Raw genomic sequence first — 72,089 nt, forward strand, 5'->3', positions numbered from 1 at the left:
GAGGGTACCTACGGGTCTGGGTTATATTTCCATCCCTAGTCCTTACTAGAGAGGAGAGGTCCAACCGAGCATCCCTTCACTACACCATTCATCCTTAATTCGGTCAAGTAATTTACTACTAGAACAATGACGCCTTCTATGGGGAAGGATAAATCTTATCCCAATTCATCCCTACCATGAAGAACATAAGAAAGTAAAAGCAAAATGTTCCTTTCATCAGAGAAGAGAACTCATCTCTGGAGACGCTCTTTCTACTCCAGCGAAATAAGAGTTTTGTTGGTGGCGGCTCTCCAGTGACGGCTTGTAGGAGATCCCTCTAGGAGATGATGCAGATCACCCATTCCTTTGATCTGGCCCGGAAACCAGGATTCCCCTAACGTAGTGTTCCACTCAGCTACCAATGATATGACAGACTTTAAAAAATTTAAAAATTTGTTACCGAGGCCTTTGGCCTTTGGTAATTTCATCATTTGAAATTGTCGACTACCATAACTTGGCACACTTTCAAACAACTTCATCATCTTCAAACATAACTTGTCGACAGGTGGCACATTGTCAGCATCCTCCGGAGCAACTTCATCATCTTCAAACAAATCTTCAACATGTGACAGTCGATTGAACAGTATTGCTTCTTCTCTAGTATCCATTTGATAGCTTTTCTGGCTGTGAGTTCTTCAGTAGTTACTGATGATGTCTCCTTTGAATCATCTTGTCATTTCAGGCTCCTTCCTTGATTTGTTAGTCAGCAACACTCTTGGAGCATTGCTTCCAGATACAATGAAGTTTCACATCTAATGACTCGTAGATATAGTGAGTAGTTGCATGTGGTTCTTCCTGTTTGAGCACTTTAAGAAACCAGGAGACAGACCTTCGTGCGAGTCTGAGCTCATGGATCTTTACTCTACAAATGTTAAGGTGTTAGTTTTCAAAGACTAGGCTCTGATACCAATTGAGATGTGCAGAAATAACACAAGAAAGTGGGGGGTTTGAATTGTGTCATTCAAAACTTTTGTTTTCCAAACGATTAACAATTTCAACTAGTTTTTCAAAATCGTTTGGTGTGGCAGATAAACAAGCAGAGTAGCGAACAAAAGACATTAAGTTCAAATGCTAGATTAATCGTTTATCATATTTTGGGTGATAAAACATTTCAAGGGTTTAAGTGACCCGGTTAAATATTTCATGTAAATTACATTTTAGGAAATAACCTTCACATCCCCATCGTCTAATGACTAAGCGTAAGACAAAGCATGAAGACACTAAAGACAGACTATACAAGTAAAATAAGTCAAACCAGCCAGATCGTCTGAGCAAGAGAAGAGAAGATCGATCAAGATAGAAGACGGACCAAACAATACAAGAAAGGTCAAAGATACAAGCCAAACTACTCAAGCAATGGAAAGTCAAATCTGCTAAGAAATCTGATCAAGAGAAGAGAAGAACGATTGAAGAAAGATGAAGAGTCAAAGCTTCGGGACAAAACTATGCAAGATATATCCAACTGCCAGATCGTCTGATAAGACTATGATTAAGGAAGATCTGCATCGTTTATCTCAAAGGCTGAAGATCAAGAAATGTCTAGAGAAAGAGCAACATATTCAAATTGAAAGCTCTCATACATTGTTGAAAGAGAAAGTCAACTGCAAAGAATCACGTGATATCTCACAAAGCACATTGGACAAGGAAACAAGTACAACGTTGTCACAATCAGAGTTTCCTCTTTCTCTCACTAAAGGATTGGAACGTTGTTGCTTATGCTACCAACCAACTGGCAATATACACTTAGTAGCATTGCCTCAGCAAAGGACACAGTGCATTTAATGCACCTGACAAGAAGACCATTTGATCCAACGGCTAGTACTCAAGAGGCTCTACATGCTCCAACGGCTCTTAACAAAACCTGGATGCTTTTTGAAGTATTAAAGGATAGCTTGAAGATTTTCAGAAGCAATAAACTGAGCTAGAACTTTCATCTAAGTCGAAAACCTTCTTCCAACTAGCAAGAAGAAACATTCAAAGAAAAGCTTAAGAGTCAAACCCTTTAGACATTGTCTGCTTCAAAGAGAGACATTCCTAAGAGTCAAATTCACTCAAACACTTTGTAGTTCCCGAGCTTTATGAGAATAGAATCTCGTAGAGCCAAACGATCTTGAAAAAGATCTTAGGAGAAGTTCCTAACAATACTTGAACCTGGGAGAAATCATGTCTAATACTTGTTAAGAGAAGTCCTATAGAATACATGTTGGGCGGAATACTGTCGAATACTTGGTTGGGAGAAGTCTTTTCTAATACTTGTTGTAGGAGAAGTCCTTGATACTTGTTAGAGGAAATCTCGGTTCCGCCAAGGACTAGACGTAGCCCCATCGTTTGCGAGTGAACCAGGATACATTGTTGTGTGCTTATCGTCTGCTCTCTTACTTTTTATATTTGCTGCACCAAACGATTGCAAAAATATTTCATTAACTTATAATCGTTTGAAAAACTCAAGTTTTAATTGAACACAATTAACCCCCCCCACCCCCCCTTCTTGTGTTACTTTTTGCGATATCAAAAGACACACACTCATTTTATCCGGATCACCCTAGAATGACATGGCTACATCCATTCATTGGCTACACCAAGATTTCACTAAACAAGTATCAAAGACTTCTCCTACAAGTATTCTGTCGGACTTCTCCCAACAAGTATTGTAAGGACTTCTCATACAAGTATTCTAACGACTTGCATCACCTTTCTGAGGACTCCAAGAGCAAAGTATAGATCTGGCAAGATATTATCATCTTCTTCCTCATCTTCTTCATCATATTATCCAATAACTCTTCTTCTGGCATATCATGAAACAAAAGATTGGGTTGTTGAGGAAGATTGAACATCCTTTTGTTTCAACCTTGATGGTGGTTCTTGCTGAACGGGCAGTGTTTTATATGGTTGGATTGACAGGGTTGTGGATGAAGATCGACGAGATTTGGTTCTTGTAGGAATAGTCTGAGGTTTGAATAAAGGATCTCCCAGAGAAGTTATCTTGAGTGCAGGCAAAATAGGTTGTTAAGATCAAGTACTTCAATGATCTTGCCACACGATGAGATCAGACGTCTAATGTTGGGTGGTATGGGCAAGTCATCTTCCATTTGTTTTCCTTTGCCTCTTTCTCCAGTCGTGTTCCTTTTTTTCTTTGTTTGAAACTCTCCAGGAACAACAAAGTCATCAAAAGTCATCAAAAGCAATCTTCATTCTTTGAATGTTAGAGAGCTAGATGGGTGTAGGCCACTCAAATTGAGCTTGGCGTTGGGGTTTCTATGTTGGTCAGAGTAGAGGAGAGCCTATTATATTTGTGCTGAGGTTCGTGCACTTAAGTTTGACTCGAGTTTCTTTGGAGCATGGATGCTAGGAAGGTTCTTTGTGAGATAGTCTGTTTGAAGTGTGTGGAGGCTCTTAGGGATGATCGGTACAAGCAACATGTTCATGCTCGTGAGTTTGCGGGTGTTCGAAGATATGAAGTCAAAAGTCCTTTCTTGTCAATCATCGACGTGATTAAAGAGCCAAACGGCAGATATCCTTGGGGTTTTCCCATAAAAAGGATTAGGTCATCCAAGATAAGTTAGGCCGGATTTACCTTGGCTTCCTTCAATATTTTTTACAAAGCAAATCTTGCATGCTCGTTCACATGGTTTCTTGCACTTTTCTTTGGCAAGATGACCTTCCTGATTACAGCATGAGCAAATTTCATACTGTCCAGCAAATTGCTAGAATCCACATCGGTTTGTTCTCCCGACTCTTTCGATATGCAATTAGAGTCAGTGAACTTGGATTTCCATCCTCTTGTGAATCTTTTACCAACCTTGAGATTCACATTCGGGCAGCAACAACATCTTCAACAGTAAAGGTTGTAATGGCATTGTTTACCCTAGTGATGATGGTTCTGCTTTACTCCAATCTTGCACAGTCATAGAATTTCTTCGCCAAAGGGGCATAGACGTCCCTCTGAGCTACACCGCAGACGGTTTCTCAGTCGTGATGCAACAAGTCTTCAATTCCCGTAATTTTTACATGAATATAAATTTTCAGGTCAAGGTAGCGACGCGAGACAATTGGACTGTCTCCTAGTGTTCCAGCGAGTGTTGCTCCAATATCTTCAATCAGAGCACGTCTTTGGGCAGCGATGCGTTCAACGTGAGCACTGATGATTACCATTTCTTCTTCAGTTCTACTGTAAGACCCAGGTAGATTAAGCATTTAAATAACTAGTTATGTATCAGCTTAAGGGCAATAAACGCTATTAAGCTTAAGTTTGATGTGTTCCTTGTGTGTTTATATAAATGAAGGATTATAAATATTATTAGTATTTTTTTAAATAAATAAAAAAAAACAAAGTAAAAAGAAAGAAAGAAAAAGAAGCGTTCACGACATTAACGTATATACACTAACGTATATATATATATATGTGTATATAAATGAAAAACACTTGTTTAACACTATTACACTTGATCACTTAACCTTACTCAAAGTGATTTTAAATTATATCATAGAGTCCCTAATAATTTTTAGGATAATAATTCACCTTCCCTATATTTTGTTATAGCTCCATGAGTTAAATCCTACACTATCAAAATTAAAACTAACGGCTTTAACTTCATATCAGGATTATTATCTTTGTTGCAACCAGTGTTAGTATTTCTGTCTAATAAAATTACGTGGAGGAATTTCATGAAGGGGGGCCACGTGGCTGCTTTTTACTCATGGTAAAAATGACCAAACATGGCTACTACCTACCAGCATTTGACACCTTTCACCCTATGCCATGATGCACACAGCTCACTCACGCATTCTGATCCATTATCCCTGATTTCTACTCCATTAAACCGTGAATATATTACTAATCTTGGAGCCTATAAGAAGCCAAGTCTTGTAGTGTGGATTCAGTGTGCTTCTGCTATCTTAAAATGATGTCCCTTCCCTTACGTTCAGATTGATGTTAGTAGATCAAAACACATATATATTAGTGCATGAGTTTTTAGTGGAAAAATTAGAGAGTTTGTCTTGAGTGCGAGGAGCGGACTTGTGCTTAATTCAAGTAGCGGGAGTGATTGAGTTGGAGAGAGAGCAAGCTTCGCGTTACAAAACTAGACGAAGCACAGATGAGGGCAACTTACTTGCTAAATAATGCTTTAGGCGTCGATAACTTCGACTTGTATATTGCATATATTGATTGTTCGGAGGCTTTCGCCAAATATTTATTTTTGAGGCTTCGGCCGTCTTCATGATTTCTGATTTCTGTTGAACTAAATTACATCGTATTGTTCTTGTAAGGCCTTTATAATTGTGTGTACGTTCTGTTGGATTGTATTAACTCAAATTAATGATATTTATGCAAATGCGGAGTGTGGGAAACAATAGGTTATGTCAGTGGTGACGGGGTTTTCTTAGAAGAATTCTGGGCAGGCTCTTACAAGGGATCTGAGCTATAGCCGTGTTGAGTTTCGAGACTTTTCCCGGGGACGACACTTGGGGTTATTGGGAACTTTTGAATAGATAGGATTCTGAAACAAAAAGATAAATGAAACCTTGACTTTATCAATCAATTTCATAATGAACTAACTCAAAGGGGAACGTTTTAAGTAATAATGAGAACCTTCTGAAAAAGACTTAGGAGTTGCAAATGTTTTGGAAAAGGGAAAAGTCGACGATCCGAGTGCTAAGGGAGTGGAAATAGCACCTTCCTTTGCTCATTGAGCAGTTTGTTTCTACCCAAAGGATAAGCCTGAGTGACTGGAGAAGCCACTGAGTGCGGTTAGCACACTTGCTTTTAAAAGCTTTTGTCGATGAATCTACGTCTACCTTCGAGTGTTATTTTGAGACAATACTTTTAACTAGACATTTGGCGTGGTGAGGACTATATTTTGGTTGGCTAATCATATTGCACCATGCACACATTTTGAGGTCAAATGCGATGGGATGTCGGGCCTTGGTGAAGCCGTAAACGGTCATAAGATCGGGTATTCACATGAGAAGAACACCAAAAGTGTTTCTTCGGCATAGCGGACGGAAATGGTTAAACCAGGTGGGTTAGGACTGATCCGACTATGCCAGGGATAGTAAGCGACACCCGAGCGGAAATGGTTAAGCACAAGGCCTGTGTTAGGACTGACTCGATGGTGCCCAGCCCATATTTTTCGGAGCATCTTTTTAGCATAACATTGCACTTCATACCATGCACCTAACTATATTATGGTTTGATATTGATGAATATTGTTAACTGTAACATGATGACATGATAATTATATGCTTATGATAAGCCTTATTGAACCTATGTATCTATCCCCTTTATCTTGTACCTGTTGTTTGTAATATACTTTATTTTGTGAGTTGACCCTCGCACCTGCCTTGTTTGTATGTTTGTGTTTGGGCGGTCGGCAAACTGCCAGATGAGTCTGAACGGTTGGTTCGAGACGGTCCGCCACACGGGGCGGAACCGATACGAGATGCTTGATTGACTCGACCCCACTGCTTGGGTGATCGACCCCGCCGGTCACCGAGCACAGTACACGGGGGGAGTCATTGAGGAGCGAGCAGATGAGCATGGACACTTGACTAGGGGAGTGCTACGACGGATGACGCTGAGCTTCAACCTGCCACCATCAGTGAGCAGTGGACCCGGCACCGGTGTGCCGCCACCTTCATCACCTCCATCCTCCGAGGAGGAAGAGAACCCCGTAGAGGATCTTTCTACCTTTGGTGCACCTCACGGACAGACCCCTCAGGCCGCCGTCGACCCAGTGGACATTCCTTCCACCTCGAGGCTCGTAGAGCCGAAGAGGGAGCCATTCGTCGCATCTCCTTCTCAGCTCGGTGCATCTTCCTCCACATGTGGCTACCGCGTGGAACCTTTTGTACGCGTGGAGGAGAGGCTTGTACGATCTGAGGTGTTTGACGTGGAGACTGGCATGGCTAGGGCTCAGTTCAGGGTGGCGAGACGCGAGGTCGTGGACTTGGACACAGATGTGATAACTGTGGAGGACTCCGACACAGAGGGAGATTATACCAGCGAGGAGGAGGAGGAGGGTAGGAAGACCCGCTTCTTTGAGTGATTGGGTAGGTGTTTTTAGTCGTAGCCCTGATCATTCGTGTCTGTATTTTGGGGCAGGGTAGGTCCCCGACTTTTTGTGTGGTTCCATGCGATGGAAATCACAAGGAGTAGTCGGACGTAGGAGGTCAGGAGGATGCCATTTTGGGCTGACTCTCTGTAAGACCCAAGTTTTTAAGCTTAGAATAAGTGGAAGAGATTTCCATTTACGATTAGGGTTGATGTAATGTGAAGGGAAACCTGAACGAAAGTTTATTAAATGAAATATAATATATGAAGGAGAAAGTTCAGGAAAAGTCTGAGGATTGTATCGAAGTCGATTTAAGTTATAGCACGACTAATATTCGCTTTAAAAACCTAGGACAAGAATCTTAGGAAATAACACTATGTTCCACCCTTGGAACACTGTAGGATTTTAGTCCAAAAATCTTCAGAGAAATGTTAGAACTTCTCTTTTTCCATATATCAAAATCGTTTCGAGGCAAAACTCTAGGATCTACGAACGTCCGATTCCAATCATCGGAAGTTTGCCGAAACCGAATCCCTGGTTTTTCAAAACCCTAGAATTTCTCGACAATGAAGACTTTTTCTATTCAGAGCTTCAAATGAATATTCTACACGCGTACACCCATTTCTCTTGATGATTTCAATCTTTCTTCAGAAAGAAGTTTTCTATTCCGACATTCGATGCAAAAAGCAACTTATCGGGTAAAATAGTTTTATACCGACTATGCATTAGTTGCCAAAAATACAAGGAGACCTCTTTATAGTTTTGGAATTCTTTTGCCAAAACATATCTATTAATTCACGGAGAATGACGCCGGAAAAATCAGATTCGCGAAACTTTCATTTTCCCGCGTTTTGCCAACCTCTATATATAGCCAAGAAATGAGAAAAAACAAATATCTTACCCATTTCATCCAAGGAGGCCGCGAGTTTGAGAGGAGAGGAGGAGAAGAAGATTTTGTTCAATCCTTGCTTGATCGTTGATTAATCAGTTGCTGCTTCAAGGTTTCGAGGTATAGTCGCTAATCCTTACCTCCGATCGCTTTTTCCATAGCTTTTCTGTAGAGTTTTCTGAGTGGATAGTTTATGGGTTTTTGCAAAACTATCCTGAATCTTTCATTTCTGATTCTAAACCTCTTCCTTATGCGCCCAAGATCACTTCTGCCGGGTTAGATTTTCCGTTATGTCGCCGGAATTCCGCCGGAATCAATTTGAACCTAAAATACCCATTTTTGGAGTTTTTGGTGTAAAGCTTCAACCTTTAGGCTGAAAACTATCGCCTTAGCTTAGTGCTAGTAGGATTAGTTGTCATAAACGTCGTTGGTGACGTCCCTGCAAAATTTTATTTTTGGGATTTCAGTTTTGAAAATCCTAAGTTAAAAATCATGACCAAAATACCCCTGCGACAGTTTTTGATCCGATAATTTTTCCGAGTTCAGAATACCCTTAGTTACGGCTTATGAAAGCATAGGAACCAAGTTTGATCGAAGAAAAATCGAGCCCCACAATTACCAAAAGTGGCCGAGCCCTATTAGGGGGAAGGAGGAAAATTTCCTTTTCCGAAAACTTGTCCTTTCGCGCTAGATTATCGTACCTCGGAGTATGTATTGCTTCGTGTAACCTTAGTAAGTATTGATAGTTTAGTTTCCGATAGATTCTGATAGTATTTCTGTGGTTTTGCTCTAAAGGTGATTTTGAGGAATTCCCTGAGGAACAAGGCTTTGTTGGTGAGGAAGCGTTAGACGATCATTCTGGAGAACCTTCAGGTGAGGGCTTCTCACTGAATCTCTAGTTAATGCTTAGGGTCGATGTTTCGACATTGTTTACTGTTTATGCACTGGAATTGTGTGTGATTGGAAAATGTTTTCTGAGGCTTCGGCTGACAATGTAGATGATTCATCTACTGAATGTTTTTGAGATTGTCTTACATGCTATGTGCTATGTGGGTAATCTAGGATGTGTGGTGCATGCTTTATATGCTAAGTGCTAAGTGTTTATGATGCGATTTATTGATATATGACATGTTGTTGATTGTGATGATTTAAATATGCTCTGTACTGGAATCTGAGATTCTGAATGGTGAGAATAGCGGGCAGGTCATGCCGATTTTATTTTGAGAGTTTTGAGAAAGTTTGATAGGACGAACGAGGTTCGGGCCTTAATTTTGTTAGTGGATCGAGACCTCCTCTGGAAGCGACTTGGGATTGGGAGATCCTGAAAATGTATAAGACTTGCGATAAGACAAAATGGAATCTATTTTATAAAGAAAATTCATAAGACCTTAAATAACCTCAAAATCTTTAAGTAATGATAACAACCTCGAAGGAAGGCATTGGAAGTCAAATCATAGTTTTGGAAAATGAGAAGTGTCGTCGGATCCAAGTGTTGAGTCTGTTGTTGATGTGCTGTTGGAGCAGCGTTTGTTGTTGTGCTGTTGGAGCAGCGTTGGTTGTTGTGCTGTTGGAGCAGCGATGTTGTTGGGCTATCCTGGGGATAAGTCCGGGAAACCGTTAGTTTCCGAGAGTATGATACTCTGTGCTCGCTGAGCAGTTGTGACCATCGGATGGAGATGAGTCGGATGATTTGGAGATCATCGTGGGTTATGTGTTGGCGTGAAGTGTGTCTTTTGTCGCAGAATCGACTTTACCTTAGGGTAAGCTTTTAGAGACTTTAATTTACCTAGAACACGTGGCGACGTGTCGAGTGAGATTCGGAGACGTTGTTTGTCTAATCATCCTGCATTCATGCAACATTAATGAGGTATTAACACAGGACGTACTCTGGACCTCGTCGGATTCCAAAATGGTCATAAGACCCGGATTTCCGTGAAAGAGCGTCTGTAGACGTCTCTTGTAGCAGACCGAAATGGCAGACCTACGGGTTACGGATGATCTGACTACCGTTGTCGTTGGAGTAAGAGGCACGCGGGCCGAAATGGTCCTACCGTGGCTGGTGCTAGGGCTGATCCGTTGATGTCCATCCGTTACGGATTGCATATTGGTTGACTGGGTTAACCTGCATACATATCATGCAACATGCATACTAATTTAGTTGTTGAGTGTGATTGGTAATTGTTAAACCTATTTGGAACATGCTATCTGCTATTATTGCGTTTATGTTGTTATGGAACATGCAACCCTAGGAATAATATCCCTAGCTATAAGCCTAAGTGGCTATTCTATTATCTGTATCTATCGATGTTATTATTTACATAATTCTTTGGAGTTGACCCTCGCGTCTTCTGTGTGTGCCTTGGCGGACAAACGCCCTTTGTCAGATGTCCACGACGGTCTAGATCATGATGGTTCACCCTTCGGGGGGAACTAGAGTTGAGATGCTGGAACAGGAGCGCATCGCGGTAGCGAGAGGAGGACGGATGGTGTACTTAGACTAGGTCGTTCTGAATTCAGATTCGGGCGACGATCATGCTAGCATGTAGGTTTTAGTGCTGGTGTGAGCTCCTCGAGATGGGATTAGTGTAGGAGTAGAGTCTTAGCTCTGAACATCATTTGTTTTCTTTGGGGACAGGGTAGTTTCCCACCTATAGCTTTTTGTGTGGTTTCTTTACGGGAATCACAGAGAGTTGGTTGGACTTAGGAGGTCTTATTTTCAGGCCATTGGGTCAGCTGATTCTCAGTTTTGAGGGATGGTGTTGCGGGCACTTCACCCTTTTCATTTGGTTTGTATATATTGCCTACGGGCGTTGCACTTTTCTTTCCGTCACTGGAGGTTACTCGTGACGAGGTTGTTACTTACAGCGGGGGCTGTTTTATATTGTATATTTGTTCTATTGCTTTTCGCTTTCGGGTTTTATTTAATTCAGTCTTGTCTTAGTTATTATCAAAAAAAAAAATATTCACGTTTTTCCGCATTAAGTTTATTTTGGTTACTAAAGTGACGCCACCGAAATCGGGGTGTTACATTGTGGTATCAGAGCACGGTCGAGTCTTTCGGGAGTTGTTGGGGAATAGGTCTTCTGTGCTAGGTTGTGTGACTCTGCAAAGAGTAAAACCTTGATTGTCTGCAAGCGATTTTCGCTTTGAATTGATTGAAGTTATTGCTTAATCATACTGTATAGTTGTGCCAGAGACTATCTTGTGATAAGTACTAACTGTTTGTTTGAGCTTTGACCTTATAGTTATTACGCCTATTACCACCTTAATTGACCGTAGCTCGTATTTTAGCTATAGAAGTTACACGAGGTTTAGAATAACACGCTAAGCTTAGAAAGTAGTCTTCTACCGATGCGTTTAAAAGGAAGCTAGAAGCTGAAGAATGAATCTCATAGAGATTTCTTATGGATAGTATACGTATGATGTCGAGGGCGTGTAGTTCCGTAGCGGAATCGTTGAGGATGTGAGGTCAGGATAATTGTGACTATTGGATGATAGGAACTCATTGACTGTTCCAGTGGGTTTTTCTAAATTTCACCTTCGATGTATTAGGCTTGATCAACTTAATATTGAGGGGGTGATATTCGGAATCAGAGCTGGCTATGGACTTTGATAGAAGGATTGGTAAGATTAACTTGATTTGATCGAGGATTAGTCGGATTTGGGAGGAAAGTTCGTGTTAAGTAATTGATTTCCTTTGGGAAGGAGTTGTCGTTGTAAGAGATGAATATTCTTTTAGGAAATGTTGGAGAGCTACAGAGCATCAGAGATCCAAACTTGGAAAAGGTTTAGGTTTTAAGTCTATGAATTGTTGTCTTAAGTTTCTAGGACTCGAAGTTGGTTAGAATATGATAGAGAGATTAAGAAGTTGATTGACGAGATGGTGATCAAGTTACAGAAAAGGGAAGGTTAGTATTAAGATGAACACTTGAGGTTGTCATATTTGGACAAGTTGCTTAAAGTCTAAGAGTGAATGAAACTTGTTATGGATTTCGGTGATACAAGCTAGAGATTAGCGAGTGAATTTTGCTAAGTGATGAGAATCTTAGGGTAAAGATTGACTTCAGAAGCTGGAGGTCATATTCGAGTAAGAGTTTTAGTGGTGTTATCATTGATGATTGTAGTTAAATCTCGGCAAGTTGAAAGATGATATGTCTGTTGAGACGCCGTTGGTCAACATTGGGACTAGAAGAGTGAAACAATCGAAGGGAAAGCAGAGTGCTTTAGTAAGAGTTATTTGGAACAAAGACACAGACGATGCCATATGGGAGTTAGAGGAAAAGATCAAGAACAATAGTCAGAGCTTTTACTGAACCCTAAGTTTCGAGGACGAAACTTTCTTTTTGGAGGGTAGTAATGTAAGACCCAAGTTTTTAAGCTTAGAATAAGTGGAAGAGATTTCCATTTACGATTAGGGTTGATGTAATGTGAAGGGAAACCTGAACGAAAGTTTATTAAATGAAATATAATATATGAAGGAGAAAGTTCAGGAAAAGTCTGAGGATTGTATCGAAGTCGATTTAAGTTATAGCACGACTAATATTCGCTTTAAAAACCTAGGACAAGAATCTTAGGAAATAACACTATGTTCCACCCTTGGAACACTGTAGGATTTTAGTCCAAAAATCTTCAGAGAAATGTTAGAACTTCTCTTTTTCCATATATCAAAATCGTTTCGAGGCGAAACTCTAGGATCTACGAACGTCCGATTCCAATCATCGGAAGTTTGCCGAAACCGAATCCCTGGTTTTTCAAAACCCTAGAATTTCTCGACAATGAAGACTTTTTCTATTCAGAGCTTCAAATGAATATTCTACACGCGTACACCCATTTCTCTTGATGATTTCAATCTTTCTTCAGAAGGAAGTTTTCTATTCCGACATTCGATGCAAAAAGCAACTTATCGGGTAAAATAGTTTTATACCGACTATGCATTAGTTGCCAAAAATACAAGGAGACCTCTTTATAGTTTTGGAATTCTTTTGCCAAAACATATCTATTAATTCACGGAGAATGACGCCGGAAAAATCAGATTCGCGAAACTTTCATTTTCCCGCGTTTTGCCAACCTCTATATATAGCCAAGAAATGAGAAAAAACAAATATCTTACCCATTTCATCCAAGGAGGCCGCGAGTTTGAGAGGAGAGGAGGAGAAGAAGATTTTGTTCAATCCTTGCTTGATCGTTGATTAATCAGTTGCTGCTTCAAGGTTTCGAGGTATAGTCGCTAATCCTTACCTCCGATCGCTTTTTCCATAGCTTTTCTGTAGAGTTTTCTGAGTGGATAGTTATGGGTTTTTGCAAAACTATCCTGAATCTTTCATTTCTGATTCTAAACCTCTTCCTTATGCGCCCAAGATCACTTCTGCCGGGTTAGATTTTCCGTTATGTCGCCGGAATTCCGCCGGAATCAATTTGAACCTAAAATACCCATTTTTGGAGTTTTTGGTGTAAAGCTTCAACCTTTAGGCTGAAAACTATCGCCTTAGCTTAGTGCTAGTAGGATTAGTTGTCATAAACGTCGTTGGTGACGTCCCTGCAAAATTTTATTTTTGGGATTTCAGTTTTGAAAATCCTAAGTTAAAAATCATGACCAAATACCCCTGCGACAGTTTTTGATCCGATAATTTTTCCGAGTTCAGAATACCCTTAGTTACGGCTTATGAAAGCATAGGAACCAAGTTTGATCGAAGAAAAATCGAGCCCCACAATTACCAAAAGTGGCCGAGCCCTATTAGGGGGAAGGAGGAAAATTTCCTTTTCCGAAAACTTGTCCTTTCGCGCTAGATTATCGTACCTCGGAGTATGTATTGCTTCGTGTAACCTTAGTAAGTATTGATAGTTTAGTTTCCGATAGATTCTGATAGTATTTCTGTGGTTTTGCTCTAAAGGTGATTTTGAGGAATTCCCTGAGGAACAAGGCTTTGTTGGTGAGGAAGCGTTAGACGATCATTCTGGAGAACCTTCAGGTGAGGGCTTCTCACTGAATCTCTAGTTAATGCTTAGGGTCGATGTTTCGACATTGTTTACTGTTTATGCACTGGAATTGTGTGTGATTGGAAAATGTTTTCTGAGGCTTCGGCTGACAATGTAGATGATTCATCTACTGAATGTTTTTGAGATTGTCTTACATGCTATGTGCTATGTGGGTAATCTAGGATGTGTGGTGCATGCTTTATATGCTAAGTGCTAAGTGTTTATGATGCGATTTATTGATATATGACATGTTGTTGATTGTGATGATTTAAATATGCTCTGTACTGGAATCTGAGATTCTGAATGGTGAGAATAGCGGGCAGGTCATGCCGATTTTATTTTGAGAGTTTTGAGAAAGTTTGATAGGACGAACGAGGTTCGGGCCTTAATTTTGTTAGTGGATCGAGACCTCCTCTGGAAGCGACTTGGGATTGGGAGATCCTGAAAATGTATAAGACTTGCGATAAGACAAAATGGAATCTATTTTATAAAGAAAATTCATAAGACCTTAAATAACCTCAAAATCTTTAAGTAATGATAACAACCTCGAAGGAAGGCATTGGAAGTCAAATCATAGTTTTGGAAAATGAGAAGTGTCGTCGGATCCAAGTGTTGAGTCTGTTGTTGATGTGCTGTTGGAGCAGCGTTTGTTGTTGTGCTGTTGGAGCAGCGTTGGTTGTTGTGTTGTTGGAGCAGCGATGTTGTTGGGCTATCCTGGGGATAAGTCCGGGAAACCGTTAGTTTCCGAGAGTATGATACTCTGTGCTCGCTGAGCAGTTGTGACCATCGGATGGAGATGAGTCGGATGATTTGGAGATCATCGTGGGTTATGTGTTGGCGTGAAGTGTGTCTTTTGTCGCAGAATCGACTTTACCTTAGGGTAAGCTTTTAGAGACTTTAATTTACCTAGAACACGTGGCGACGTGTCGAGTGAGATTCGGAGACGTTGTTTGTCTAATCATCCTGCATTCATGCAACATTAATGAGGTATTAACACAAGACGTACTCTGGACCTCGTCGGATTCCAAAATGGTCATAAGACCCGGATTTCCGTGAAAGTGCGTCTGTAGACGTCTCTTGTAGCAGACCGAAATGGCAGACCTACGGGTTACGGCTGATCTGACTACCGTTGTCGTTGGAGTAAGAGGCACGCGGGCCGAAATGGTCCCACCGTGGCTGGTGCTAGGGCTGATCCGTTGATGTCCATCCGTTCCGGATTGCATATTGGTTGACTGGGTTAACCTGCATACATATCATGCAACATGCATACTAATTTAGTTGTTGAGTGTGATTGGTAATTGTTAAACCTATTTGGAACATGCTATCTGCTATTATTGCGTTTATGTTGTTATGGAACATGCAACCCTAGGAATAATATCCCTAGCTATAAGCCTAAGTGGCTATTCTATTATCTTTATCTATCGATGTTATTATTTACATAATTCTTTGGAGTTGACCCTCGCGTCTTCTGTGTGTGCTTTGGCGGACAAACGCCCTTTGTCAGATGTCCACGACGGTCTAGATCATGATGGTTCACCCTTCGGGGGGAACTAGAGTTGAGATGCTGGAACAGGAGCGCATCGCGGTAGCGAGAGGAGGACGGATGGTGTACTTAGACTAGGTCGTTCTGAATTCAGATTCGGGCGACGATCATGCTAGCATGTAGGTTTTAGTGCTGGTGTGAGCTCCTCGAGATGGGATTAGTGTAGGAGTAGAGTCTTAGCTCTGAACATCATTTGTTTTCTTTGGGGACAGGGTAGTTTCCCACCTATAGCTTTTTGTGTGGTTTCTTTACGGGAATCACAGAGAGTTGGTTGGACTTAGGAGGTCTTATTTTCAGGCCATTGGGTCAGCTGATTCTCAGTTTTGAGGGATGGTGTTGCGGGCACTTCACCCTTTTCATTTGGTTTGTATATATTGCCTACGGGCGTTGCACTTTTCTTTCCGTCACTGGAGGTTACTCGTGACGAGGTTGTTACTTACAGCGGGGGCTGTTTTTATATTGTATATTTGTTCTATTGCTTTTCGCTTTCGGGTTTTATTTAATTCAGTCTTGTCTTAGTTATTATCAAAAAAAAAATATTCACGTTTTTCCGCATTAAGTTTATTTTGGTTACTAAAGTGACGCCACCGAAATCGGGGTGTTACACTCTCCCACTTTTGAGAACTTGTACTTATGACATCATCACTCTAGTCACTAGGCTTGTACATATTGCCTTCGGGCTCACTCTTGTAACTTTTGCTACTTATGGTTACAGCGGGGCTGTATATATATTGTACATTAGTTTATGTTGCGCAATCTTGGGTTGAGTCTTTTATTTTAAAAGGAAAAGAAAACAAAAAAAAATTACTTGCATTTTCTGCTTAATTTATTTATGGTTACTAAAGTGACCCACGAGAAATCGGGGTGTTACATCTACCTGGCTCAATTCCTATCATTTTTGTCCTTCTAGGTACGGAGGATCCAACCATTGAAGATGAGTGTTTGAAGGGGGGTTTGCAGAGAGGAAAGGAATGTGTTTAGGAATTCGAGAAATTTTGGCGATTGAGTGGTAAGGGAAAAGAGTCTTAGGTTAAAGAGGATGAAGTGGTTGAGAAGCAGAGGTGTTAGTTACTGACTCGGGTTTCTCAACGTAATGATGAGGTGTGAGATTTGAGGCAAAATCAATGGAAACCACCACATGCACCATAGAAAACTATTTCAGCATTAATGTGATGTGACCTTTGCTTTCTTTCAAACTGTTGCACCGTGTGAGAGAGTTGATGGTGACATCACTGGCGTTTGAGCTTATACAATGTCAGACGATCATGATGTAAACATTTTAGAGCAGGCTGATCAGTGACGATTTTGGACAATGCTTCATAAGAAAGTTTTAGACAATCTCCATTAGACAGTTCTTGCAGAACTTGATTAGTGCATAGGAAAACATATTTCAAAGGGGCTGGAAGCATACGAATACTTTTTCTAGTGAAGTATCGATGTGATATTTTGTGTTATCACATAGCATCAGCATAATGTACTATTTGGAGGTTAAAGTCGCCTGGTTAATCCTAGGCTTGTGAGTACAGCACGATCCAAATTTAATAGTAGAGAGTGAGAGAGCACTTCTTCGTCTGCTAGTGTTATGTCGTCTACTAGTCCAAATTAATAGATGTTGCTCAAGAAGTTGACAACCTTGACTTGTATTTCTTTTGTTCAACTTCATCTTCAGAGTGATCAGCACAGTTCTTGAAGTTCATCTGATGGAGCTTGAATCAAAGCTGACAAGTCATGATCAAAAGGATGCAAATGATCTCAAGCTAGCCACTGACGCAAGCATTTCTGAGTAGTTTTAGCATTTCCATTTCTCATCCACTTTGTTTCCGAAATCCAACTTGGCATCAACGATCATCTTGTAATGCATCGTCTGCTGACCTTGATTAGACTTCGAAGGTGAGACTCACTTGATTTATTTTCTAAAGAAGGTGAGACTCACTTGATTTATTTTCTAAAGAATTTGATTGATGATTCTTTAGAAGACATTGAGAGATCATCAGACGAATGAGCTTGATATGGTGGTTGAACGATTGAAAAAGTCTTTCTCCAAATTTTTGTAGTTTCGTTTGGAAATTTGCTCAAAAGCTTCTCAGAACATGATTATTTTCACCAAGAGTGTTTCTGAACTGGATACTCTAAGTGTCTTTGATAGAGGAGAGTGAACTGAGAGACATCCCTTTGTCTAAATTTGAGTCGGGCTTTCTCCAGTTGTCCTTAGCATAAATAAATTAAACAAGCAATGAAGATGGCTTCTGTTCAGCATCACCATATTGTTGAGATGATGAGGCATCTATTTGATCCTGTCCATGATCTTGAACAACACTTCTTTGACGTAGAATCATTGATAGGTGGTACATCGTCATCATCCTCCGAATAAACTTCATCATCTTCAAACAAATCTTCAATTGTGACAGTCGATTGAACAATATTGCATCTTCTCCAGTAACAATTTAATAGCTTTTCTCGCAGTGAGTTCTTCAGTAGTTACTGATGATGTCTCCTTTGAATCATTTTATCATTTCAGGATCCTTCCTTGATTTGTTAGTCAGCAACATTCTTGGGGAATTTCTTCCAGATACAGTGAAGTTTCACATCTAATGGCTCGTAGATATAGCGAGTACTTGCATGTGGTTCTTCCTGTTTGAGCACTTTTAGACACCAGGAGATAAAGTTGTTGTGTGTGTCTGAGCCCATAGGATCATCTTTTGAAATCCTCGTAAAGGTGTTAGTTTTCAGAGACTAGGCTCTAATACCAATTGGGATGAGCATAAATAGCATAAGCAAGGGGGGTTTGAATTGTGCCATTCAAAACTTTTGTTTTCCAAACGATTAACAATTTCCAATAGTTTTTCGAGATCATTTGGTGCAGCAGATAAACAAGCAGAGTAGTGAACAAAAGACACACACCCATTTTATCCTGGTTCACCCGTAGAACGATATGGCTACATCCAGTCCTTGACTACACCAAGATTTCACTAACTAAGTATCAAGGACTTCTCCTACAAGTATTCTACATGACTTCTCCCAACAAGTATTCTCCAGGACTTCTCCCAACAAGTATACTCCAGGACTTCTCCCAACAAGTATTGTAAGGACTTCTCCAACAAGTTTTCTAAGGACTTATCCTACAAGTATTCTAAGGACTTAACAAACGCACTGTCGCGGGTGCGTGTCAAAGTATTCTTCTTTGAATGAGTACAAGATGTTGAACACCAGGATCGATCTCACGAGGACTTGATGAACTTTTAATTGAGATTAGAGTAAAACAAAACAAATAAAAGGGGGGGTTTGGTTGATTTGAAAACAACAGAAATTTAAAGAGATTTGATTCTGATAAAAGAAAATGTTAGCCCTAGGATTATAACATTCAAGTGCAACAAACCTTCATTGGTTATAAAAGATTAGTTCAACTTTTCAACAAGCCTCTGAGTTGAATCCCAACTTACAATCATGAGATGGAAACCATGATTCTCCACTGAACAATCATTCAGAATATGATTCGTTCAAGTTAAAAAGCTTGGCGATCGTCGCTTCAAAGTACAAGAACTATCTATGCCCATGGAATCCTCAAAGTTAACAACCAATCGACGTTAGGGATCTACGTACCCTCTTGGAGAACGAATTCACGATTGCTTCATCGTCTCATCATCAGTTAAAGAATCATCTTAACTGAGTCAACTCACTTGGATAATAACAATTAAAACGTAATATTACTTGAATCCAAAATAATGTTCAAAGAAAGAATTAAAGAACATAAATCAACTTGAATAAAAAGACCAAATTTATTAAGAACTGAACCTCAGGTTTGCAAACACAATAATATTAAAAATCCGAAGACTAACTGAGGAGTTTAGTAACTCATACTAGAAAAGAGGGAGAGATCAGGTGTCTAACAAGATCCTCAACTAGCCTATTTTTATACTAATAGATAAACTTGTCCATCAAGTAACAATATCTTGTTATCTAAATCTTCACAAAATCGGGCACAAATAAAGGAGTAAACTGCTGAACACTCAGACATTCGCGGGTCCCACAAGGATTTCGAATCTTCATTCAGAATAATCATGATAGTTGTATCTCTTTAAGTCAGCCTCGCGAGCCTTCAATCGGATCCTAATTCGGAGTTCTGTAGCCCAAGATATGATCATTTAAGCGCAGACTATTCCAGACTCGCAAGATTAGCGACAACAACTTTGCAAGGCAATGCTGACCATGTTACAGGATGATTCTCGATTTGTCTTGAACATGAAAGTTGTAGAGTTTCGAGTTATCTTTCCAAATACATATTATTCGCCTTATTCGAATCACTCTATCTCCAAATTCAACCCGCTCTAGCAAAATAGTCACAGAAACTAAAAGTGTAGAATTAAGCACATTTCTATGAATAATCCAAATAAGCATTAATGGTCAGAACTTGACTAAGTCATAATAATTAAGCACAAAGATGTATATAACGAAGTTTAGAAAGACACACATAAAGTGCATCAATTATGTGCTTATCAAATTCCCCCGCACTTAGCCTTTTGCACTCCTGGGCAAAACTAAACTTCAAAGAAGAATCAGAAAATCACTTATGATAACAAGTACTTCTTCCTAAAACATAAAAACTCAGTACACACTTCTCTTTGTGGAATAGAAATTCAGACTTATAAGCAACAAAACAATCACTTCAATTTTCATAGAGATTAGACAAACATAAACTGCATCACATATATTCCAAGCCAACAAAAATTGCAAAATGAACATCAAAGTTGGATGCAAGTGGTATATTCTCTACTCTCAAGTGTTTAGGCTTGTGTCAATGCTTAAGCAACTCTCATCATCTCATGAAAAGATGCAACTATCATTATAGTAAACCATACGCTCCAATACAACTATTGGAAAAAAATTATGCTATAAAGAAATAAGAGTATAAGAGAAAAAAGAAAAAAAAAGAAAAAAAAAAGAGAAGCAAGAAGTTCTCTCTTAACCACTTCATAGTCTGAATACACTAACACTCTTCAAAGTAAATATTTGAACACCTCACAACATTCTAAAACTAGAGTGTAAGAAAAATGAAGAAACACAAATACAAGCTTAAAAACTTGTATTTGAGATAAAGAACTTGGGTCAATATATAAGGCATTTTTTATTCTCAAAAAAAATATATATAAGGCCTTTTTTATTACACTTTTGAAAACTGTTTTCTGCTTTTTAAAACTGAAAATTTTAAAACCTGTTTGTTTTCAAAAATTATTTTCCAAAACAGTTTTCGATTTCAGTTTTTAAAACTAAAGTACCAGAACAGCTAAAAGAGGTTTCAAGTTTCAATTTTTAGTTTTATGATTTCAATTTTTTAATTTTGAAAAACACCTAAATTAAATAAAAAAAAATTTCTTAAAAAACAGTTTTTAAATAAAATTTGCAAAAACTGCAATCCAACAGACCCATAGTTTTTGAATCTTTCTTCCTTCATCAAGTTAGGCAATGTGTGACTTTTCTAAGAGTTTATTTGATCTCTCTTCATTTACCATCTTTTGATTCACAATTAATCATTTTACTTCTGTTCTGGTAACCAAATAATACATTTGATTCACCACTTAATGAAATGTCGTAAAAATTATTTTGAGAATAGCTATTTTACGGCCTTTAATTGGTTAATGCAATATACTGTTAAATACATTCGATTCATATTGCATTAACCAATTAAAGGCCGTAAAAATAAATTACTTTTCTCAATCTCCACCAAATGAAGGTTAATATCCTATTAAAAGCATTAATAATGCATTAAAAAAAAATTATTCACAATTATGCTGGAGGCTTTATTGCTTTGATTTCTTTCTTGGCATCTGAACCAAACCTTCTTATGCCTTTGAAGTTGTAGATGACATCAACTCCAGAAAGTATACAAACATATGAGTCAGCAGAAGCAAATACCTTTTCTTGAAGATGCTTCAACAACTTTTTCACCTGGTTCTTGGATTGGAACTTCAGGAAGGTCTAACTTCTCGTTGATATCTTTAGACACTAAAGTACGAACTTTAGGAAGATCCTGGACAGTAAGCTCAGTTTCCACGTTCTCAAATTCTACTAAAATCTTCTTGTTGATATCCCCTAGTACTGCATTAATTTCCTTCAAATTCAACAAAATTATGGCAATCAACCCCAACCTATATCCTGTTTTGAAAAAAATCATGTTTGAGTCAGGAATATCTACATCTTGGTTAAATTAGGTCTTTTTGTGAGATTGAAATTTTTTTTTTTTTGGTAAGTAGGAAAATAAACACCAAAATTACACGGGACCAAGATCCCTCAACAAGAGAGGCAAAATCTCAGAATGAGGATTTTCCAGCTCAGTTAACACACACTGCAACCTAACTCCCGTCCCTGCGAGAAGATCAGCTAGCTCATTACCCTCTCGCGGTACATGGAAAATGTTAACATCCCAATTACACGACAAGAGGAGCTGAATATCCATCAAATAGCTACTATACTGGTGAAACACCGTTTGTTGCTTGCCAAGAGCTTGGACAAACTCTAAACAGTCCACACCGCACGTTGCTTTACGCCAGTTATGATTCCACATGAACTTTAATCCTTGCAAAAGAGCTTGAATCTCAGCAAACAAAGGATCCCCTCCGCCTCTTCAGGCATAGAAGCCACCAAGCCACGTTCCTTCTGAGTTGCGGACCACATCCCCAATTCCCATACGCTGCTACTCTGCATGGTATGCTCCATCCACCATCAGCGAAAGATAATTCATAGGTGGTGCCTTCCAACGCCGCGTACCCCAGGTCACCTCGTCCTGCATCAACGCACTGCCTAACCATCTAGCATTATCTCCCAAATCTAGTCGAATTTCCTCACAAAAGTGCTGGACTGTCCAACGCTTGTCTCCCAATACTGTTTCATTCCGCCATTGCCAAAGTCTACACACAATAGTCAAAAACATATTACCATTAGAACTCATCATCTACGATTGAATCCACATCTGAATTGAAGTTAAAAAGGACCCCGGCCAGGCTAATGCATTGAAGCGAATCCACACTTCCTTGGCATGGGGACAGTCGCGCAAGCAATGAAGACTATCTTCAACACCATGCGAGCACCTTGAGCAACTCGGAGAAGTAGTCAAATTGCAACGAAACCTGTGAGCATTCACAGGGGCAACATCAGGCAAGAGGAGCCAAACAAAAACCTTCAACTTTTAAGGTATTTTTAATTTCCACACTCCACCCCACTCGGTCACCAATTGCGGACCCATAACTGGCTTCATAAGCCATTTATAAGCAGAAGCAGCCGAATATATCCCAGTAGAGCAAGCTTGCCATCGCCAAACATCCTGGGCTCGCAAGTCTAGGACCGGAGAAATCTCCCGCAAAGCCTCCTGAAACTTACCCGGCACCATAGTGTATAACTTTGACGTATCCCATCTGCCATTAACAATCAAATCTTTCAACTGATACCCTGTGTCGGATATATTAATTAATGGCACAACCTTACCCAATGTTCCTCTAGTACTCCAATCAGCAAACCATAAAGAGGTTTCACCATTCCCCAGCTTGTAAGTAAACCCATCACGAAGCTGATTTCGAGCTTGCAATAAACCTTTCCAGAACACCGATGCTCTTGGATCCGGGGGCACATGAAGGATGTGGTCATGAGCCAGATATTTGTGAGAAACCACTTGTACCCAAAGCTTCTGAGGATTATGTAATATGGACCAGATTGCTTTCCCCATAATTGCAGTATTCCCTACCACCGCATCTATCACTCCAAGACCACCATCTTTCTTATCCCTAGTAATAGTGGGCCAATTCACAAGATGCCAGCCACGAGTAGAAGAATTCGAGGACCAGATGAAATCCCGCGTCACCCTGTTAATCATTTGCGTTGTTTTCCTATGAAGCCAACACGTTTGAGTAACATACGTCGGGATTGCCGTTACCACTGATTTCGCCAAACAAATTCTACCCGCCATATTCAACAAACGGGATTTCCAGGAAGCCAACCGACGATGTATCTGATCAATCAAAAACTGGAACCTTTCATGTGTGACTCTCCCCACCTTCAATGGAAAGCCCAAGTAACGACCCAATTCGTGCACCAACGGAATTGGACAAGTTGTGGCAAGCCTACTACGATCAGCCCTAGAGACCCCTTTGGAACATATAGCTTTTGATTTTTGCATGTTAAATACTAATCCCGAGCTACGTCCAAAAGACTCCAGAATCTGAGCAATACAACCCAGTTGATTAACACTGGCCTTACAAAAAAGCATCACGTCATCAGCAAATAGAATATGAGAGAGAGATGGCCCGCCCCGGGAAACAGAAATAGGAAGCCAAGCGCCCTCATCCACTTCCCTTTGTATACGAATAGATAGACGTTCCATGCGCAAAACAAAGAGGTAAGGGGACATCGGGTCCCCTTGTCGTAATCCCCTATCAGGTTGAAAACTAGGAAGCCTTGCACCATTCCATAGAATAGACACCTTCGAAGACCGAACGCAGCTCATAATCAAATTAACAGTCACTTGTGGAAAATGAAATTCCTTGAGAGTCTCCTCTAGAAAATGCCATTCCAATTTATCATATGCCTTCTCAAGATCAATCTTCATAGCTAGTGACCCATTACGCGCTTTAGAGTTCTCCAAATAATGAATAACTTTCTGAGCAAGGATAGCATTATCCGTTGTTCCTCTCCCCGGGATGAAACTAGATTGAAGAGGGCCAATAATATGGTTCAAGAATTGACGCAGCAGACTCACAAAAACCTTAGTAATGATTTTGTAGATGACTGTAATTCAGGTTCCCTTTAGAACGAATGTCCTGCACGATGCTTGGACAACAGGTTCGACAATCGCTTAATAGTGAAAGTAGAAACTTAAAACAGAAATAACAATACACAAGAATTGTTAACCCAGTTCAGTGAAAAACTTTCACCTACGTCTGGAGGGTTTGCACCCAACGAAAGGAAATTCACTATCTCAAGATAGGAATTACAGACACTCATGAACACCACAGTTCATAGTTCACTTCCTAATCTACCCAGTGTATTTCTACTTAGTATCTCAACCTAAGTATGAGAGCCCCTCTCACTTTCTCTAAATCACTGCCACAGTGATTGGTGAACACAATCAACAATCAGAGTTTGAAAGTAATCAAACACACAGAACCTTTCTTTACTTTATAGAATCAGTGAGCAAAGAGGATTCACAACTAACAAAGGACAAAGCACAATGAACAATCCTAAAATACTTGATCTCTCTCAATAGCTTTGATGGTCTACAAGTTTTAGTCTTCATCCTTTTTATAGACTTCAGCAGCGGCAGCATGGGCTCTAGGGTTAGTGTGGGCTGAAGTAACAAAGGGCTTCCTACCTTTCCATAGCTCATATTGTGTAGAGGATGTCCCTGCTCTAATGGTGACCCTATTATGTATGTAACAGGCAGTACTCATAGCTTCAGCCCAGAACTGGTGTGGAATCATCTTAGCATGTAACATTACTCTTGCTGATTCGTGGAGAGTTCTATTTTTCCTTTCAACAATTTCATTCCGTTGTGGAGTGATGGGAGCAGAAAACTCATGACTTATACCTTCTGATCCACAGAACTCCAAGAATTTTGAATTCTCAAACTCCCTTCCATGATCACTTCTGATTCTTACAATCACACAATTCTTCTCATTCTGAAGTCTCAAGCATAGGTTCTTGAATATCTCAAAAGTATATGATTTTTGTCTCACAAATTCAACCCATGTATATCTGGAAAAATCATCTACACAGACAATCACATACTTTTTTCCTCCCAAGATTTCAACCTGCATAGAACCCATAAAATCCATGTGAAGCAATTCCAGAACCTTTGTCGTGGTCTGATGCTGGAGCACCTTGTGTGACACCTTGATTTGTTTTCCAATCTGACATTTTCCACAAAGCTTTCCTTCTCCCAAGCTCAGTTTAGGCAGACCTCTTATTGCTTCATCAGCAATAACCTTTTGCATGCTCATGTAGTTGAGATGTCATAGTCTTTGATGCCATACATTCACCTCATCTTCCTTGGTTATCAAACATCTAGAAACTTGAGCTCTTTCCTTTGATGTTCACATGTAACAATTGTCTTTTGATCTGACTCCTCTCATCACTATTCTGTCATCATCAATATTCACAACACATTCTATTTTATTGAACTTCACATCAAACCCTTGGTCACAAAGTTGACTTATGCTGATCAGATTTGCAGTTAGACCATTGACTAGTAACACATTATTCAAGTTAGGAGATTTTGTGCTCCATATACAAAGATACCCTTAGCATACTCAGGATCTGTTATCTTTTGGTATTCTTCATAAGAAATGGCGCTTAGAAGAATAGTTATAGCTTTGTGATACAGTGAGTAAAGCTTCTTTTGTTCTCCAGACATCTGGAGATCTTCTTGCCATCAACATCAACTGGACGCTCGCAGCCATCCACTATAAGATCCCAGAGATCTGCATCAAAGCCCAGAAAAAAACTTTCAATCCTGCCTTTCTAGTACTCAAATCTTTGCCCATCAAACATAGGAGGCTTTGCACTGTAGACATCTTTTTGCGCTTCAATGGTGGCAGCCATTTTAGTTTTTCACACCGGCCCGGATCACTGAACACTGTTAGGTGTGGTAATCAGAACTTGCGCTCTGATACCAATTGAAGGTATGAAAAACGATAGAAAAGGGGGGGTTGAATAGCGTTTTAAGACTAAAAACTCAACCCACTTGAGATTTAAGTAAATCTCTTCAACCACCAAGAATAAAAGTGCTAAGATAAGAGTTAAGGAAAGCACACAAATGATTTTATCCTGGTTCACTTGATAAATCCCTCAAGTTAATCCAGTCCACCCATTAAGGTGATTTCTTCCTTCTTAGAATGAAGGCAATCCACTAATCAGAGTTTGTTACAACTGCACTTGCTACCTGCAAAGTGACTAACAATACACTGACTTAGCTATCACTAAGATTCACTCTCTTAGTCTTCTCTAGGATCCGATCAACCTTGATCTCCTAAAGGAAAATCAAACAACTGTTTGAAGGTTTGGGTTTACAAGGAAATGCTTCTTAGAAAGCTAATAGTAAACACAATTAATACAATGTGTAGAAAGAATGCTTTTAGAGAATATTTGACTTCGCGTGAGCTTCTATAAGTTTCTTCCAAAAAGCATCTTTCATCTTCAGCCTCTTTATATACTCCAAGGAATTAGGTTTGGAAGTTTGCATGGAATGATACCGTTGGAGGGCAGATATGGGTTTTTCAGGTTCTGCTGTGGCTGAATCAGTTAGGTAAGGTCGTCAGGAATGGTACAATTGCTTTTGTACTTTGGATAGCGACATGACCTTTATCCTTTTTGACTTCTGATCAGAGTGATGCTTCATCTTGGAACTTGTGAAGCTTGGTGATCAGAGTCAGAGGGAAGCTTGGATCCTCTGACCTTTGTACCTTTTGCTTCTGGACTCAGAGGAGAAGTACTTGGTCTTCAGAGCCAGCTTACTCTTGGACTTCAGAATCTTCACTACTCAGCTTCTGACTTTTAGAGCTTTTGGACCTTCAGAGCTTCTGATCCTTCAGAGCTTCTGATCCTTCAAAGTCTGATTCTTCAGAGCTTCTGATCCTTCAGAGCTTCTAGTGAGCTGAATCCATATCAGAGCTTTATAATCTTCAGATCTTCTGAAGCTTAATCTACTGTTCAGATTGAACATAGTACGTGCGAAAGCGTTGCAGAGGTTACTCTTTGATCATTGTGCTTCTGAATTATGTGAAATAGGACCAGAGTCATGGCCTGTCATTAGAACACTCAGAAAACAACGTTAGAGTACCATAATTGTTCATACATAATAGTTAACTTGTAATCATCAAAACATAGAGTTGTACTACTAGATCAAAACTTGATCTTACACCCTTAAGGCGGAGCATTCCCACTACTGGAAGATTCAAATCAATCTCCACGCATACTCGTGCAAACCTACCCTTGTTCATGTCAACTGTGTTCATATCAACCTTGATCGGTTTCCCCACGCCTTTGGCTAGAGTCATCAGAATTTTCTTGTGATACCACTGCGGGCCTAGGCCTGGAATGCGAACCCACACAGCAGTCGTATTGATCTTCGAGTCCGTTGCCACAAAATCTGATGTCCAAGGTTTCACAGAGAAGTAATGATCAAAAATCATCCACGGTGCCCCGATCAACACCTTCACCTTGTCCTCAGGTATATCAAACTTAACAAAGAAATAACCATTATGCACTTCAATCACTTCAAAACTGCCAGTCAGCATCCACAATGACCTCAGTCGTTCACACAATATTCTGTAACCAATCTTTTTACCCAAAAGCTTGATCACCAAGCAATCTACCCAAGGCGAACAAATAGTCGTGTAAGCTTGGTCCTCCATATCAAATGAAGGGAAGAGGCGATTTCCCTCCACCAGATCCATCTGCATAATCCCTTTCTTTAGCAAGTCAACATCGTCAAGGATTAATAGCGGCTTGGGTCCCATAACTTGCTCCTTAAACGTTGGTTTACGAGCAGGGGGTCCTTCTCCCTCCTTTCCTAGATCCTTCGTAGCCTCCAAGTTCTCCATGAGCACATCATTCCGGCCATCACTCTTGTCTCCCATGGCGAGAGCGAGAGCAGGTTAGTCCAAGATTTTGACAACTTGAAATATTTTAGCAAAACAAAAATGCATGTATCTTTTATTCGATTATATATTATTAATAGAAATTAAGCATGTATGACTTAAATAAAAAGTGCATGTATCTTTTATTCGATTATATATGTAAATATTATTTTTTAAAATTTTTAAATGTCATTATTGGTGTAACTTTTTTATTTACCAAATTTGAGTAAATTGCCACTAGTAAAGGTGACTCACTTTTTTATATGTTAAAAGCGCCACGCACTAGCAATACTTATTTCTTTTAAAAAAAAAATTAACTAAAATCACTAGTAGCATTGGCGACTTTTTAACTAAAAAATTACACCAAAATTATAAACACTTTACAAAATTATACTACAGAGAGTCGATTATGCAAACAGGGCTAGCTGTGGAGATCTTTAGAAAAAAAAGCCCAAAATGAAAACTAGTTACTTCTTTTTACAGAATAACATTTGGTAGGTTGAAAATTGTGGAACCAACAAGAAATGGCAAAAATCAATTGTGGTAATGAGAACTGAGCCGGTCGAGGAGGAACCTATTGAAATTGGGACTTTTTCATATTCTCTATTTCAAATGTATATATTTCCTATAGAATATTATTGACAATCTTTATAACATTTGCTATTATTGGAAAATGTTTCTGAAAATTAAAATTGTTTAAATCATATCTAACGTCAATAATGTTACAAAAAAAATTGAATGAATTAAATATTTTATTAAGTAAAAGTGAAATGTTATAATTTTTTATTATAAAACTCTAACAAATGATTTTACGGCTTGAAAAACTAGAATTTTAACATAAAAAATGAATTTTATATATACAATTTAAATATAAACGATAGAGAACACACATGCAGACACATGTGAGTTGCTTGTTATAGACAACCGCAAAGGACTGATTTGACATTAGAAGGACACATGAAGTTGGGTCACCCTGTCCCTGTGGTTGTGGTCCCTCTTTCTGTGTGGATTCGTAATCGGTGGAAGCTCAAATTTGAGACATGGTGTGGGCGAAAGTACAATCGTGTATACAATAGACAATACTTACTAATTAATCATGTATATATACGTACGGAAAGGTAAATGGTATTGTATACTAATAACATTTTCTTAATTTTTTTGAACTCAACATTTTCTTAATTAATTTTAACCAAATTTGATATCAGCGTGTAGGTCACGAGGATGATTGGAGACTTGGAGTTGGATTTGAGATTCCCTACTAATGGATCACTTTTTTTTTGGTACAACTACTAATGTATCACTAAAAGTATATACACAAAATGCCATTTTTTTCTCTTTACTTCTCTTACGGTTACATTGTATCATGTAACGTTTCAATTTCAGGGGTGACTTAGTGACTCAAAAGTAGATTAAACATAATAGTTATCTTTCAAAATCATAAGAATGTAGGTATATTTTTTCGAAATATCTCTCTTTCTTTTTCAAAACATGTTCTAACAAATGTATAATAATTATCCATCAATAAATGACCTTACATCCATAAATTTAAGCATAATCAAAGACTCCCATAAGAAATATCAGAGACCTCATATGCCTGAATAGTTCCCCGTAATCTCCACGCAGGGTAGACCACAACAGTTAGACATCGGAACCCATAAAAGTAAAAAAAGGCAGCTCATAAGATCATTCTACATGCTTCAACCAACAACGGAGAGCTTCCTACCCCAAACTAGCCTTGCACAAGACCCTACTTCTCCTCCAAAGAGTTCTCCATAAGAAATCTCATTTGCTCATTCCATTGTTGGTAGCAATTGAATCTTCTGTACGCCTATTAAAGTGTTAACCCAGAGACAAGATCTAATGCCAATTGAGAAATAATGCAGGGACACAAGAAACGGGGGTTCGAATGGTGTCTTTTAAAAACAACCTTTTTTAACAAATGTTAGTTTTTGAAAGAGAGTGTTAGTACAGCATATAAGATATGAGAGGTTAAGAACTAAAAAAATAAAGCACACAAGAGATTTATCCTGGTTCACCTTAAATCAGTAAGCCACGTCCAAGCATTTGGGATCTACAAAGATTTTCCACTATATTAGTCAACTATCAAGGACTTCTCATTCACAAGTATTCTTCAGAACTTCTCCTTAACAAGTATTTTGAAGGATTTTTCTTTACACAAGTATTATCAAGGACTTCTCCTAAATCCAAGAAAGACCTTTTCTTCTAACTTGGATTCTATTCTCGAAGAAGGATGTAAAAAGTTTAAGATCTAACTACTATTTCGTATGGGTACAAGATTTGACATTTATAAATACAAGATGATTAATTGATGCATTTAAATAATCAACGTAACATCAACTTTAATGATGGACAGAAAACCGCAGGGGAAAAATGCTACCACACACTCTTTTAAACACTCTAACACACTTCTTGTGTTTGTTCTATCTATTCGAACAAATTTCTTTCAAGAGATAAATTTTGTTATTCTTTCTCAAAAATAATACCCTAAAACACATTTAACCCTATGAAAACATATTTGTCGAGTTTTATATAGAATACCCGATGAAAATGCTTTCTACATCAGAAATTCCTAAGCCCATTCTGTTTCTCCAATCTATCAAAAGAATATAACTAGCCCAGGGGCCAGATGCTACGATCATGATGGATCTAACAAAAGTGTCAAAGGCATAGACGAAAAATGAACAAGTGTCAATTAGGAAACTAAAATGATAGTTAGTAATTTATGAAAAAATAACACAAATGCAACTTTTTTTTTGGTCAACTTATCTGTCAGTTTCCTAATAGTCAAGACAGCTGGGCCAAAAAAGTGTGAAAGCAGAGTTTGTCCCAAAACAGAAGCCCCAAAAGATAGAATTCATGAACGACGACCATACTCACGAGGCTTTGTAGATTTGTTTGTCATTGCGGAATAATGCTGAATGTCTTCAAAATACTGTCAACGAAGCTCTAAAAATTGGAGGGTAATATTGAAGCAGACGGAATCGCTGTAGCAAGGAACATTGACAGGCCAGAAAAACTTAGATGTAAATTCACAGAATAAGGGGGGCTTTTCATACTTGAAGAAAAGAAATATTCATACATCTAAAATAATTTAATAGAAACGAAAATGTTATAATCATATCTCTTTCCCATGCAAAATGGAATCAATGAAAATGACTAAGCTGCACTGCACACATTAGGTAGAAATAAGCTAGTTTAAGGATGTGCCTAATCAAAGTGGGGAAAACATAGGGATCTAGAATATATAAAATGAAACATGAGCTTTCTTCATAGGGGCTTCCAGAGTAATATAATGCTCAATGAATTTGCTAATTTTCTACTTTGACTATCTTGTACTAATTCTCCTATTGTTCTAACTACAAAAATTATTCACTGCAATCCAAACATGAAAATTAATACTATTGTACACCAGTTCAGCACCAATTTGCAGGGTGCCCAGTTCTCTTTTCTCCCAGATCTTCCGATGATAAATTTAATATCAGAACTACAGGAAAAGAATGCGAACCTAGGGAGAAAAAAGTACTAGGCAGTGCATGAAAAATTAAGGTACATATTTCCTTTGGCAGAACGTTTTAATTCAGCAAAATTGAGGACAATATCTCTCCCATGGTCTTCTCAGGCATGTCACCTTCATTAATCTCCTCCATGGTCTCCAGAACAGCAGCATCTAATACTAGCTTTCTCTTGGCAATCTCGTACACATTTTCATCAACTGTTCCTTTCGTCACCAGCCTTTTAGTTTTACCCACAAAGAAAAAGAAAAAGAAAAACCAAGGTTTAGTACTTTTTCCTAATGTTAATGAGTTGAGGACAAGGATGGACAAATACCGATATATGGTTACAGGCTTTGTTTGACCAATTCGATGACAGCGATCTTCTGCTTGTCTATCTATCTGTGGATTAAAATCCATGTCATGAATTACAACAGTATCAGCTCCTGTTAAGTTCAAGCCTTGTCCACCAGCTCTTGTGGAAAGCAAGCACGCAAATATTGAAGTATCATTATTGAACGTATCAACTATTGTTTGCCTCTCTGCTACCTGTGTACTGGCAGTCAAATAATAAAATTTTAGAGTAAGAGAAAGCTGCATCTGGTGAACAATACACTTGAGACTGGATATAATTGAATATTTAATGAGTATTTAATTGATTAAGAAGTACAAGATTTATATACTATATTTCCTAGTCAATCCCCTAAGTTTAGAAATTACACAACCATCTAAATAGGAAAACTATAATAATAAGATTAAAAGCAAATAAAATTGATCCAAATCAATACATTTATAGTAAGTTAGTAACAGAATAACATATCAACATATAACAATATCAACACTCAGCTTCAAACATATGTATGATGTCCTCAATCCCCTTAAGCATTTTGTAAAGATATCTGCAAATTGATTTTTGTAGAAAACAAAATCAGTTTTGATGATGCCAGAAAGGATTCTGTGATTAAGAGTCAATCAACTTTTATATGTTTTGTTCTCTCATCAAACGCTAGATTGGAGGTGAGATACAAAGTTGTTTGGTTTATCACACATTAGATCCATAGGACCCACATCACAAAATCGCAACTCTTTAATTAAATGCATAAACCATAGGAGCCCTCGATACTTGGATTCCCACATATCCAACTATACCAGTGAGGCCCTGCTCTACTTAAACAAGTTCCTTTCCAGGTGACCTTTAGATATATTGTCAACAGACTGTGAAATAGAGCATTTAATGCTCTTAATTAGCAGTTATATTTTTGTCTGTATATAATTATGTTGTTTCCTGTTTGTACTTAGTTTAATTTAGGTAGTTTCTTATTTTCATTCGTTCTCCTTAATTCTATCTTTAGTCAAGGATTTCCTTCTTTGACTTTGATCAATCACATTATGTAATTCCCTCTATAAGAAGAGGAATCCCTGTACAGTTTTTCATATCAATAATATTACCAAATATTTCAACTTGGCATCAGAGCAAAGATCTCTGCGCATCTGATTTGCAGCCACGGTTGACAGTTCCTCAGCCACAACCGATGATCAGAATACGGAGGAGATTGTGGTTCCCAAAGTCTTGCAGCCTCCAAGGCAGGAGCAGCGAGTCCTGTTCGGCGAATCTCATTCTGTCCAAATCACCACTTTTCAACTCAATGGGTCGAACTATTTCCGGTGGTCCCAATCTGTCCAGTTGTATATTCGTGGCAGAGGAAAACTTGGGTATCTCACTAGTGAGAAACCCATGCCAGATACTGCTGATCCACAGTATGCAGTTTGGGACGCTGAAAACTCCATGGTGATGACATGGCTGGTAAACTCCATGGAGGAGGATAACAGTTGAAAACCTTTAATTCTTGTAGAAGCTTTTCCACCCATAATGCCTCGCAAATTCCATGAGCAACTGCTCTAAATTCAGCTTCTGCACTACTCCTTGCTACAACGGTTTGTTTTTTACTTCTCCAACTAACCAAGTTTCCTCCAACAAAGGTGCAATAGCCTGATGTTGATCTTCGGTCTGTCACACTCCCTGCCCAGTCTGCATCAGTGTAGGCTTCTACCTGAAGGTGTCCACGGTTTTTATAAAGAAGCCCCTTCCCATGTGATCCCTTCAAGTATCTTAGGATGCTGAAAACTGCCTCCAAGTGTTCATGACCTGGTGCATGCATAAACTGGCTTACCATGCTTACAGCAAAGGCAATGTCTGGACGGGTGTGAGATAGGTATATTAGCCTTCCCACTAGTCACTGATACCTTCCTTTGTCCACCATATTTTCTGTTTCAGCTGGTTGCGGCTTTAAGTTGGGCTCCATGGGTGTTTCTACAACTTTGCATCCAAGTAATCCTGTTTCTTTTAAAAGATCCAGAATATACTTTCGCTGGTTCATAGAGATACCTTCCTTTGATCTTGCAAACTCAATTCCAAGGAAGTATTTCAATGGGCCAAGTTCCTTGATTTCAAAAACTTTAGGAAGTTTCTCCCTCAGATTTTTTAGTTCCAAGCTATCATCACATGTCACAATAATATCATCAACATATACAATCAAGATAGCAACCTTATTATTTGCTGAATGTTTATAGAACAATGTGTGATCAGCTTGGCTTTGGATATATCCAAGTCCTTTTACCACTGTTCCAAACCTCTCAAACCATGCTCTTGGAGATTGCTTCAGCCCATATAATGACTTCTTTAGTCTACACACCTTATTTCTTCCAAGTTCTTCTTCAAATCCGGGGGGAAGACTCAAACACTTCTTCCTCTAACTTCTCATTCAGGAAAGCATTCTTTACATCCAATTGATGTAAAGGTCAGTTGTAACTTGCAGCAAGGGATATAAGAATCCGAAGAGAGTTAAGTTTAGCAACTGGAGCAAACGTCTCTTGATAGTCTACTCCATAAGTTTGAGTGAACCTTTTGCCACCAATCTCGCCTTGTACCTCTCTACACTTCCATCGGCCTTGCACTTAATGGTAAATACCCACTTACACCCCACTTGTTTGTTGTCACGTGGCAGGTCTGCTATTTCCCAAGTTCCATTCTTTTTCAGTGCACTCAACTCTTCTAAGACTGCTAAATTCCAATTGGGATCATCTAGTAATTCCTCAATGTTTCTAGGCACAAACAGATCTGTTATTTTAGAGGTAAAAGCTTTGTGATTCGGGGAAAGATCTTGGTATGAAACATATTGGGAAATGGGATGGTTTGTGCTAGATTTTTCTGATTTTTGGGTGCAGGTTTTGGTTCCTTTCCTAATAGCTATGGGTGGAAAAGCTTCTACAAGAACTAAGGGTTTTCAATTCTCCTCCAAAAAAGCTTTATTGTGACAACAAGTCTGCAATATATATTGCACACAACCCGATCCTACATGATAGGACCAAGCATGTCGAAGTTGATAAACACTTCATCAGAGAGAAGATAGAAAGTGGGCAGATTTGTATTACATATGTTCCCACTGCAAAGCAATCGGCAGACATCCTAACCAAATGAACATAACTAGCAAGCTGTCTATGGAGGATATCTTTAGGCCAAATTGAGAGGGAGTGTCAACAGACTGAAATAGAGCATTTAATGCTCTTAATTAGCAGTTATATTTTTGTCTGTATATAATTATGTTGTTTCCTGTTTGTACTTAGTTTATTTTAGGAAGTTTCTTATTTTCATTCATTCTCCTTAATTCTCTCTTTAGTCAAGGATTTCCTTCTTTGACTTTGATCAATCACATTATGTAATTCCCTCTATAAGAAGAGGAATCCCTGTATAGTTTTTCATATCAATAATATTACCAAATATTTCAACTTATATCTAAGGATACAAATAACGACTTGCCAGCGTCTGTCATCGATAGAATTGAGGAGCTAGATTACAAAACTGACCGAGAAGGATATATCAGGTTTGGTCAGGGTGAGATAATTCAACTTGCTTATTAATCTCTAATATCTTCCTATATCAGGATAAGGCTCCCTCTAATTGGCACAATCTTGACATTAGGGTGCATGGGGTGTTAGCCGGTTTGGATCAAGAAGATTGGACTCCTCCAAAATGTCAAGAGGGTATTTCCTCTATGAGAGATGGTAACGCCTGACTTGGACGGAGCAACCTAATCCTAAGAAAATAACTCAAAGGACCTAAGGGCCTAGATGCCTTCTTAATCAACATTTGTAATCGCAATACTATCAAGATCAACATAGACTACAAAATAGATATATTAATGTGACAATGAACATTTAAAGAAGACATGGGTCTTCCTCTAGGCAAATCATCCCAATTGATGTGAAACTTCGCTTAACCAACCAAACCAAGTTCTAAGTGACTACTTCAGCCTATCTACGGACCTTTGCAACTTGCACACAATACCTTGAACCCTTGGGCAACTAATACAGGAGATTGCTCCATAGAGATGTGTCCACCTCCAAGTCATCATGCAAAACCTTAAATCAAGTTTTATGGGCATACAGAACCAGCCATATGCTTCATATGTTGTTTACTGTGGGATTATTATCTTGGTCAGGGCACCTGAATCGGTGCTCTGATACCAATGATAGAACCCAGAAAAATATGGAAAGTATTATTAACACGAACACTAATTCCCAATTTGGGAATCGGAGCAATATACAAGAGATAGAGTCCCAACTCCCTAACCAAAATCCCAAATGATCTCCAAAATACCAAAGAGACCTAATGCTCTCTAACCCCCTCTTATTTATAGGCAACAAGCCTCACTAACCCTCAAACTGACTATCTAGTATCTACCAATGTGATAACTCCCTCACCTAACTAACTAAACCATGTGAGAACTGATATGTGAGTATCTATCAGCTCTGAACAGGTATCTTCCATTGCAGCAAACGTTGGAGCTCACAAACTTAACAATAACATGATTGACGAGAATGAATAACCAGTGAGCGTGGACACTGTTAGCAAACAGATTTTTCCCCCTCGAAAGTAGTTTTTCAAACCTATTCTATAAAATAATTTTTAAAAAGATAAAAACAAAAAGTGTTTCATATATTATCCGCATATATTCTCAATTTTTGTATATGAAGTTGCGTTGTATGTTATTAAGTTCAAAAAGGTTCTTGTTCTTTAATAAAAAGAATTCAATAATTAATCAATTCCAAGTGTTTTTAACTTTTTATTACTTTTAACAAAACTTCAGTTATAACATAACTCATTAATCTTTTCAGCTAAAATATAGTATTAAATCTCGATGGTAAAACTTCTGATAACCCTAGATGACAAGGTCAAAAATATTTTTGTCTACAAAAATATAAGAGATATAAATACTATGGTTTAAAAAGCACATGTACAAACATTTATATATGAAAACAAATTAATCAGATGTTCGGGTTGAAAAAAGGTCAATCCGTGAACCGAATAGATTACAATTCGAGTTCAGAGTGAAGTGAATCAATTAACTAAAGCAATCCAAAACAAATAGCATCGTGTATCTTGGAGGACTGAAAATATCATATTTCCTAGGCTACTTAGTGTTCCTTATTAGAGCTTTAGTATGAAGGATAATTTAGAGGTTTCATGGTCAAATGATTCATAGCTTTGCATATTGAACCCACAGTTTCCGCATTCTAACTTACATAGCATGCATAATATTAATAAGCGATTAAAACAGGACAATGAAAAGATAATGAACGTCAGGTTAGGGCTTCACCTTCAAGTGTAAATAAACTACACAGATCATCACAGCCATCAGTTATCTTTGATGATGATGTAGGTTCAGCACTTAACCCCATGTTTTTGAACCAAATATATACGCAAGCAAAATAATGAACGCAATATCAATTACCTAGGATCTGACTATCTGTTACTACCTTAAAGCACCGCCCGTTTAAATAAAAAATAAAAATATATCCATTCAACCCTCAAATGAAATTCTAACTCTTTAGTCATACCAATACCAAACACGTGCACAGAAAAGATTTCTTCGACATATCATTTTATATGTGATTTAACTTTCTTCTTATTTAAGTTCAAAACAAAAAGATCTGACGTAAAACATGCCATAAAGCACCCATTATTTGGTAAAAAAAAATTACATCAAAAACAGCAGTACCTGCCATCAAGTCGTCTGTAGGTCAAACCAATGACGTCCAAATTCCACTCCAATATGTCAAGCATAGATGTCCATTGACTAAAAATCAAGGCACGATGACCACCCTTCTTTAGTGAAGGAAGAAGTTCTGCTAAGGCCTAAATTATCCACAGATTAACTCAATCTCAGCATACCCAGAAAATAATCATGCTGACATTGTGTAGTTGACAATTGCAGAAATTCTAGGATCAGAAAAATCATACCCGACATTTTGCAGAAAGCATGACATGCTTATCTGAAAGGATCCCTTTTCTATCATTGACACGATAATGACGTAAGAGCTGCAAATCAAAATTTTATGGCTTTAAACATTTAAGCCAATACTATCCACAAAGCAGAAAAATTAATCATCAAGAAGTTAAATTATCATATTATGATGCCGCCATAAAATATTGTATTAATTCAACAGTGGTACAGTCTGCCTCACTACAATAATGAGAACGCACCTATTGATTAGCAACATAAGACACAATGTGCCAAAAAAAAAACGAAAGAAATGTGGAATACTGATAAGACAGATACCAGCAAACCTAAATCAACTAAAAATCGTAACCTGTGGCAAGAAACAAATGATATAATACACTTAACTAGGAAACCAACGAAAAAAAAAATTTATCAGTTTGTATAACTGGTCTGGTTCAAGTAAACAAGACAGGAAGTGGGGAACCAGCTCCTTCATTTGCTTTATTTAAATATTCAGTTGCAGTTATTGATCAAAACAATTGAGGAGGAGGATGGGTTTATCTGTAAACTAAATTAACATGGAAATTTTTATGTAAACCAGTTAAAATATGATATCTACATCTTATTTTCATATTTGGTAAGCAGAGTTGTCAAATTGCAGCCATGGTGATATGGTGGGGCAGAATTTTACAAGAGACACCATAAATATGCTATGGCGTTGCAAGTTTCTAGTAGTGAGATAAGGGTGAATGTCATTCCTGCCCAGTGCTGTCAAATCGCGATTGCGGTGAGCCAAAAATCCGCTATTTCAGCCGCTATTTAGCAGCGAATAGCGGGAATAGCGCGCTATAGTGGGCAATACCGGCGTCGCGATTAGCCAAAAATCCGCTGCCGCTATTTGATAACATTGTTCCTGCCGGAAGCCATGGCAGCGAGAATGGAGACATGTTAGAGGAAAGGGTGAGGGGAGAGGGGGGTCCAATGACGCCACCCACTTTAGAGCTTTTTACACATGACCCAAAAGTCTGAAACCCTAAAACACAAGATAATTACTCTTCTCCCTAGTAAGCCGTAGCATCCAGACTTCCTCACAACTCTATTCTCCTACGTCTCCAGCAACACAACCCACCTCCGATGGCCTTTTCAGGCAACCCCAACGTTGACCTCCATTCTCCAGCACCATCCTTCCCTAATGAATGGAACAAATAAACAATATTTATAATTATTTATCTTCTCACCTCTCTGCTCTCTGTTTTCCCCTTCTTTGTTGTCTATCCTCTCCTCACCACCTCTTTCTTGGCTGTATATTGTTAGGTACCAGAAACAGAGTAGGAAAATAGGAACTGATTATACTAAAATAGCACTGAATCCTCTGGAATGAACCCAGAAGCAGTGTTTGCAGTAGAACAAAGGAAATGAAATGAACAAGAAATGAACAAGAGCAATTTCGAGAGTGCTCTTTCTCTCCCAAGTCCTAGCCAATTTCTGCCTACCTCTCTCTCTCTCTCTATACTAACATATATATCCTTAGCTAATAGTACTGGTCCCCTCCTTATCATTGAGAATCTGCCACCTCACCAGGTGGTGGTTATTTTAGGATCCTAAGCTTCTAGAATGTTGGCCTCCAGCTGTGGCTTGGGCCTCCTAGCATAGACGTTGCCAAACCTGGGCCTGGAGCTTGGGTTTGCAACATCTCTCCCCCCTTGAAGACCCAGCTTGTCCTCAAGCTGATGATTAGGGAACTGGTCCAGCAACTTACTGAAATCCTCCCATGATTCTTCAAATGTTGGTAGGTCCTTCCACCTGATTAGCACTTCTAAGTCTCCATCCCTGTTTTCCCTGGTGTCCATAATAGCTTCTGGTTCGACCTTGAGTTCCCATTCTTCAGTAAGAGCTGCTGGTAACGGTTGGCTTTGAACTCCTGCATTCACAGCCTTCTTGAGCAGGAATATATGGAAGACAGGATGCACTTGGCTTCCTTCTGGAAACTGCAGTTTATAGGCAGCTGGGTTGATCTTTGCTATAATTGGATAAGGTCCATAATACCTAGGACTCAACTTCTGATTGCTTCTCTTGGCCAAACTCTTGAGCTTATAGGGTTGAATCTTCAGATAAACCAGATCCCCCACTTCATATTGAACATCCCTTCTGTGCTTATTGGCCTGCTGCCTCATTCTATTCTGTGCCTTCTCTAGATTACTCTTGAGCTCCTCTAGAATTAGATTCCTCTCAGCAGTCAATTTCTCCACTTCATCTACTGATGTTAAAGAATCATTCCCCTTAAAAATCACAGGTGGTTCTCTCCCATAAAGAGCCTTGAAAGGAGTGGTTTTGATGGCTGAATGGTAATTTGTATTGTACCAGAATTCTGCCCAACTCAGCCATTTGGGCCATTGCTTTGGTTTGGACCCTGTTACACACCTTAGATATGTCTCAACACATCTATTAACCACCTCAGTTTGTCCATCTGTCTGAGGGTGGTATGCAGAGCTGAATTTCAATTTTGTGCCAGCTAGTTTGAACATCTCTGACCAGAATGTGCTGAGAAATACTCTGTCTCTATCAGACACAATGGAGGTGGGAAAACCATGTAGCCTTACCACTTCTTTGATAAATACTTCAGCAATCTCCTTGGCATTGTAGGGGTAGGATAATGCAATGAAGTGTGCATACTTAGTAAACCTGTCTACTACCACTAGTATGGTATCTTTTCCCATGGCTTTCGGGAGGCCTCCAATGAAATCCATGGATATATCAGTCCAACCTTGAGAGGGTATAGGGAGTGGTTGAAGAAATCCTGCTGGATTTAGTGCCTCATATTTGTTCCTCTGACACACCTCACACTTTTGTACATAACTTTGAATGTCTAGCTTCATGCCTTCCCAGTAGAATAAAGCTGATATTCTCTTGTAGGTTCTGAAAATTCCAGCATGGCCTCCTAAGGCTGTGTCATGAAATTCCTTCAGAACAGTGAGAATTTTGGTAGAGCCCTTAGGGAGAACTATTCTGTCTTTGTATAGCAATCTTCCCCTCTTCAGTTGATAACCAGCAGCAGAAATCCCTTGAGTGGCTAACTCCTGCAGAACCTTTCTGTATCTTTCATCCTCTAATATCTCAGCTTCCAAATCTGCCCATTCAGCACACTGGACTGAAGATATGGCAGAGAATTGCAACTTCCTGGATAAAGCATCGGCTGCTTTGTTTTCAATCCCAGGCTTGTACTTAATTTCAAAATCATAGCTCATCAACTTGCTCATCCACTTTTGTTGTTCTTCTCCCATTATTCTCTGATCTACTAGAAATCTCAAGCTTCTCTGATCAGTGTGTATGACAAACTTGCTCCCTAGGAGATAATGCCTCCATTTTTGCACAGCAAGAACCACTGCCATCAATTCTCTTTCATAAACAGATTTGGCTTGAGCCCTGTCAGATAAAGTTTTGCTCATATAGGCAGCTGATCTTCCTTCCTGCATAAGGACAGCTCCAAGTCCCTTCCCAGAAGCATCTGTTTCCAGAATGAAAGGTTTGTCAAAATTGGGTGGAACAAGAACTGAAACAGTAGTCATCACTTCCTTCAACTTCACAAAAGCTTGGGTGGCTTCTTCAGTCTACTGGAAGCTATTCTTCTTGAGTAATTGATTTAGAGGTTGTGCTAACTTGCTGTAATTTTTCACAAATCTTCTGTAGTACCCTGTGAGTCCTAAGAACCCTCTTAATCCTTTCACCTCCTTAGGAATAGGCCAATCTAGCATATCCTTAATCTTGCTAGGATCAGCCGCAACTCCTGCTTGTGATATGACATGTCCTAAATAAATTATCTCAGGTTGACCAAAAGAACAAATGGTTTGCAACCAGATTGTTTTCCTTCAACACTTGTAAGACAATCCTTAAGTGATCCTTGTGCAGCTCTTCATTCTTACTATAAATGAGGATATCATCAAAAAAACAAGTACAAAGGTCTCAACACTTGGTTCATGAGTGCTTCAAATGTAGATGGTGCATTTGTCAATCCAAAAGGGAGGACCAAGTATTCATAATGCCCTTCATGGGTTCTAAAAGCTGTTTTAGGGATGTCTTCTTTCATCCTAATCTGGAGGTACCCTGATTTTAAATCCAGCTTTGAGAAAACCACAGCAGCCCCAATTTCATCCAAGAGTTCATCAATAATTGGTATAGGGAATTTGTCAGGAATAGTGGCCTTGTTAAGGGCTCTATAATCTACACAAAATATCCATCCCCCATCTTTCTTTTTGACAAGAATTGCTGGGCTGCTGAAAGGACTAGTACTATGCCTAATTATTCCAGAATTCAACATTTCTTTCACCAACTTCTCAATTTCATTCTTTTGACAGAAAGGGTACCTGTAAGGTCTGATGTTGGGAATGGAAGCTCCATCTTGTAATTGAATAGCATGGTCAGTGGTCCTTCTTGGTGGTAGTCCCTTAGGCTCTTGGAACACTTTTGGATATTCTTCCAGAATTTCCTCATTCCCTCTGGCACTTCAGCTTCTGTCTTTTCTTCTTCCTTCTGATACTCATAAGATAAGTAGTACCCCTCTGCTTCCTGCTGTTCAGTGATTTTAATTGACTTCCAATTGGCAGCCACCTTGCACACTGAGGGCTCCCCTTGCAGAACCATCTTCTGCCCTTGAGAAACCCATTGTATGATGAGTTCTAGGAAATTTGCTTCAATATTTCCCAGACTAGCAAGCCAGTCCATTCCCAGAGCCACTTCTGTACCTCCCAATCCTAGTATAAAGAAGTGCTGCATAATGGGAATTCCTTGGACTTCTAGTTTCAAGTTCTTGCATACACCAGAGTTCTCTCTTTTGCCCCATTCCCCACTTCTACAACATATTCAGAGGTTGCAATGACTGGAATTTCTAGTTCAACTACCAGGTCTTGAGAGATGAAATTGCTGGTTGCTCCACAATCTATTAAAATCAGAACTTCCCTATTTCCTATCTTCCCTTTCACTTTGAAGGATCGGTTGGAAGTTAACCCTTCCTTGCTGTTCAATGACAACTGGAGAACCTTCCCTTCCAGCACAAATTCCCCATCCTCAGCTTCCTCAAAAATCTCCTCTTCCTCCTCATCATCCTCCTACTTCCATCAGAATGAGTTGGTAGTTTTTCATGGAGCAAATGTGTTCTCTCCCCCATTTGTCTCCACACTTAAAGCATAATCCCTTCCTGCTTCTCTCTTGGAGTTCAGTTTGGGTCAACCTCTGCCCTCCATTCCACCTCTTTTCTGGTTGTTTTCCTTCTGTGTCCTGATTACCAGTGCCTCCTTTATTCTAGAGACTTTTCCCTTCATTGTCTTGATTTCCTGTACCCCCTTTGCTATGGAAATTCACATAAGAGTTTGCAATTCTTCCCTTGCTGTCCCCTGTACTGGAATAATACCTTCCCCCAACCCCAACACCCCCTTTTTCCTTCCATCCCCTTTTGTCTTCCTCCTTGGGTTTGCCTCCTCTCATAGCTGTGTTTTTCTCTTCAAGCAACAACGCTCGATCCATTAATTCTGCTAGATCATCAGCAGGGTACAGCTTCATTTCAGCTTTGATTTCTTCTTGCAACCCGTTTAAGAATACTCCTTTCAGCACCTCTCTGTCAACGTTCCTCATGGGTGCTGCTAGTAACTCAAAATTCTCCCTATATTCCATAACGCTTCCTTTCTGTTTCACACTCAACAGAGGACCAAACGGGTTCTGGAGAAGTGCGGGTTGGAAACGGCGAAACAGAGCTTGCTTGAAAGGTTCCCAAGCTCGCTCTGGTGTCTGCTCTTCCCACCACTGAAACCACCCAAGAGCACAATCCTCCATGGCGATCATCACCATCTCGATCTTCTCCGCTTCCTCGACCCGGCTGAGTCGGAAAAACCGCTCAACCTTGGTGACCCACCCGTAAGCGTCGTTTCCATTGAACATCGGAATGTCCACTAGTCTTCCTGTGACGGCGCGCAAATGGCTCCGGTGGTGATAGTGCTCGTGGTGTTCTCTGCTGCGCGACGCTGTTCGCAACCCGGTGCGCGACGCTGTTCGCAACCCGTCATAAGTTCTCGCTGTTGAGACTGAGTTGTGCTCGCATGAGCTCCTCTGATGCCGCGGGGTATTGGAACGCCCCCTGGTTCGCCGTCGGTCGCGACTCAGGAGGAGTCGCCGGAGTTCTTCAAACTGTTCGTGAGCCACCTCTTTCATCTCAGTAAGGGAACGCTCCAAATCATCCACTCTTGATTCCATCGCACTACGGGTCAGCACCATACAACTCCCTTTTTGGATCGGGAGCTCTGATACCAAATGTTAGGTACCAGAAACAAAGTAGGAAAATAGGAACTGATTATACTAAAATAGCACTGAATCCTCTGGAATGAACCCAGAAGCAGTGTTTGCAGTAGTACAAAGGAAATGAAATGAACAAGAAATGAACAAGAGCAATTTCGAGAGTGCTCTTTCTCTCCCAAGTCCTAGCCAATTTCTGTGATAGAACCCTGAAATCTGATATTATTTCTCACAAATCCCTAATTCCCAAATTGGGAACTAGAGCACAATACAAGAGAGAGAGAGTCCACACTCTCTAGAGAGTCCACACCCTCTTCCTAATCCCAATACCCAAATGATACAAAAGATACCCCAAACTCTCTAATGTTTGTTATTTATAGGCCACATGCCTCAATAACATTCTAACTAACTCACTAAGTATAACTAGGCCCAAAAGCTGATACATTTAACCCAAAATCTGATTCATAGGCCCAACCTATTAGTTTGACTCCACTATTCTGTTGCAAGGCCCAATTCTTCCTTAGTTGGGTATAGCCCATTCTGTCAAGGCAGAAGTCCAGTTGGTACCTCATCCTCTCTGGCCACACCTCTGCTGCTGGCACATTCCAGAAACATTCCCATCCACCCCTGACGACAAACTCTTCCCACCTTGCTATGCGTTCGTGATTTCCCATCGCCACACAACTCGACACAACCAGCGGCGCTAAGACCCAGTTACCACCGCCCCTGACGACAAAGTCTGGCGGCGCTGCCGGTGCCCGTTTGGCCGCCCAACTTGACCAGAGAAGACCCGACTCTGTTTCATCTTCCTCTCCCTTCTCGTGGCAAGTGAAGATCATCTCCGCCTTCGCCGTCACCCACCATGGCACACCAACCTCCGGGCACATCACGTTGTTAGGTGGTTTTGATGGCGGCCGTTGGAGCGTTCCTGGCCCCACGAATGGTAACCCACGTGAAAATCTGAACTCTGTCGCCGTTAACACCTTGGTCGTTCCTCCGATTGGGTTATCGGAAGCTTCAGACTTGCTTCTGATTTCTGTTTCTCCTTCCTGCACCTGCACAGTCACCACTGCGATCTCCAGTTTCCCTCGCGACGATCTCCAGTCTCTCTCTCTCAATACTAACATATATATCCTTAGCTAATAGTACTGGTCCCCTCCTTATCATTGAGAATCTGCCACCTCACCAGGTAGTGGTTATTTTGGGATCCTAAGCTTCTAGAATGTAGGCCTCCAGCTGTGGCTTGGGCCTCCTAGCATAGACGTTGCCAAACCTGGGCCTGGAGCTTGGGTTTGCAACATATATGTTTTCCATGATTCCATCCTCTGTGAAATTTTATAATTCCCTTTCGTTTATCTCTAATACTCTTATTTGAGTCTGTACTTTTCATCTCTATTCTCTATTCTTTTCATTTCTTCTATTCTGTTCTCAGTTTCTTACCCTTTCTTTTCCTGGTTATTCTGTTTTCATTTGTTCAATGATCCCTAATCTACTTACTTCCTATTTTATCTATAGTAGCACAATGGGGAAGCAAACTTGGTTTAGATTCACTTCACCCTCTTTATTCTCAGTTTAAATTTTTGCCTCCGATCCCCACGTCATTCTCTTACACTTCGGATGCGTTCGAGTAAACCACTTAATTAAGCACTTTGGAAATAAGCGCATATCGCATAAGCACTAAATCGTAAGTAACTGAGAGTAGGCTATGGATAAGCATAAGCTCTTATTCATAAGCTAAACTGATCAGCTTGAGAAAATAAGCTCAAAACAGCTCATAGGTAGGCCATAAGCTATTCACATAAGCTATCTAAAAACTTGCATAAGCACTTAAACTATGTGTTGGTGAATGGAAGCTCCTCTATCAAGCAAGAAAGAAGCGGGTATTCCCACAGCAGAGTCACCATTGACTCTTTATTATTATTGTAAATTAGTTTATCAAGATGTCAATCTGAGATCTTATTTCAGCTCAATAATTTCTTTCAAACAGGGCCTTAGTCTTGGTTGGTTTGTGCACTGGCTCTCTTCTAGTCCTCTTTAACAATGGCAAGTTAAGAACAAGTTTCATCACATAATTCAAGGGTTGCTAATAGGATCAGACAAGGCTAGATATGAGATACGTTTTATTATGATAAAATTTGTTGTGGTAGGTATTACCATGTTAGGATTAATTTTGTAAAGAATGTTTGAGATAGACTAGGAAGCTCTTTGAGATAAACTAGGAAAATTATCTATATATTATACTTCTACTTCAAGTGTAATACACATCATATCACATTATCAATCAGAAAATAATATTCATTTGAATAATATTTCTTTCAACTTTACATGTTGGTGAAAGCCAAAAACGGGGATAATGAGTTACACAGTTCATTGTCTTGGGTAGAAGATTTACCCGGTGAATAGAGAAGTCATTGTAACTTTTAAGTTCCTCTATAACTCTGTCCAAAGTGCATTCAAAGCCAAAAGCACCTACTGGATGTAGCTTCCTGGCAAAGCGAATGACATCCTCATCACTATAAATTCGCCTTATCAACAAAGGATGGTTTGCAATCTGGAATAGGAATAACAAAATAAAGAGACATATATGAATAAGAATAATATTAAAAAGCTAGACTTTAAGTCTATAAATATGCACAGCATCAATAACCTTGCGAAACTGAACAAAATAGTTATTTATTTGTCGTCGAGGAAGAACTTCAAGAACATTGTTCGAATTAAGCTCAGAACATTTGGCCATCCGAGCCTGTGAAACAGCACGGTACTCCTCAATGGCTTCCTTGTAAGCACTTTCCTGTTGCTTTTCCATTACAACATATTCAACCTGCAATGATTTTATTATCCTAATTGGCCTTTAAAACTTTATAAAAAGCATCTTAAGAAAAACAGATAAATGACAGGATCTGTTGAAGATAAAGAGCATAACAACTCAACAAATTCAGAGCACTCAAGGTGACAAACATACCTGCTGTATTTTCGGAACAAGTTGCTGCATCACATCAGATTTCAGACGCCGCAAAATAAATGGCCCTAAGATGGACTTCATACGACCAATTAAATCTCTATCTTCTGCATTTAGTAACTTCTTTAAATCAACATCTTCAGAAGCAAAAATATCAGGCATCATAAACTCCAATAGTGACCATAACTCCTGCAACAAATTCAAGACATGGCTTACTTCATGAAATAGATATACTAGCAAAACCAACAGGAAGATATGACAGAGTTTATTGAAATTCAAGTACAGTCTTGACACAGAGTAACAAATACAAGGTTTTTCCTTATGTTCACCCAGGTAGAAACAGTTTTTACATGAGCCTATCAAAAACTTCTACACTGTTTCTTGCAAGTTGTATATTGCATATTTTTTTCAAAAGGAACAGTATAACATAAAATGGATGAAAAATCCAGGACTAAACAGTTTCCCAACCTTCAATTGTCATACAATGATACATTGGCCTTAAGATCAACAATGGAATCAACAAGCAGTAGCATTGAACGAATATGTAAGGCAAACAGTAGTGTTAGGCATAAAATTTATTTTGAATGAATAAATTTCTAATTTCATAAAACTATCATATGTTAGGCCAGAAGTATAGTTAGACATCCAGGGGAGCAAGGCTTATAAGAAACCTACCTACAAAGTAGAAAATATGGAAATAAAGGTAATATCTACTGCAGGAATACTAGAATACTCGTGCAGCAGGGGAAAAGTGGGAAGGTGTGAGGTGTGAACTCTGTTAGATCTTATCAATGAAAAGTAATGAGAGACAAAGGGAAGGCTTTCAGCGACTGACTGGGGATCTGGGGTCTTTGGACATGAAGGAAGCAGATCCCTAGAGTCTACTCTACAGTGTCTAACAATCTACCCTTTTTCATTTTTCTTTCATTAATGTTCTTTTTGTACTTCTAATTTAGAGGAAATACAGAGGTCTTCTTCTTCTGCAAGGAATTAATCTACATAGTTTTGGAAAGAAATTAAATTCCTATCAGAATGATGTAACTATTCCAGCATACAATGTAAGGTACAACTAAAAAACCCTCAAATTTTAAGCTAATTTTCAGTTTCAAAATAACCATCCTATCAAAAGATTCAAAACATGCTTAAAGTAACCCTTAAAGAGGTAGATGTTCAAACCAGAGACCAACCCTAAAATTAAAATCTGAAAGAAAAAGATGCAATAAATTACTTGTTTCTGTCACAATGAAAAAGATGTTGTTAGAGGCTTAGTGTTACGCATGCATGTATAATACATGTAACAGCTGTCCATTATTTCAGAGAGTATGTTAGTTAGTTTCCGTTAGAAACTGTCTTTTATAACCATCTAGCAGTTGCATCTGTTGTAACTGCACTGAGTCTAATCTGCTGCTATAAACATATATCGCGAACTCAACTTTTAGCACGTATTGCCATGGTCAGAATTCTCAGATACTTGCTCTGTTTTTCTTTCATTTTATAGCTCAGTTACCAAATGTTATCATGGTATCAGAGCCTTGGCTCTTACTAATGGCTGGTCTGTACAGCATCTGCAAAATGTAATTAGAAACATCCCCCCTTTAAGCTACTCTCAAAGACTCAACTTTAATGAGCCCACTCACCTCTTCCAAAATAACTCAAGTCAGGACATGTACTACTCCAACTCTTTCTCCTTAATGTTTTTTACAACCTCAGCTTTATTCCACCTAAACTCGCAATCCCCACTCCCGCTTGCAGCCAAAAGTAATCAGTCGGTATGGTAATATTATCCACTTGAAAATTAGGATGGAACAAGTATGCATCCAATTATTGAAAGGAAACATCAAACCATTCTGCAGTGTTGAAAATGAAGAGAACTGAGAGAAAAAGAAAGAGAGAGAAGAGAGGCACTTAGCATTTTCTGAAAAACTGAACTGTATTGTTAATAGATACAGAATACACAGAAGAGGCTTGATTTATAATAACATTGTAATTCTAGCGACAACATATAAAAACTTGTTTTGTTCAGTAACAGCCTAACAGGAAATAATCAAGAAACATCCACACTGCAGCAATGACATGTACTCTATAAGTTATACATACATGTAGATCATTTTGAAGAGGGGTCCCAGTCAGCATCAACCGTTGGTTTGCATTTCGTGCGACAGACATTAGATTTTTCCACCTAAAGCTATTTTTATCCTTCAAAGCATGTGCCTCGTCCATCAGCACGCAGCTCCACCTCCAACGCTTCAGAATTTTACGATCATCTTTCTGCTGCGCACTAGAGCAAATATAAATTATAAAAATTTATTCCGCATTTAAAAGAGTTACATAATTAGCAATATTGTATAGAGAAAAGAACCTGTGTCGTTCAAAAAGCGAGTAGCACACAAGAAGAACATTAAATGGGGGAGGCAATCCAGCCTTAGACAAGGAGTTCAACTCCTTGCAGTATGCTGCACGTGCTGCCCCGTGATATTGAAGAATGGAAAAGGATGGACACCACCTCTTTAATTCCCTTTCCCAGTTTTCCAATACAGAAGCAGGACATACTATAAGATGTGGACCAGAATCATTATGCAAGTGCTTCAACAAAGTTAAATAAGTGATGGCCTGGAAGACAAAAGAGCACATGAAATATCTTACTCTAAAAAGTCAAGGCTTAAAAACAAAACTAGACAAATGAACAAACCAAAGGAGGGCAACTAACCTGAATCGTTTTGCCAAGGCCCATTTCATCTGCTAATATGGCTGTGTGACACATTAAATCAAATTTCAATCATACTAATCTCCAAAACACATACTTATTCCATAATTACAATTTATGACCAGAAATGTTCAAACTAAATAGATAAATAAAACAATTATATCAATACTATGATATAGATGAACTTAAATCACAATGGCATAGGCATTACATAATGATGTATCGATCAGCAAAAAGCCAAAAACTCAGGAGCTCCAAATGTCAAACACAAAGCAATCATGTCATTCAACAACAAAGAATACACAGCCCTGACATGAAAATGCCACATGATGAGATATCCAAAATGAAAGATCTATCCACTCTGTCATTGTCTCGCACAATTTTGAATTGATGGAAAGAGACAGAGTGGAGTAGAATTATAACAGGTTGCATTCCTATTTGGGTGATACAGGATGCAACTACTCTTTCTCTCCATTCCATCATTTAAATGATCCATTTTGCTCAATTCCACCCCCATTCAGTTCTGGTCTAAATTACATATACCCAAACATAGCAACGACACACACGGTAACACCCTAGCACAAAAACACAACTCCAGTCCAAACAATTTAAATTCAGGATAACAAAAACCTGTAAAAATGCAAACAAAAACCCCAAACACTCACCTCCTGCAATGCCCTTCCTATACAGCAGGAGCAAGAAATTGACACCAACCAGTTGATAAGGCTTGAGCAGAGGCTGAAAATCCGAATCCTCCTCCTCGGACGCACACGCAACATCAACATCATCCTACCAAAATCAAACAACATTTCACCGCATGCCATTGTCATAGCTTAAACAAACTTCAAAATCTCAAAAGAAACAAGAAAGAAAGAAAAAAAGCGAAATGCTCACACACACGTTCACACCTGAGTTACGATTCTGACTGAAGAAGATTCCACCTCCGAATACCTCTCACATGCGGTACCCGTAGACCCGAACAGCTCTCCCTTCAACTCCGCTGAGATTCTCGCGCACTTCTGCAAAGCCCTACCAACCACATCCTCTTCCTCAACTTCGCACAACTCAACGTCGCCACCGTCCTCCTCGTCTTCGTCGTCGTCGTCATCGTCGATAATGAACCGGCGGCCACGACTCGCCAGGGGCTGAGCTCCGCCGTCGGCGTCGTCCAGTTCGTGGAGGCTCTCCGGAAAAGTAGCAGATTCTCGTGTGATCTCGACGCAATCGTCGTCGTCGTCGGAAGAAGCTTGGGGGTTGTAAGCGAAGGACTCGATTGGAGGAGGAGAAGAAGAGCGAGGTCGTTTGAGAATTCGTGAGGGTTTGAAGGAGTGATTCTCCCATTCGTCATCGGAGATTTCGTACAATTCGGGCTTCATCGTCGTGTTGTGTGCCCTAAGGCAGAGAAGAGAAGAAGAAAATGGAGAGAAAGTTGAAATGAAAATGAAGAATTTTGGAGTGAGAAAATGGGTGGAATCAGGAGAGTCAGGAAATTGAAAAGGAAAACTCAGAATGTGGAAAGTGGAAAGTGACGAGCGCGGGGAACGTAAGCCATATACGCTAGGGCCACGGGTACTATGACCAAAACCTCACTTGTCGGAGAGCTTTCATTCAGCGACACCTCACTTTATTTCTATTTCATTCACACTAGATTTTGCACTCATTCAGTCATTTGTGAGATTTTCTGAATAACATGTGTCCACTACTATGATTATAAAATATAAAGATAAATTTGTCCTCAAATAATAGTTTAAGGAGTAAGAATTATGAGACATATCTTTCAAAAAAAAAATGATGAGACATACCGGTTAGGGTAAGGGAGGTTTCGGACTCTATTTCTGAAAGATGTAATCTATCTTTCCAATGTACTAAAAAATATAATATAGAGATAAGCTTATGTGGATCATGATGAAATTGCAAATTAAAATTAAGAGAATTATTAGTTAAAGTGGTTTGTGTAATGTTTTGTAATCAATATCCCTGATTGTTCATCTAATCTAATATAACACAAAACTCAATGGTATAGTTATACTACACCAATCTATACATAATATCTATATTTATATCTATATATAATCTATATCTATATCTATATATAATATAAAGCAAAATCACTCCAAGAACCATTTTGCCACGTGTCAACACCACAATGATTCTACTACGAGAGTGAATTTAGGAGTTTTCGTGCCACATGTCATTCTCTCACGCAACGGTTACCATTCCTATTCACTAGACTACTAGAAAGATATTTCCCACCCACTAGAAAGATAACTTCCCACCTCAAAAAATAACTTCTACCATCTAACTTCTCACCCACTCTCATCAGAGATCACATCTCTCTCTCCCACTATGTCTTTCTCCTTTGAAAATCACACATCATGTTCCAAAATCTTCTTTTCAACCGTAAAGAAAAACTGCATTCAAAAACACTTCTTCTATAAATTTCCCATGTCTCTTCATAATTCATTCATCACCATTCCATCTAAAAATTATCATGGCTTAGTCTTACTATTGACGATGTCTCTTCCATTTCAAAATGAAAAGTATGGGTGGAGGGTTATTCTGAAGGTGGTGCAGAAGTGGTTGACTCCAAGTTTTGATCATTCAAAACTTCCTAACTCAATGGTGTTAGTTTTAATGGATGCAAAGGTTCGACTTCCATGTTGTTTTATAATTGATATATCGATTTGACTCGATGTTGGTTTAAATTTTTTAAGTCTATCATGTTCACTTACCTGTTCTCAATCTACAGGGTGGCAAGATCCATGGCACAGTGCGAAAGACTCATGCTTATAAGTTTAATCCTTTGTTAGTTGAGAGTTGAGCATACATGTTATCATATTTCACTGTTAGTGATAGCATTCTTGATTTCCGTACAACGTCTCATGCTCACAAGATATATAATCTTTGAGTTTGATTAGGTTGTTCAAACCCTAACCAACATCCCTATTCATATGTTTCTGTTTCTGATATCATGTTCAATGATCCAGATCAAACCCTGTTAGTTGGTGAGATTTCAAACTAAATTTGTATACATCCGTAAAATTATTTGTAATCTACCATATTTTGTTTGTCTTGCAGATATGATAGGGATCCTCACCGACTATAGCGGCGAGTAGGAATTCAAAAAAAATCATCAAGTGCGAAAGAGGATTACCATAGAGATTGAACAAGAAGGGTAATTATTAGTATTTTTAACAAAAATGCAAAATCTATTGAAATTTTGAATCCATGTCCCAATTATTGTAAATAACAATTTAATCATAAGTCCGTTGAAAACAGAGTGAGGGTTGAGTCTGCATTTTTTGGAAGCTACATCTAGGAGCTACTCTCTGCTTTATCTTCACGCAATTTGACCAACACTTTCTATTTCTTCTTCATAAAAATCAATCGTAAGTATCCTGTCTTAAACTTTTGACACTAGCTGCAAAAACGTCTAAAGAGATCGAAAACATTTTAATATCATAGGTTGGTTTTTATCGATATACTATCTTGAATAACCAACACACATTTTCAACAAAATAACCACCCCTCTAACCCTACAACTTAATATTATATCTGAATTTTTTTAAAAATAAAGAATTAATCTCTTTTATCAAAATAAATATTATAACTTAATTTTGATAATAATAACTACCCCACTAACTCACAACACATATTTCAAACCAAATAACCACCACCTCACTAACCTCACATTTTAATATCAATGTGAATTCTATTTTACTTTTTTAATAAAAAATCAATTTTTTATCAAAAAAATAATATATCTTAATTTTATTAAAATTACTACCCCCACTAACCCACAACACACATTTTTCGACCAAATAACCACCACCCCAGTAACCCAACAACTTAATATTTTATCTAATTTTTTTTAATAAAAATGAATTTCCTTTATCAAAATAAATACTATATCTTCGGGCATTCCATGGACAAGATCCATGTCAAAATCGCTCTCTAAAAATGTCTTTTCCCCCTATTTTTTTTTCTTCTTCTTTTTTATTGTTCTTTGTTCCTTACTAATCGTTCAATTTTCTCTTTCATTCTCGGTAAAAAATAATTAAGAACTCATTTTTATAGTGTTCTATTATTCGCTTCTCATTCCAATAATAGGTTATTTTATTCTCGATTCACTATGGTTCTTATATGATTTTTTGATTTTTCTTTTGTACATGTCCTTTCAATTGTTTCTATCTGAGGAGAGTAAACACTAAGCTACTTGGGAAACTACCAAAGTAAAGGGTATCGACAGAACGGGGATTTCAAAGATGACGTTTCTGATAGGTTTCAGAAGTTGACGTTTCTAGATGAGAATGAAAAGAAAGATCACAATGTTTTTCAAAGCTCTAGCAATGGATTCAAATTTCATCATCCCCAAGTGTAAGAAGAAAGTGTATAATGTTTACACTGTTGAGGAGATTGGAAGGCTCGGAATAATCAAGAGGTTCAATTTCGTTGAAGATTAGAAATAAATTTTTAATTATTTTACTTTTTCTCTCCAACAAGTGGCTTGGAATTGAGATACTTATGAAGGCGGAGAAATTGGCTTAATTTGAGCTTTCATATGCTGTAATTTCTATAGTGGAACCACAAAGTAGTGGCATGTTCTATTTCCTTCTTTTATAATTTTAGTGTTCCTTCTTCCCTTTAAAAATTAATTAGAAAAATAAATATAATAATTCATTATTACTTATGTTTTCCTTCTTCTATGATCAAGTAAAAAGCATATATTGTACGTGGGTCAGTTTAAAATTTATCATTTTTTCAATTTTTACATGCGATTGCTCCAGTCACAAATCTAGCAAATTAGATTACGAAATAAATCATAGCACACAACTTTTAATTTTGGTTTTTTTTTCTAAGTCTGGCAGTCCATTAGATGTATTATTTTTTGTTATTAATTTTTTATGGTAACTTCAGTTATTTAAAATATAATTTCATGTTAAAAGTGCATTTTATAACAATTTCATTTTGTACAAATTCCAGGATAAAGCTCTTACATGGACATACATTTTATATGAAAGTACTTTCCTGTTAAAACTTATAAGAAAACTAATTTTTTTATATAAATTAACTACTTTTTTTCATAAATTTTTAAATAATCTTAAAATTAAATATATATATATATATAATTATAAAAATTTGATAGTAAAATTATGTTGCTAAACATTAATATATATATATATAGATATAATCATAATTATCTATAATTAAATTACACTTTAAAAAGTTACGACGAGGAGGAATATTCTACATAAAAATAATTTCATCCTAAATATAATTTTAAAATATATTTTAATATAAATTTAGTACTCTTCATAATTTCTTAAATATAAAGGTATGATAATTGGATGATAAAATATGATGTGTCAAGATTAGAATACAATAATATGTGTAAAATTTACATTTATTTATGTTTAAACTAGATGATAAAGAGTTTCAACGGAAATAAACATTTCACATAAAAATATCTTATGTAAAAGTTAATAAAATAAATCTTTTATAAAATTTCACTTCTTTACACTATAATTTCATGTTAAAATTGTGTTACATGACAAGATGGACTTACTTTTTTCAAAAATTACATTGTAAAAAGAAAGTATTGAAATACTGTAATGATAATCCTAATAGAAAAATAAGTTTTTTATAATTTAAGTACATTATTAAAATTTTATGAATAAGTATATATAAAATTTGTGTGAAATATTGTAATATGAGCATTTTAATTCCATCGAAGTTTTAACTTTCACAAAAAATAGTATCAATATCTCACTTTTTTATAAATCCATGTATTGAACTATTGATACGTTTCTAAAACACAAGAGGTAAACCCTTTGTGCAATGCACTGTTACACATTTTCGACCAAATAACCACCACCCCACTAACCCCACAACACACATTTCAAACCAAATAACCACCGCCCCACTAACCCCACTAATTAATATCTATGTGAATTCTATTTTATTTTTTAATAACAATAAATTTTTTATCAAAATAAATATTATATCTTAATTTTAGTAAATTAACCACCCCACTAAACCATAACACACATTTCGACCAAATAACCACCACCCCACAACTTAATATTCTATCTGATTTCGTTGTTGTTTTTTATGATAAGAATGAATTTCTTTTAGAAAAATAAATATTATATCTTAATTTTGTTAAAATAACCAACCCCACAAACCCACAAAAGACATTTCAACCAAATAACCACCACCCCACTAATCCTACAACCGCATATTCTATCTGATTTTTTCTAATAAAAAATTAATATTATTTCTTAAAACAAATCTGATTCCTCATTTTTTTAAATCACCCTACTCTTCGACAACACACATTTTCAACAGTTACAACTTTGTGTAACTGCACAATTTTACTTTATTTTCTAAATTTTTTAACGTGTTTTCTATGTTCCTTTGGATATTTCTCTTTTTACAGTCCTTCATTTACCGATCTCATAAAAGAGCTTATGTTTCATTACTAATAACATGCATATCATTGTAGGATTTCGAATAGAGAATGATGCTCTCATGAACCTCTGCTTAATTGAAATTAAGAAACTTCTCTGTTGCAATGGAAGGTCACTTAAAGAATTCTCATGTATGTCATATCCCCGATTTTCTGAAAATCTACAATTTGAAAACAAGTTTGTTGTCGACGAGTTGAATTACAGTAAACATGAAATGTGTGATACACATGAAGCACTATTAATCCGAAGTGTATAAACAAATAATGAGTTCGGTTTTGTTCAATCATTGAGGGTTTTATTTTCTATATGGATTTGGAGGTTCGAGGAAAACATTTATGTGGAATACATTGTCTTAAGTTTTAAGATCAAAATGACTCATTGTTTTGAACATGGCATCAAGTGGTATTGTTTTCTTTGTTGTTACTTGAAGGGAGGACTGCTCATTCATGATTTTCTATTTCTATATCAATTAATGATATATCAATATGTAATATCAACACAAGGATCTCAAAAGGTTGAATTACTTAGAAAGACAAGTTTGATCATATAGGATGAAGCATCAATGTTGAACAAACATTGTTTTGAAGCATTAGATAGAACCTGAATGACATGATGAAAACCCGTTTGAATTTTGGTTATGAAAAATCATTTGGTGGTAAAGTTGTGGTCCTGGGAGGAGATTTTAGGCAAATTCTTCATGTTGTTCGAAAAGGTAGCCGAGAAAATATCATTGAATCTTCAATTAATTCTTCATACTTTTGGAACTCATGCACAGTATTGAAATTGACCAAAAACATGAGATTACAAATATTTTCTTCATCATCAACCAATGAAGAAACTAGAGAATTTGCAGAATAGATTCTCTAGGCTGGAGATAGTCCATTCAACACAATTGATGATTCTCAAATCATGATAGAAATACCACCAGATTTGTTGATAGAAAAATCACACGATCATATACTTAGCTTGGTGAATTTTGCTTATGTTAAAATGATTGCAAACATGAAAAATAATTCGTTCTTTGAAGAAAGAGTAATTTTGGCACCAACCCTTGAGAGAATTGAGCATGTCAATAATTTCAAGTCATCCATGGTTCCTGGTGATGAGAAGGAATATTTGAGCTTTGACACTACATGTAAGTCTGTTGAGGACACAGAGGTAGAAGGTTCACTTATTAGTTCTTGAATAACGTCAAATGTTCAAGCATTACAAACCACATACTTATTTTGAAGGTTGATGTTCCTATTATGTTTCTTCGGAATATAGACTACACATATGTTGGTTTATACACATAACTTGCTTGATAGTAATAGATTTGACAAAAAATGTCATTGCAACATCAATTCTAACAGGTAAAAAAATGGGAGAAAAACTTTTTTATCCCTCGAATAAGCTTAATATCATTTGACCCTGGATTACCGTTCAAATTCTCAAGACCACAATTTACTGTCACTTTATGCTTTGCAATGACTACAAATAAGAGTCAAGGTTAATCCTTATCTCATGTTGCCTTATATCTGCCTATACCATTTTTCACTCATGACCAGGTCTATGTTGCTCTTTCAAGAGTGAAATCAAGAAAATGGTTGAAATTATTGATTTGAGACGATAAACGAAACCTCTCAAACGCAACAAACAATGTTGTATACCAATAAGTGTTTGACAACATCTAAAAGGTTCGATTTATAATGATCTAAGTTTTTTTTATAACATTCTGAATTTGATCTCAAATTTAGTACTTATTTTGTACCAGAATGGTGAAAAGTCAAACTTTACACGTTCATCCTTTTACATAGTGGAACCAAGATTCAATATAAGTGAACTACAAAATTTGTATTCAAAGTAGCCAATATTATAACTATAGGAAATTATTTTATTTTAACGCTCATTAAAACTCAATTTTGTTTATTATCATATAAAGCAAATCTATTCTATACAAATCGATGTATTTGCTGCTTCCTTAGCACAAAACTTGGATTCTCTAGATGACTAACATTGAAGATTTCTATAAACACACTCATCTACTAATCAGACAAATCATATATAATATAGGGTAGCTGATTTTAATACTTTATCATTCATTAATTGTTGTTTGTTTGTTTATATATATTGAAATCTTCAACTTACAATTTTTTGTCATTGCTATATTACAATCACGAAAGTCTTATTTTCGTTTTCGTGCAACTACTAATTCTTCTATATCAATCATCATGGGTAAAATTCGAAAATAAAAACTCGCCGTGCAACGCACGGGTGAACATACTAGTATAATATAACACAAAACTCAATGGTATAATTATACTACACCAATCTATACATAATATCTATATCTATATCTATATATAATATAATATAAAGCAAAATCATTCGAGAACCATTTTGCCACATGTCAACACCACATTGATTTTGCTATGAGAGTGAATTTAGGAGCTTTCGTGACACGTGTCATTCTCTTACGCAACGGTTACCATTCTTGTCCACTAGACTGCTAGAAAGATAACTTCTCACCCACTAGAAAGATAACTTCTGACCCACTAAAAAAACTTCTACCATCTAACTTCTCACCCACTCTCATTAGAGATCACATCTATCTTGCCAACATTCACGTATGTATAAACTCTATCTTGCCAACATTCACGTATGTATAAACTCTCATCGTGTTCCAAAATCTTCTTTTCAACCGTCACAAAAAATAAACTACTTTGAAAACCACTTCTTCTATAAATTTCTCATGTGTCTTCATAATTCATTCATCACTATTTCATCTAAAAATTATCATGGCTCTTAGTCTTATTGTTGACGATGTCTCTTCCATTTCAAAGGAAAAGGATGTGTGGAGGGTTATTGTGAAGGTGGTGCGGAAGTGGTTGACTCCATGTTTCGATCGTTCAAAACTCCCTAATTCAATGGTGTTGGTTTTAATGGATGCAGAGGTTCGACTTATGTGTTGTTTTAAAATTGATATATCTATTCGACTCGATGTTGGTTTATAATTTTTAAGTCTATCCAGTTCACTTACACGTTCTCAATCTACAGGGTGAAAAGATTCATGGCACAGTGCGGAGGACTCATGTTTATAAGTTTCAACCTTTGTTAGTTGAGGGTCGAGTATACATGCTATCATATTTTACTGTTGGTGATAGCGCTCCTGATTTTCATACAAGGTCTCACGCTTACAAGATAATCTTTGAGTTTGATTCAGCTGTCCAAACTCTAACCGACGTTCCCATCGCTATGAGTCCCTATTCATTTGTTCGTGTTTCTACATCAAACCCTGTTAGTCGGTGAGGTTTCAAACTAAAACTTTATACATCCGTAAAATTATTTGTGATCTACCATATTTTGTTAGTTTTGCATATGTGATAGGGATCCTCACCGACCATAGCAACGAGCAGGAATTAAAAAAAATATCAAGTACGAAAGAAGACTACCATAGATTGAATAAAAAGGGTAATTATTAGTTTTTGTAACAAAAATGAAAAATCTATTGAAATTTTGAAACCATATCCCAATTATTGTGAATAATAATTTAATCATATGTCTGTTGAAAACAGAGTGAGGGTTAATATATGCATTTTTTGGAAACTACGTCCAAGAGTTATTCTCTGCTTTATCTTCACACGATCTGACCAACACTTTCTATTTCTTCTTCATAAAAATCAATCGTAAGTATTTTGTCTTAAACTTTTGTTACTAGCTGAAAAAAACTCTAAAGAGAAAATCTTTTCATATTATTTTCTTTTGAATGGAAACTGCAATTATATTAAGCAAAAGTAAGCATAGAAGTCATTACATCTGCATGAACCAAATCAATAACATCAACCGAAACCTCTTCCAACCAAACCATATCATACTATAGATTGGTTTTTAACGATATACTATGTTAATACCTAGCACACATTTTCAACAAAATAGCCACCCCACTAACCCCGCAACTTAATATTATATCAGAATTCTTTTTTCTTAATAAATAATTAATCTTTTTTATCAAAATAAATATATCTTAATTTTGATAATAATAATCACCCCACTAACCCACAACACAATATTTCAAACCAAATAACCACCACCTCACTAACCCCACAACTTAATATTTTTGTGAATTCTATTTTATTTTTTAATAAAAAATAATTTTTTTATCCAAATAAATATTATATCTGAATTTTATTAAATTACTAACCCACATCACGCATTTTTCGACCAAATAACCATCACCTCACTAACTCACAACTTAATATTCTACCTTTTTTTTTTCTTTTTCATAAAAATGAATTTCTTTTATCAAAATAAATATTATATTTTCTGGCATTTCATGGATCATCCATGTTAAGATCGTTCTCTAAAAGATATTTTCTTCTTCTTCTTCTTCTTCTTCTTCTTCTTCTTCTTTTCTTCCGTACTTTTTTTAGGTAAGACAAATTGTATTGAAGAAGTACAAAGGGTACTTCAACCCATTGAAATCGTTCAATTTTCTCTTTCATTCTCGGTAAAAAAGAATTAAGAACGCATTTTTATAGTGTTCTATTATTTTCTTCTCATTCCAATAATAGGTTATTTTATTCCCAATTCTCTATGGTTCTTATATGATCTTTTGATTTGTCTTTTGTACATGTCCTTTCAATCGTTTCTAATTGAGGAGAGTAAACACTAAGCTACCTGGGGAACTCACAAAGTAGAGGGTATTGACAAAACGAAGATTTCAAAGATGACGTTTCTGATAGGTTTCAGAAATTCTACGGGTCCTCCTCCTTTGAAATAGTTGATCCAGTCAAAGAAGTTGACGTTTCCATATGAGAATGAAAAGAAAGGTCACAATGCTTTTCAAAGCTCTAGCGATGGATTCAAATTCTGTCATCCCCAATTGTAAGAAGAAAGTGTCTAATATTTATATTGTTGAAGAGATTGGTAGGCTCGGAATAATCATCAAGAGGTTCAATTTTTTTGAAGTTAAGAAACACAACTTTAATTATTTTACTTTTTCTCTCCAACATGTGCTTGGAATTGAAACCTTTATGAAGGCGGGGAAATTGGGTTTAATCTGAGCTTTCATATGTTGTAATTTATATAGTAGAACCACAAAGTAGTGACATGTTTTCTTTCCTTCTTTATAACTTTAGTGTTCTTTCTTCCCTTTAAATTTGATTGTAAAATTATGTTGCACAAGGATTAGGAAAAATTAATATATATATATATAGACACACATATATTCACAATTATATTTATTTATTAAAGGCTTAATTATGTTGGGGGCCCCTATAAAATAGGGGTCCTTCGACATAAGCCCCTACAAAAAAAATTCTTCGGCATACACCCTTATATGCAAAATAATATGTAGCTTTAAGCCCTCGCCGTCTACTTCCGTCTAAACCCCAAACGGAATCCGACGTGGATTTATGCACGTGTCTAGGTGTGAATGACACGTCAATTGATGAGGTAAATAAAATTAGAAAAAAAAAACTAAATTCCTAAATTTCTCTAACATTTACCCTCTAAGGCTTTAACCCTAAATCCCCAAATTCATTTTACCCTAAGTCCCATTTCTACTGAACACTACCTGACGAAGAAAACGAAGAGAGGAGAGAAGACGGTTTGAGCGGCGAGGAGAGAGGAAGTGTGAACGCGGTGGCGAGAGGAGTATCAAAAGTCCCTTCGCGTACGAACCCATCTCACAGAAAAGGTATTTTTTCGTTTCTTGCTCCTACTTTAAGAGCCTACTTTCAATGACTACTATTTCTTCGTTTCTTGCTCCTTCTATTCTGGGATTGTATTGAATGTTGTTCATGGTTGGGATGGTGGGGACCGTGGGGGGACCATTTTCGATTTAGGGTTCTGTTAATGTTAATCTATTCGGGTAAGTGTTGTGTTTTGTATAATGGAAGACCATTTCTCTTTTCAAATGCATCATGGTGGTAAATTCATTGAAGACCCAGTGCTAAGATATGAGGGTGGGGAGTTCTTTGTCTACCGTAACTTAGAACCTGATTACTGGTCGTATTTTATAATCGTGGGTTTTGCCAGAGACCTAGGGTATGCAAAGGAAGGGCTGACAATGTGGTGGAAAACAATTGGATTGCCCTGGAAACACCTTAAACCGGTGTTATTGGATTCTGATGCCATGGATGTAATGAAGTGTGCCCTTGAAACCAATGGGCAAGTACAGGTATTTGTGGATGGCACTGTTGTTGAACCTCAGGTTGTGGAGGGTGTTGTGGAGGGTGTTGTTTCTCAGGTTGTTGAGGTTGTTGAGGGTGTTGTGGAGGGTGGGATTTCTGGGGTTGTTGAGGGTGTTGTGGAGGGTGCTGTTTCTGGGGTTGTTGAGGGTGTTGTGGAGTGTGTTGTTGCTGGGGTTGTTGAGGGTGGGGTTTCTGGGATTGCTGAGGGTGTTTTGGAGGGTGTGGAGGGTGGTGGGAATGTTGGTGGTTTTCAGGGGGTTGATGAAGTTATTGTTGAAGATGGTGAAAATTCTTCAGATGAATCTCTTGATGGTGTCAGATTAGATGATAGTGAAGAAGAGAGAGTTATGGGCTTGGATGATGGATTTCCAAATCAGTGTGATGATGAAACTACAAACCCAAATGCTGTTGTTGATGAAATCACAAATGTACCTGTTCCACAGAGCACCCTGAATGGTGAAGCAATCAACCTTAATGGTGGTGATGGTCAAGCAGTCAACCTTAATGGTGAAGGCACATCAGGAGATGTTCATGTAGCTGGGCTAGGTGTACATAGATCTATTCCTGCTTCATTGGAGATACATGTGCAAAATTTTGATAATTTAGATGAACTTGAAGAAGGTTATGTAAGTGAGGAGATTTACAGTGATGATGGTAGTGATAGTGAAGGAGGAGTTGACCGACCTAGGTACCCTAATTATAGAAAGGAAGAGATGTGTAAAGATTTTATGGTTAGGGTGGGTATGGAGTTCAGGACATTAAATAAGTTTAAAAAAGTTGTATCTGATCACTTTATTCTTAATGGCAGGGAGACTAGGTACATAAAAAATGATAGAAAGAGGGTGGGGACTGGATGCAAAGAAGGTTGTAGCTTCCTTGTGTTTTGTAGCAAGGTTGGGGGAAGTCAGACTTTCAGGATTAAAACATGTGTATCAAAACATACATGTTCAAGGGTATTTGACAACAGGAATGCCGGCTCAAATTGGATTTCAGGCATCATTATAGACAAACACATGTGTAATCCTGATGTGAAGATTAATCATATAATTGAGGAGGTGAGGAGGGAGTTTTCAACTGGAATTACCCCTTGGAGAGCTTTCAGAGCAAGAAAGATTGCCAAAGAAGCGTGGGAGGGAGATGCAACAAAACAGTACAGTATGTTGTGGCCTTACTGTGCTGAGCTGAGAAGTAGGAGTGCTGGTAACATCACCAAACTCTCCATGGCTAGTTCTACTGGTGGTGATTTACAACCTAGGTTTGGCTCATTCTACTGGAGTTTTGATGGCTGCAAAAGAGGTTTTAAAGCTGCTTGTAGACCCTTCATAGGGTTAGATGGCTGCCATCTTAAGACCAAATATGGTGGAATTTTGTTAATTGCAGTGGGTAGAGATCCAAATGATCAATACTACCCACTTGCATTTGGGGTTGTTGACACAGAGACTAAGGAGACATGGAGATGGTTCATGCAGCTTCTTGTAGAGGATATTCGTGACCAACATAGGTGGACCTTTATTTCTGACCAACAAAAGGTAAGGATAAACAACATTTAGTTTATGCCTTGCTTCTGTGCCATTATGATGAACATGATTATTGTTGTTGTTTTGCAGGGTCTTCTGGCTGTTTTTGATGAGATGTTGCCTGATGTTGAGCATAGGTTCTGTGTACACCATCTGTATGCTAACTTCAAGAAAAAATTTAGGGGTGGGTTGATGATTAGAGACTTGATGATGGCGGCTGCCAAAGCAACTTATATCCAAAGATGGCAGCAAAAAAATGTTAGAGATCAAGGAAATTAATGAAGCAGCATATGAATGGCTGGCAAAAATTCCAACTAAAGCTTGGTGCAAACATGCTATCAGTTACTACCCAAAGTGCGATGTCTTGATGAACAATTTATCTGAAGCCTTCAACAGCACAATACTAGTGGCAAGGGACAAACCCATCCTTACTATGTGTGAGTGGATCAGGCAGTATCTTATGAGTAGGATTGCAAAGATGAAGGCCAAGGTGGAAAAGTATAGAGCTCCAGTGATGCCTAAGCCAATGAATAGGCTGAACTGGGAGATTGGAAAGAGTGGGGATTGGATGCCAAGGATGTGTGGTGAGGGTATCTATGAGATCCAACACACACTTTCCCTTGAGAAATTTGTGGTTGATATAGGGAAGAGTAGGTGCAGTTGCAACTACTGGGACCTAATTGGCATACCCTGCAGGCATGCAGTTGCAGCTATCAATGATGCAGGAAAGGATCCCATGAGATTTGTCCATCCTTACTATAGTAGGGAGACCTATGAGCTCTGCTACTCGTTTAATGTATCGCCCATAAATGGACCATCACAATGGCCTACTACTCCATATCCTGATATCCTACCTCCTGTATTCGAAGTTAGGCCTGGAAGACCATAGAAGCTGAGAAGAAGGGGACCAAATGAAGAGCCCAACCCCAAAAAACTTAGAAGAACCCATACCTCCAACAAGTGTAAAAGATGTGGAGTCTTAGGCCACAACAGGAGAACATGTAAGGAGCCTCGTGCACCATGGGAACTTGAAGAGGAGGAGGAGCAAGTCAATGCAGACCAGACAAGCAACCAGCCTCAAAATGAAGAAGGCCAATCAAGTCAGCAACAACCTGTAAATGTGGAAGACAATGAGGTATTTTTGATATTGGCATTTGATATTTACTGAAATGTAACTACAAGAATAAAAGTAACTTACCCTTTATTTTTGTATTGTAAATTTTTAGGTCAGACCTAGAACTAGAAGACCTAGGAGGAGACCAAGAGCACCAACAACAGAAAATGTCAACCAAGCTGTGCCCCCAAATCTGAATGAAGCTGTGAACCAAGCTGTGAATCAAGCTGTCAACCAAGTTGTGCATCAACTTGTGAACCAAGCTGTGAATGCAGCTGTCAACCAAGCTGTGCCTCAAAATGTGAACCAAGCTGCCAACCAAACTATGCCTGCAAGGCAACAAGGTGTTACTACAAGGAAGAAGAGTGCAAATGAGAGGCAGGGGGTGTAACTACAAGGAATCAGAGGCAGAGGCAGCACGAAGGAGTGACTACAAGGAGCAAGAAGCAAGGCCAAGGCAACTCAAAAGATAAAGCAGTAACTCAAAGACAGCAGCAGACAGAGAACCAGTATCAGATGAGGCAAGAGATGAGTAGAAATCAGAGGCAACAAATTGGAATTCAGGACAAGGTAAATAAACAAGACTGGCTTTATTGTTTAGACTATGACTCATATAATATGGTAAATAAATAAAGAAGGCTGGTTGATAATAAATTACCTTGATTGTTTAGGGAAAACAAGTGGCAGGCACCTCAACTGCCACAAGATTGCCACAACAACTACTTCCAAACCTTCCCAGATGGGCTGAAAATAGAACTGTTGCTCAAGTCTTGCAAATGATGTCAATGGTATATCTGAGATTACATATATGCATATATTTTAGATCTGACATGTAGGTAGCTTAACTGATAACTTTATCTTCTTGACAGGGTTCCAGAGGAAATAGAAGGAGTGGATCAAGGCAGCAAGGTGGAGTTGTGTTGAGTCAAGAAGTCACAAGTGGAGCAAGGACTGAAATCACAAGTGGAGCAAGGACTGAAGAGCAAGAAATTGAAGGAGGAAACAATGGAGAATTTATTCAGAGTCAAGCAGGAAGCAGTGACAACCACATAGCAACCCAAAAAAGTAGTGTTAGGAAGTGAGTGGTGTTGATTTGGTTTAGGAAATTTTTTGATCCATGTGCCTACTGTCGGCCACATGTGTTAGCTTTTGGCTTTAAATGTATGGCTTTCACTTTATGAAGTTTGTACTTTGCTATTTGGACCACTATTTTGTGATATTGAGGCACATGGATGTTGTATGATGACTAAACAGCTATATTATAAGGTCATTTTGTAATGAACCAATGTTTGCTATTTGGACCACTATTTTAGGCCACTATTTTATGTTATTGAGGCACATGGATGTTGTACTCAATTATTCCCTGTTATTTCTTTTATCTTTGGTTTCTTGCATGAAAGATTAGGACAAACTACTACAGTGACTAGACCTTAGAGTAAAGGTGAAATGAATATGTTCTTGAGGCACATAAGGGTGAAATGAAGGTAACTTTGCAATATGTTTAGACTTTGAATAAACAAGACTAGATTGGCAGCCAAACAACTTCATTGAAACACTATGGCATATAAAGTACAGCCAATACATCTTCATTTCTCTCCCTCACACAAAACCACCTATTTGAACCTCACATATTACAATTGTGTTTGCTAATGTGAGTCATACACCATATCCCATAAATTACATGACAAACGATTGAAAAATACATCAACATTTTCCCCTTCTTCCTTTCACCCTCTAATTTATGTTTTTCAGCATCCAACTTTTGTTTCAGCCTTGCATTCTTCACCTCAAAGTTAACTCTTTCAATCTCCAGTTTCTGAGTTTCAGCCTCCAACTTGGCTTTCAGCATTGCATTCTGTTCTCGAAGTTCAGCCACAAGTCCATCTTCCAATTTTTCATCTGTTTCATCCATCCATCGAAAATACCCACAACTGTCCTGATTATGAGGAGTACCAAACAACAACAAAAATAGAGAGGGGTTAGATATGTGAGGGGTTAGATATGTAAGAGAGGTAGAACATCAAACTCACCATCCAATTTGGGCACCTCCAGAAAGCTCTACGCGGGTTGTCGTTGGTGTTGGATATGTATGATATCACTTGATGACCACATTTGCAGACCCTAGATGAAAGAGAGGTCGAGGTCGACGAACCGCTCCTCTGAATCCTCACACCAGATCTCTAGTTCTTCATCTTCACTTGTTCTTCTTCTTCGAGCTCCTCTCTTCTCTCTTCCCATTTCTTCTCTTCGAATGAATTTGGGGATTTAGGGTTAGAGCCTTAGAGGGTAAATGTTAGAGAAATTTGGGAATTTAGTTTTTTTTATTTATTTACCTCATTAATTGACGTGTCATTCACACCTGGACACGTGCATAAATCCACGTCGGATTCCGTTTGGGGTTTTGACGGAAGTAGACGGCGAGGGCTTAAAGCTACATATTATTTTGCATATAAGGGTGTATGCCGAAGAAATTTTTTTGTAGGGTCTTATGCCGAAGGACCCCTATTTTATAGGGGCCCCAACATAATTAAGCCTTTATTAAATTACACTTTAAAAAGTTATGATGAGGAGGAATATTCAAAATTATCTCTATTTAGATCTTAAATATAATTTTAATATAATTTTAGTGCTTTTCATAATTTTTTAAATATAAAAGTTTGATAATTTGATGATGAAAATACGATGTGCGAAGATTAGAATACGTAATTTTTTAAATATAAAGGCATGATAATTTTTGCCATTGTGCCTTGACATCTGTGTGATGGGGTGGTCTTTCTTTCCAATCCATGAGTGGGTTGTGCTCATGTCTCTTATGAATTTCAATAAATCTCTTTTCTTTAAAATAATTTGTAGGCTTAATTATGGTCCATGAAGTAACACTATTGTGCAAAACTCGTCCCATATGTTTAAAACGAGCGCTTTTGGTCCTACTTGTTTTTTACGTGAGCGATTTTGGTCCTTCCGTCAATCTACCGTCAAAAAGGTAACAGAACTTGCTGGTGTAGACTCATTAATTGACATGGCAGGCCATATCAGCATGCCACTTTGATAAATAATTAATAAAACTTTAAATTTCTAATCTAGTAACCAATTTAAAAAATTAATTTAATTTAAAAATAATAAAACCTAAAAAAAAAATCTTATCTCCCAAAAGCTCCACCCCTGCCTCACGCTTCCACTCTCTATCTCCCCCCCTCCTCCTCTCCTTCTCGTGTTCTTCATTATCATCCCATCCCAGAACTTCTTCCATGATGCAAAGAAGCACCCAACCTTCTTCTTCTTCCTCTTCTCCATCCAAACCCAAAATCAGAAAAACAAACTCTCATCTCCCTTCCACCCTATGCAAACCCAGAGAAATTTCTCCCCACATGCAAATTTCAAATCTACATCCCCAATCAAAGGGCTCGACGCAGGGTTCGGTGGAAGGAGAGAGAGAGAGAGATCGTGGAGTAGAGAATGTAAATAGAGGACTACGATGGCAGGCAGAGAGCGGTGCACGACTCTAAGGCTCGGCGAGGGAAGCTTCTGTGACGGTGATTCAGTCCGGGGAGTCTAGGTTTAGAATCAGGCGTTGTTGACTAATATGGTTTGGGTGGCGCTGGATCTGGGCGAAGATGGGATTATCCTGAAGCAGAGGCTGGAGCCGCGACGGATTTGTCTTCTTCGCATCTTCTTGTACAGGTTTGCCCAAAAATCCAGGCTCTTAGTCTTTGAATTAGATACATCTTCCATCTAGATTCTAAAATTTAAAGTCTTTTCATTCATAACATTTTTTATTGGATTTTAATTCTTGATTGGGTTGGTTTTAGGTTTGTTGATTGGGTTTTACCGATGGACCTGAAGTTGGAGAAAAGGAATAAAATAGAAAGGAGTGGAGAAGTATTGCGTGCCCAAAGTTCTTTCAATTAGTTTGATTCTTGAATATACTTAAGGTGGAATTCACTTCATAAAGGGGTGGATTTTGATATATGGAGCTAATGAGCTTTACTCGAGAATTTTGAAATCACTTCTTGTATCACTTTCTTTTTAGTTTGTTGGGTACATGCTACTTGCAAGGTTGATGTTTTTTGTTAGTTCAATTTTATGAAAAGAGTTTGGTTTTATGGAGATTAAAGTTTTGATTTCTGGGTTTGGTTGATGAAGATGGAAGAAGGAGGATGAATTTTCTGGGTTTGGTTGAAGAGGTGGAAGATATGGTGATTTGTGTAAATCTCTAGAAATCCAAAATTAAGATGAAAATGAAAAAGATTTGGAATTTTTTTCTTTCAATTTTTTTATTTTTAATTATATTTTTTAGTGTGTAGTCAACCCTTTATTTTATTTTTAGTGTATAATTAACCTTTTTTATTTTATTTTTAGTTAACAATTATCCAAGTGGCGTGCTGATATGGCCTACCATGTCAATTAATGAGCCCACATTAACAAGTTTCGTTACCTTTTTAACGGTAGATTGATGGAAGGACCAAAATCGCTCACGTAAAAAACAAGTAGGACCAAAAGTGCTAGTTTTAAACATATGGACGAGTTTTGCACAATGGTGCTACTTCAGGGACTAAATGTGCAATTAAGCCTAATTTGTAAAATTTACATTTATTTATGTATAAATTACATGGTTAAGAGTTTTCACGAGGGGAAACACTTCACATGAAAATATCTTATGTAAAAATTAACAAAAACAATTTTTTATAAAATTTCACTACTTTATACTATAATTTCATGCAGTGTTATCAGACTCGGACCGGTGATCGACTCGGTCGAGACACTGGGTCAATGGTTCAACCACTGAGTCATTGGTTCGATTGCTTGACTCGGTTTATATTAAAAAATTATAATAATTTAAAATATAACCTTAGTATATCATATATATAAAATAATATGCATTATTCTTAATAAGAAGCAAAGTGGTGTAGTGGCAATTTGGATTAGCTTTCCTCCCTCTAGGTCCTGTGTTCAACTCCTAGCTATGACAATTTTTTTAAATAACTCTCAATTGAATATCATTTGACCAAATAATTAACAATGAATGTAAATTAATTACAGTTTGAACATTAAAAACAGTTTTGACAAAAAAAAAGGCAAAAACAGAAAGAAAAAAAAAAGGACCGGTCCATTAAAACCGACAGAGTCGCCGGTTTATTCCCTGAACCGGCTGGTCCAAACCGGTTCATACCGGTTAAATTGCATGGCCGATCCATTTAATGGCTCGGACCGGTCAAGGGTCCGGTTCCCGGTTCAACCGGTCGAACCGGGCGGTCCGGTCCGAGTTTTATAACACTGATTTCATGTTAAAAGCGTGTTACATAACAATATGGTCTTACTTTTTTTTTTGAAAAATTACAATGTAAAAAACAATTATAGGAAAGAATAGTTTAGTATGAAAATATTGTAATGAAAATCCTAATAGAAAATAATTTAATTAATAATTTTAATCACATTATTAAAATTTAATTAATAATTTTATGAATAAATATATATATATATATATATATATATAATTTGTGTGAAACATTATAATATGAGCATTTTAATTCCATCAAAGTTTTAACTTTTACAAAAAAAATAGTATCAATATCTCACTTTTTTTATATATTCATGTATGAAACTATTGATACGTTTCTCAAACACAAGAACCAAACTCATCTGTCCAATGCTCAGTTACACATTTTCGACCAGATAATCACCACCCCACTAACCCCACAACTTAATATTCTTTCCTTTTTCTTTTTTTTAATAAATAATTAATCTTTTTATCAAAATAAATATTATATCTTAATTTTGATAATAATAACCACCCACTAACCTACAACACACATTTCAAACCAAATAACCACCACCCCACAACTTAATATTTATGTGAATTCTATTTTATTTTTTAATAAAAATGAATTTGTTATCAAAATAAATATTATATCTTAATTTTATTAAAATAATCACTCCACTAACCCACAACACGCATTTCGACCAAATAATCACCACTCCGCTATCCCCACAACTTAATATTCTATCTGATTCTTTTTAATAAAAATGAATTTCTTTAAGCAAAATAAATATTATCTTAATTTTGTTAAAATAACCAACCCACAACACACATTTCGACTAAATAACCACCACCCCACAACTTAATATTCTATCTAAATTTTTTTAATTAAAAATTAATATTTTTTATCACAACAAATATGATTCCGCATTTTTTATTTTTTTTAAGAAATCACCTCACTCTTCGACAACATACATTTTCAACAGTTAGAACTTTATATAACTGCACAATTTTACATTGTTTTCTAAATTTTTAACGTGTTTTCTATGTTCCTTTTGATATTTATCTTTTTCCAGTCCTTCATTTACCGATCTCATAAGAGAGTTTATGTTTCATTACTAATAACATCCATATCATTGTAGGACTTCAAATAGAGGATGATGCTTTCATGAACCTTTGCTTAATTGAACTTGAGAAACTTCTTTACTGCAATGGGAGGTCACTTAAAAAATTCTCATGTATATCTTATCCCCTCTGAAAATCTGCAATTTGAAAACAAGTTTGTTGCTGACGAGTTGAATTACAATAAACAAGAAATGTGTGATACACATGAAGCACTATTAAAGTCTTTGACTGCTGAGTAATCTGAAGTGTATAAACAAATAATGAGTGTTTGTCCTATCATGGAGGGTTTATTTTCTATATGGATTTGGAGGTTCAAGCAAAACATTTGTGTGGAATACATTGTCTTCAGGTTTATGATTACAAATACTTATTGTTTTGAACGTGGCATCAAGTGGTATTGCTTCTTTGTTGTTACTTGAAGGGAGGACTTCTCATTCAAGGTTTTATATTCATATATCAATTAATGATATATCAACATGTAATGTCAAACAAGGATCTCAAAAGGATGAATTACTTCAAAAGGCAAGTTTGATCATATGGGACGAAGTACCAATGTTGAACACATATTGTTTTAAAGCA

The 72,089-nt window shown here is 37.7% G+C and overlaps 3 protein-coding genes across 3 annotated transcripts; 1 reads left to right on the top strand and 2 right to left on the bottom strand.

The window, feature by feature from the left end:
• Window positions 1-24,249: 24,249 nt before the first annotated feature.
• Window positions 24,250-28,119, bottom strand: LOC130735952 (uncharacterized). Its single transcript, XM_057587820.1, has 2 exons — window positions 27,400-28,119; window positions 24,250-24,357 (listed from the first exon to the last, which is right to left on the bottom strand). Exons 1-2 carry the CDS (start codon window positions 28,117-28,119, stop codon window positions 24,250-24,252), a joined length of 828 nt encoding a protein of 275 aa, XP_057443803.1.
• A 3,238-nt stretch (window positions 28,120-31,357) lies between these two features.
• On the bottom strand, window positions 31,358-51,431 carry LOC130737448 (protein CHROMATIN REMODELING 19). The gene is made up of 12 exons (XM_057589212.1): window positions 50,763-51,431; window positions 50,520-50,643; window positions 49,858-49,898; window positions 49,510-49,760; window positions 49,248-49,428; window positions 47,154-47,339; window positions 46,839-47,012; window positions 46,584-46,742; window positions 37,933-38,010; window positions 37,691-37,827; window positions 31,969-32,187; window positions 31,358-31,872 (listed from the first exon to the last, which is right to left on the bottom strand). The coding sequence occupies exons 1-12, from the start codon at window positions 51,228-51,230 to the stop codon at window positions 31,713-31,715; spliced, it is 2,178 nt and encodes a 725-aa protein (XP_057445195.1). The 5' UTR covers window positions 51,231-51,431; the 3' UTR covers window positions 31,358-31,712.
• Window positions 51,432-59,101: 7,670 nt separating this feature from the next.
• On the top strand, window positions 59,102-59,612 carry LOC130735953 (uncharacterized). Its single transcript, XM_057587821.1, has 2 exons — window positions 59,102-59,257; window positions 59,361-59,612. The coding sequence occupies exons 1-2, from the start codon at window positions 59,102-59,104 to the stop codon at window positions 59,610-59,612; spliced, it is 408 nt and encodes a 135-aa protein (XP_057443804.1).
• The last annotated feature ends 12,477 nt before the right edge of the window (window positions 59,613-72,089 follow it).

Source organism: Lotus japonicus, chromosome 2 (genome assembly GCF_012489685.1).
Source record: "Lotus japonicus ecotype B-129 chromosome 2, LjGifu_v1.2".
NCBI lineage: Eukaryota > Viridiplantae > Streptophyta > Magnoliopsida > Fabales > Fabaceae > Lotus > Lotus japonicus.

Excerpts from the sequence above, each read along its gene's own strand:
- LOC130735953 (XM_057587821.1), top strand. The coding sequence starts at position 59,102 with ATGGCTCTTAGTCTTATTGTTGACGATGTCTCTTCCATTTCAAAGGAA. Across the intron at positions 59,258-59,360 it reads TGGTTTTAATGGATGCAGAG|GGTGAAAAGATTCATGGCAC; the intron begins GTTCGACTTATG and ends CTCAATCTACAG.
- LOC130735952 (XM_057587820.1), bottom strand. The coding sequence starts at position 28,119 with ATGGGAGACAAGAGTGATGGCCGGAATGATGTGCTCATGGAGAACTTG. Across the intron at positions 24,358-27,399 it reads GAATGCTCCGCCTTAAGGGT|TTTCTACTTTCACTATTAAG; the intron begins GTAAGATCAAGT and ends TTCTGTTTTAAG.
- LOC130737448 (XM_057589212.1), bottom strand. The coding sequence starts at position 51,230 with ATGAAGCCCGAATTGTACGAAATCTCCGATGACGAATGGGAGAATCAC. Across the intron at positions 38,011-46,583 it reads ATGACTTCTCTATTCACCGG|CTCTTACGTCATTATCGTGT; the intron begins GTAAATCTTCTA and ends TTTGATTTGCAG. Across the intron at positions 37,828-37,932 it reads TGCTTTCTGCAAAATGTCGG|GCCTTAGCAGAACTTCTTCC; the intron begins GTATGATTTTTC and ends TGGATAATTTAG.